This window comes from Pararge aegeria, chromosome 19 (assembly GCF_905163445.1).
Source record: "Pararge aegeria chromosome 19, ilParAegt1.1, whole genome shotgun sequence".
In the NCBI taxonomy this organism is placed as follows: domain Eukaryota; kingdom Metazoa; phylum Arthropoda; class Insecta; order Lepidoptera; family Nymphalidae; genus Pararge; species Pararge aegeria.
Genome location: NC_053198.1, coordinates 2,379,872 through 2,438,898, shown reverse-complemented (window position 1 = coordinate 2,438,898; position 59,027 = coordinate 2,379,872). Strand labels below are relative to the sequence as shown.

The following is a 59,027-nucleotide window of genomic DNA, read 5'->3' as shown; positions in this document are numbered from 1 at the left end:
TGTCATCATCCCCTTTCAATATCGCTGATGTCATAAAGGCGTTCGGTTATGACGCCGAAGTATGTGAACACGCAGATATTCAAGCCTCATTTCATACCAATTTGATAAAACCTTAAACAAGCCACCCAAGCCTGTTTATTCTTCTTGGTCAAAATACTTGAAAGTCTGTGGCCCGAAGCCTTATACTGTTTGAATCCTCTCTGCCTTCAAGAATACTTTTGTTTTGAATCTGTATTCGGTGGTTATGTTTTCAATAAAAAAATAAACCTAATTTTGTAGAAAAAAAATAAAAGCGGTGCTGCATTTAATTTTATTTCTTGTTTGTTCTTAGAAATTCTAATCAGATTTTTTATTAAATGAGTGTTTAAATTAACGTTTAAAGAATGGCTTATCATTACGTCGTTACTGCTCAAAAACCGACTGCAGTTACAGCATGTATAACAGGTAACTAGATTCCGTCCTTACTTCCTATTTTACTGGGAGAGATTCTATATTCAATCAGCATCTTGCTATGAGTTTGCTCGACTTTACAGTCATCCGTTCCATCCTTCGAACGAATTAGTTAAGCTCGTTAAAATTCTAATATTAAAATAGGTTATCCATTCGTCCAAACACCGTCGTTATATAGATTTTAAATAATTATTTGTATCACAAACGTAGTATTTTGGATTATTTTACGTTTCTTTACATGGGCCTGTGGATGCGCGTCTTAATTCCTAATCGACATCAACGGAAATTCGCTTTCGGAATTCATAACAAAGTTGATCAAAAACAATAGGAATCAATACTAAAGGCAAATGTTAGGTTATTGTGAACTTGTCTCATAGAGTTATGTTTGGAACCCTCGTTAAATTAACAAATAACAAACAACTCCCATGAAATGAAATTTAAAAAATCTTTATTGGAATAGGCTTTCCTACAGGCTTCCAAAGGGTGCTATGAGTTTTTCATACATTATTTTTGAATTATTGATGTGAAACAGCTATTGGTATAACATCATCATCGACAGCCCATTAAACTCCCACTGCTGGGTATAGACCTTGTCTCTCAAGAGAAACAGTTTTAAAGTCTATCTGCTATGCTGCTCCTATATAGTTTGATGGGCTTTAACAGCGGGACTAATATCTTAACCTGTTCATCATCCCGTTGCCTCCAATTTCCTAACTCTATGCTATTAACATGCTTGAAACCAAGACCTTGTAATCTGTAGTTGGACATGTTAACCAATACTGCATGAAACTCTCTTGTATTTTCATCTTATGTATTACATTAATGTTATTATAATTAAAGTAATAAGAAATATATATATATATATATATATATATATATATATAATGTTGATTTATTACAATATCAATTACACCATTAGCTTGTATCAATGGAAAGTATGTAAAACATATTCAAATAGCATTGCGAAATTCTAATAAATACATTTATAATAGGCTCCCAAAAACAGCACAACAACAATTTGCACAGAGTATTTTCTAGTCATATATGCAACTTTACTGAGCTGCGAGAGGTTAGCTTATTAGTAGTTATCTTTTAGTTCAATAATATCAGCAGCATTACCACATAGTAAAATTCCATATGACATAATGCTGTGAAAGTAACTTAAATAGACTAGCCTAGCAGTATCTATGTCTGTCATGTGGCATATCTTTACTGCATAGGCAGCAGAACTGAGCCTGTTTGATAAATTATTTACATGAGGGCCCCATTAAAGTTTAGAATTATAAACACATAGACACATGATAGTATTTTAAGGACTAAGTTCAGTGGCATGCAATTCATAAATGCACAAAAGCTCTGCCTACCCTAAAATTTTTGTATAACTCATAAATGTGAAGGACTTTTCTATTTTATGGCCTGTTCCTTCTTTATGCATACCCTGGTCAAAAACTCCGTGCACACCACAGACTAAGTTATACCGAGTGGTTTAAGAGGTGATAGGATTGTGGAAAGGACTTCGGCTACACATTCGGGGGTCTGAGTTCGAAACCCAGAATGCACCTCTTAACTATCTTTCTGTGGTGGACTACTGCTTAAATTCTTCTTATTGTGATATGACAATGATATTGATGATAATGTTATATCATCCATTCAATAACATCTTGACAGATACACATTCTTTCAACAATCCAACAATAGTGTGCCAAAACATAAATTATTTTTATGATTTCAGGAAATTTCACTTCACCCACCGACCTGAACCTTCTGGTTGCGAAGGTGTCTCGTCTGGAAATGTATCTGGTGACACCAGAAGGACTTCGCCCCATGAAAGAGGTTGGGCTATATGGAAGAGTGGCTAAGATGAAGCTATTCAGGCCTCCAGTAAGTATAATCTCTCTAAAGCATATAGGCCCTGAGCTAGTCTGCGGAACACCCAATATCCTAGTGCAATTCACACTACAAACCTATTGTAACCACTACACACTCATTCGCTGGAGACAACTCACAGGAATGAAGTAATGAAAACCATTCAACAAAGTTAATAAATAAAAAATATAAATAGGACAATACAAACATTGCCATCTATCCCCAAGTAGCGTAAGCGTAGCTTGTGTTATGGGTACTAAGATGACTGATGAAAATTTTAATGAATAATATGCATAAATACTACCTTCCTTTCTATGTTTTTTCCTTTTGCATCTTTGGTTGCCCAGAAGAAATCACTATGCAGTGATAAGGCCACCAAACTGTACTCTCTTCCCCTAAGTTTATATCTCTGTAACTACTTTTACCGAAATAATACTTCATAGGCTTTAGAAGTAGATTATGTACTGTCTCTTAGGCTTTTCTGTAAGAGCGAAAGCCAAATAGTTTTTGAGTAAACCACTGCTTTAGTTTTTATTAGAAAAACTCAGATAAAGCCCTTATATCTATAGTGTACTTGCGTACCTAGCCCGCATCGCCGGGCTAGATTTTGCTTTATTTTATTTAAAGAACTTACATCATAAAATTTTTAATTTAAGTCTCATAATATATTCTCATAATATATTATATTAAATCATTTATTTCTCTCCGTATTCATTCTCTTCTATTCTCTTTTTTGGAGTGGATGAAGATCATTTTCTACACCCACGTACACCCAACAATAGAATATCATCATAGTAAATAAAAGCTGTATTTGACAGTTTGACAGTTCAAAAATAGGAGTGCTCCGATCGTCACCAAACTTTACAGGATTACTCGCCAGGTCAATCCGGAGATTCCCTGAAAGTTTCATTGAAATCGGTCCAGCCGTTTCGGAGCCTATACGGAACATACCCACACACTTTCTCTTTTATATATATTGATTGACATAGATAGTATATTTATTATATTTATTTATTTCAGTACGAGAAAAAAGACCTTGTTTTCATATTGACCGCCCGCTACAATGCAATGATACTAGAATGGAGGATGGGAACAAACGGAGAACTAGAAGTTGTCACCAGAGCCCATGGGAATGTGGCTGATAGGATCGGCAAGCCTTCAGAAAATGGCATACTCGCAGTGATCGACCCACAGGCGAGGGTAATCGGCTTACGATTGTACGATGGACTGTTTAAAATTATACCTCTGGATAAAGATTCTACAGAGCTTAAAGCTGCTAGTTTAAGGTAACATTATTATTTTTTAATTAAATGAGTATTTTATTCACTTTATTGCGCAATCAATTTAAAAACATAAAATTAACGATTATTCATTGTAAAGACAACATCTCCTGAGTATGCTTTCGGAGCGAAACATGCTTAGAGGGTAAATTACCGAAGACCGAAGAAGAACCGTAGAAGTATAAAGATTGAAGAAATTATAAATTACACCATACAGCTTCTCCTGCGTTTCGCGACGTATAGCAAATTAAGCTTCACAGCAATTCCCAGGAATCCCAGCACGCACCTCTAACTTTTCTAATTTATGTGCGTTTTGAGTAATTAAAATATCACTTGCTACTACGGTGAAGGAAAACGTCGTGAGGAAACCTGCATGCCTGACTGTTCTACATGTTCTTAAAGGTGTGTTGAGTCCACCAATCCGCGCTGGGCCAGTGTGGTGGAAAATGGGCTTAACCACTTCTCATTGTGGGAGGAGACCCGTGCCCTGGGTCGGTATGGGTTAATATAATGATGATGATGGTAGCAAATCTCACATTTGGCACTGTAGTTTGTGGTTCCATACCTGAACCATGAACAAATCTTAATTATGCTAGTACTAGCTACTGTTTGACATTGCCCTGTGTACAGAACCCTTTGTGTGCAATTCCAACTTGCACTTCGCCGGGTTTTAGGGTTCTACACCCAAAGGTCAAAACGGGACCTTGCTAAGACTCTGCTTTTCGTCTGTCTGTCTGTCTGTCTGTAAGTCACCAAGCTGTATCTCATTAACCTAAGTAGACAGTTACAATTTTCACAGATGATGTATTTGTGTTGCAGCTACAACTAAAAATACAAAAAATCTACATCACATCCTGAGGAAACCATCATCATCACAAAACATCATGAGGAAACCTTAATGCCTGAGAGGTCTCCAGAATGTTCTCAGATGTGTGTTGAGGCCCCCAATCTGCACTGGGCCAGCGTGGTTGACTACGGCCTTAGCCCCTTCTCATTGTGGGAGGAGACCCGTGCTCTGTAGGGCCAATAATGGGTTGATATGATGATGATGTTATTTAATGGGGCATATAAGACATATAAGACATATATTTGTTTAGATAATGGTACGCAACCCTGCGTGTGCAAGCCCGACTCGCACTTGGCCAGTTTTTTTTAATACAGCTGTATGATTGCGAATAATAATAATTATCTGTGTGAAAGCATTAAAAAGTTTATTTCCTTTTTTTGTTTTAGGTTGGAAGAATTAAATGTTTACGATTTAGAATTTCTGCACGGCTGCTCGAATCCTACTTTAATTTTAATACACCAAGATCTCAATGGAAGGCATATAAAGGTAAGCAATCTTCACCGGCAACCACACCCTTCAAATCAGTACACAGAAATTTGTAGCATTGTCGCAAGGTGGCCTGGCTTTCGGTATTCTATAAGATATATTTTGGAGAGTGAGCTCTAGAACTGTTTGATCTAGTTCCCCCTTACCATTTTACCATTGAACCGAGGCACCGTTAGGAGGATATATGCTTTAATAACATGATACTGAAGGTAATATTAGATCTACCTTTACCTAAGTTTAAACAATATATTAAAACACATTTAACCGAATCGTTACTACACGATTGATGAATTCCTTAAAGACAAGGCTGCTTGGAAGCAGGCCACTCTGCTCTCATCTCTCACAAAACAGAAAAGTTTTAAAGATTTTTCAACTATAAGAGCAATCTGCCGAGTTTCTTGCCGGCTCTTCTCAGTGGAATCAGCCTTCCGAACCGGTGGTAGAGTGACAAACAGACTGACTTGACGTTTCAAAAGTGCTTATAAACTAGGCCTACTTGAAATAAATGAATCTTGAATTTGATCTTTGATTTGATATAACCATTTGGTTTTAACCAGGGTAGGCATCTAGCAGCGCGACAGCATAAAATTGTAAAAGCCTCCTTATGACCGAGTTATATAACAACAATTGGGTAGGCAGTGCTTTGGTATATGTATGGAGTGTACGCCACTGGATATACCACGGACGCGTACGAAGCGCTTTGCATCTTCGTATCGGATTCGCACCGCAAGGATCTGGAATATCCTTCCAGCTTCCTTTTTCCCCAGTACCTATAATATGAGTACCTTCAAATCAAGAATGAATAGGCACGCGTTCCACCTTAGGCTGTATCATCACTTACCATATACTGCGTGATTGCAGTCAAGCGCTCGTCTATAAACATACATTAAAAAAAATTACAATTTTAAATGTATGTGTATTTTAATTTGTATTTTTGATTTTTAATTTTTTAATTTGCTTGGGGGCAGGAATAATAATGGTGATTGTTCACCCCAAACAAGCTATAGTAATACTTACACTCAATATTTTGCAACTTATATAATGTAAACAATCCTTTTGTAACTTATTAGTGTAAAGTTTTAACTTCAAATAGGTAACCTATAGTTATTTCACAGAAATTTAAAATGTTTTATGCAACGTGTAACAGAATTATGAAAAAATATCGAAAGATGCATGCATATGTTTCATAAGGAATGAAAAAAAAAAAATATATATATTTGTATATATTTAATATTGGCATTGCCCCTCTGGATGGCCAAACTAATTCGTTGGCCAAGGTAACTGCCCGCTCTAGGATCACCGGTAGACTCGATAACCCTTTTCGATAATTCTTTGAAAAGGGCTCTTGCCTCCGGACCCCACGGTCCCAAAGTCTACTCCAAAAGGCACAAAAATGAAGCTGCTATCCAGGTTTTCATATTTATATATATTTTTTTTTGGGCAATGCTGCCAGCATCTTAGGAACTGTGCCTCGCTGCGGTGGTTTCGAGGACGTTTTAGATTTTATTTAGTTTTTAAATAGTTTATTTTAGGTTATAGTTATGTATTAATAAAAATTATATTTTAATAAAAAAGAAATAATAAAAAAAATTAAAAAAAAAAAAAAAAAAAATATATGTGCAGCAATATAAAAATATATTAAAAAATAACAAATATATTAAATCAAAAAAAGCATATTTATATTTTCATACAAACAAATTCAAAGCTTTCTTAGTGTGTACTTTGAACAATATAGAGAACTCTCAGACATGCAGGTTTCCTTCCGATGTTTTCCTTCACTGTTGAAGCAAGCTGTATTTTAATCGCATAAAAAGCACATAACTTAGAAAAGTTAGTGGCGAGTGCTGGGATTCAAACTCCGCTCCCCGAAAGTTAAGCCGATATCCTCATCACTGGGCTATCGCCGCCGTTTTTCACCCATTCACTCATCACTAATATTTTGCTTCTTTTTTTTCAGACACACGAAATTAACTTGAGAGATAAAGAATTTATAAAGATACCGTGGAAACAGGATAATGTGGAGACAGAGGCGTCTATATTGATACCAGTGCCCAGTCCATTAGGTAAGACTTTTCTTTTTATTGCACTACCAAGTTATCCATTGACATTTTTTTTTTTTTGTTACCGTTACTAGACTAGCGCTTGACCACAGTCTCACCTAGTGGGAAGTGAAGATGTGGTCTAAGATGAGACAAGCTTTCCTAGAAGATGCCTATTCACTCTTGTCCTAAAGATACCCAGGCTGTAAGAATTACATAAATTACACCTTGTGATAAATTGCTGCTCTATTTATAGATATATCCATCTGTTCAATCCCTTTTTTTTATTCCACTACAAGTTATACCTTGACTGCTAACACAGCTGTTGATAAGTGATGATGCAGTCTAAGATGGTAGCGGGCTAACCTGTTAGTGTTATGGCACCCCGCATCACTAAGGGTAATAGGCAGAAGCTTAAAAAACATAACAGACAGAATCTTTAGTAGAAAAACCAAGACCGATAATTTTTTTGCCTGATCGGCGATTCAAACCCAGTACCTCGTGATCTGCAGTTGCACATGATAACCACTAGGCCAACGAGGCAGTTTTTTTTTTTTAATAAATTGTATGTATTTCGTAGGTGGTGCAATTGTGATCGGTCAGGAGTCAATAGTGTACCACGATGGACAGAGCTACGTGGCCGTCGCTCCTCCACAGATAAAGGTAAAAGTTTAATGAATGAATTAATTAATGAAGTTTCCATGCCGCAGTAATGAGTGCTGCGGTTATTTTTTTAGTAAAAAATCGACTGTCATTGCAAAAATCCGCGTATTTCAATAATACTTATATATAGGCGAGCCTAAAACAAACAGTATATTTATTTTTATCCAGTACAGACGAACTTCAATGATAATAAAATCATTGATAGAAGTCCATCTGTGCATCTATTTATGTTAGATCAGTGGTAGATTTGACGCTCCAAAAAGAATCGAGCAGAAGTCAGCATTGCCAATGCTGGATGCACGTATTGCACAATTAACAACAGCCTTAAATGAGACACTAGCGTCCAATTACCAATACCAGTATGGGCTATTATCTCGCTTAACAAACATAGGTACTTAAAACAGATATAACATTTTAATTTGAGCTATTCTGTTATATTCTTTTCTATTCCATTCTATTCGGTTCTGTTCTGTTCTGTTCTATTCTACTCTTTTTTGTTCTATTCTGTTCTGATCTATTCCATTCTATTCTGCTCTGTTCTGTTCTGTTCTTTTCTACTCTGTTCTGTTCTTTTCTCTTATATTCTATTCTGTTTTTTTCTGTTTTATTCTGTTCTATTCTGTTCTATTCCGTTCTATTCTATTCTTACGTTACTTTCGTAAAAAGTAACGTTTATTTTTGATTAATTTTGTTTAAAAACGCCCTTAGAGCTGTTCTGTTATAGATAGTAAGTCTGTGTATTTTGGTTTGTTAGAAAAAGTTGTATTTATTGTTTTTTAACAATATTTCATTATTTTTATCTTTGTGTATATAATATAGTAGGTTATAGCCTACTATATTATATACACAGGCTTATTTGTTTAATTTATTAGTTTTTACCTCATTAATACCTTTATTTAAAACTGTCACCTTCATAAATTTCTCTTTTTTGGCCGAGCAATCAAATTTGGCAATCTATTAACTGGGTCGCCCGGATACAGGTCGCCTAGTGTGGGGTCCACAGGTTATCAATAATAAGAGGCAAATATCAATATAATGTGCATTCAGCTTTACAAATATGTTTACCAATTTATGTCATATTGTTTTACTTTTTGTGTTGTATTTCTTTTTCTTTCTACTATTGTATTGATATTCTGTGTAACATTTTTGATCCAATAAATTATTATTATTATTATTATTATTATTATTATTATTTTTAAGTTTCTCGAATGTCCTTTCGACCGTAAAAGCTTTGAAAATAGTTTAAGTATTACTACAGTCAGTTTTCCCAAAATAAAAGACTACCTACCTTCGGACTGTAATTGCTCCTTCAAGTGCTATTATTTCTGCTTTGTCAAGCAATCCGGACTGCACTTTTGGATTGTAATTATTTATAGTTATCTTTTGTTATTGTTCTTATTGTAATATTACTTTTGTTATTAAACCGGAGCATCGTCAGGAGATGTTGACTTGCTCCGGTTTCGGAGCGAAACGTGCGTAGAGGGTGTATTGCCGAAGATCTGTTTGGTGTGGAGTAAAAGGATTGAAGAAATTATAAATTACACCACGCAGATTCTCCTGATTTTCGCGGAGTATAGCAAATTAAACATAACTTTGATAAATTATACACTTTATTTGTACACCACAAATAGGAAAAAACACAATTAAGTGAGAGTTAATTGCTAATATTGTGTTTTATATACGTTAATCCAGTTGACTCCAATAAGCTGCTACTGCAGAGTGGACGGTCGCGGGCTACGGTACTTGCTGGGCGATATAGCCGGACGCTTGTTCATGTTGCTGCTGGAATTGCAGGAGAAAATGGACGGCACACAAACTGTCAAGGATCTGAAGGTGGAGTTCCTTGGTGAGTCTATTTTTCACAGTAGCAACGCCTATGAATATACCAACATTTCGTGAGGCATGCAATGATCATGGCTTGCAACGTGCCGCTCTGTGTCCATCAAACCTGAGGCCAGTAGCGTGCACAAGAATTCGGACCAGGGCAAGCATAACGAACTAAAATGACATAAAATGGCAAAAAATAAATAAATCGCAAAATACCCCTTCGTTGCCAGTTATATGAAATAAATAAATATACTACGACAGTAAACACATCGCTAGATAGATAGCATAGATTTTTAATCCAGATTTAATTTAGTAATAAGATAAACCCTTAACCAAAATAATTTGTAACGCCGTTGGATTACTAGTAAATAAATAAATCGTCATCTAGTAGTAAGCGTAACTTGTGTTATGGGTACTAAGATGACTGATGAATATTTTTATATATAATATACATAAATACTTATAATATAGAGATAAACACCCAGACACTAAAAAACATTCATGTTCATCGCACAAGCATTTTCCAGCTGTGGGAATCGAACCCATGGCCTTGGACTCGGACAGCAGAGTCGCTGTTCACTGCGCCAGTCGGTGGTCCATAGGCGGAAATGTTAGGGTAGGCAGCGCTTTTGTGCATGTATGACGTGCAGGCCACTGGCTGTGGCGTAGGTGTTAAACCCCATTGGTAATGATACGTTCAGACCAGTACACAGCCATGCCGCTAGGCAGCATGAATAAGTATGGCGGAAGAACGCCCCAGGGTGAGCTCTGTCACGAATTGCTCTACTAATATTAGTTTTTTCTTGGAACTTGGAACTTGTGGTAACAATTATTCATTATTATTTATTTATTTGTATAACACTTTACCAATTCATCTCCCCAGGCTACTTTTATAACATAATTACACAAAAAAAATATATATACTTATTACTTTATTACTAATATTATAAATGTCAATGTAAGTTTGTTTGTTACGCTTTCACGCAAAAACTACTTAACCGATCCTCATGAAACTTTGTACACATATTCTTGCAAGTGTTAGAAGTAATATAGGATACTTTTTATCCCGACATTAAGCTCGGTTCCTTTGGGAGAGGGGATGAAAGTGTTTGACGATTTTACACCATAACTCCGACAAATTATAACCGATTTAAATATTTATTGTTGTAATATAGAGGTTTTAATATGTGTTTAATTTTGCCCAAACTGTGTAGATCTGATGAATGTGGTTGGAGATAGAGGACAGAACTCTTCTGCGGACAGCAGCAAACCCCTCATTTAAGGCTTTGCGATACGGAATACTTAAAATTTTTTTAGAACTACAACTAAATTGAATGTCACATCAAAAAACAAAAACTAACGCAGACGAAGTCGCAGGCAACAGCTAGTATAAATAAATATAAATAAATCACACTCATAAGTAAAAATAACAATACAAATTACTTTTTTTGTAACATTAATTGAACATTGGAATGCTCTTGGCATAGCCGCGTTTCAAACAAGCTGTTTCGTTACCATAAACTTAATTACAATCGAAATATCTTGCACCACGGTTGTCTATTACAAATGTTTAACATCGTCACCGTCAGATCCAAAATTAGGAGTCTGAATTCCCACTGTAGCACGGGCCACCAGGTGCGAGTTGCTACACAAGTCTTATATTAAAAAAATATATGAGGAAAGCAAAAATTAAATAGTTAACCTTTCTTTTAATTCCAGGTGACATCCCTATACCAGAATGCATGACGTATTTGGACAACGGAGTGGTGTTTGTCGGGTCCCGCCTGGGAGATTCGGCCTTAGTCCGGCTGTCGGCCACCAGGGACGAAGCCAGCCAGTACGTGCTGCCAATGGAGACGTTCACAAGCCTAGCGCCCATCCTGGATATGTGCGTCGTGGATCTTGAGAAACAGGGACAAAACCAGCTCATCACTTGCTCGGGTATTTTATTTAAATAAATAATTAATCTCATTGTTAACTTTAAATTTATGTTGAAAAAGAGCAATCTGCTGAGTTTCTTACCGGCTCTTCTCGTTGGAATTGCCTTCCGAACCGGTGGTAGTGTCACTACAAACCGACTCACTTGACGTTTTAAAAGTGCTTATAAACTAGGCCTACTTGAAATATATGAATTTTAAATTGAATTCCAAAAGTTATTAGTTACTATTACTTTAAAAGCAGATTTGTTGTGGAAACTTTGCTTTCTCAATCGGTCGGCGTGGTTGCTAAAAAACTCTAGTTTCACAGGAAGACAAGATATAGTAGTTAGGCGCCTTTGATCTAGTGATAAATGCCGACATGGACAAATCAGTATAAAGAGATTATTCTGCCGTGGTAAAGCTGAAATGCCGTTACCTACCAAAACCTTGTTTCGAGATATCACGTGAAAACCGTGGGGAAAATTTAAAATGATGCTTTTTTTTAATGACAACATTTATTTAAAACTTGAAGGTACCAAAAAATAGATCAGTCCTGTCGCGTAGCGTAGGTACTATGCGTGTGTCGGTCTTTAACTTCGATAGGGTTGTCATAAACACTTAATTAATTAAGTGAATTAAGTTGTATGGAAATTGAATATGCTTCTTTCGATTTAATATTTTTACAGGGCGATTCCTTTTAAAATATACTTATTATATATTATATATATTTGACGGCCGACTGGCACAGTGGGCAGCGACCCTGCTTTCTGAGTCCAAAGCCGTGGGTTCGATTCCCACTACTGGAAAATGTTTGTGTGATGAGCATATGTGTTTTTCAGTGTCTGGGTATTTATATGTTTCTAAGTATTTTTGTACCTAAATATAATTTATAAAACTATTCATCAGTCATCTTAGTACCCATAACACAAGCTACGCTTACTTTGGGGCTAGGTGGCGATGTGTCTATTGTCGTAGTATATTTATTATTTATTATTTATTGTGTTACTATTAGTGTTATTGTGTGACTGCTTTCTGAGTCCAAGGCCGTGGGCTCCATTCCCGAAGCTGGAAAGTGTTTGTGTGATGAACATGAATGTTTTTCAGTGGCTGGGTGTTTATATGTATACTAGCGTACCCAGCTTGCTTCGCCGGGCTAGATTTTGCTTAATTTTATTTAAACAATAAACTTATATCATTAAATTAATTAAAACTTATATAATATATTAAATCATTTATTTCTCTCCGTATTCATTCTCTTCTATTCTCTTCTCGAGCGGGTGAAGATCATTATCTACACCCATGTACACCCAACAATAGAATATCATCATAGTAAATAAAAGCTGTATTTGACAGTTTGACAGTTCAAAAATAGGAGTGCTCCGATCGTCACCAAACTTTACAGGATTACTCGCCAGGTCAATCCGGAGATTCCCTGAAAGTTTCATTGAAATCGGTCAAGCCGTTTTGGAGCCTATACGGAACATGCCCACACACTTTCTCTTTTATATATATAGATAGATGTAAATTATTCATAAAAATATTCATCAGATATCTACCCATAGCACAAGCTGACTCTTACTTTGGGGTACTTATGATCGTAGTATATTTATTTATTTATTATTTTTGTTATTATGTACTCTTCAACATTATTTCGTAATTCTGTTACACGTTGTATAATTAATTATCTTTGTTTGTTGAGTGTATGTAATATGTTTTTTGCATCTTGCAGGCGCATTCAAAATGGGCTCGCTGAGGATCATCCGCAACGGCATCGGCATACAGGAGCAGGCACTCATCGACCTGCCCGGCATCAAGGGCATGTGGGCGCTGACACTGGCGCCCGCCTCGCAGTACCACGACACGCTCGTGCTGGCCTTCGTGGGGCAGACACGGTGAGGCCACTGCTGACTCATGATTAGCATATCATTGAATTTTTCCCTAACCCCGACGCAAAACGACAGGGTGATGTTATATATTGTGTGCGCGTGCGTGTACGTGTACGTGTGCGTGTGCGTGTGCGTGTCTGAGAACATCGACATGCGGTGCAGGCCTCCGTGGGGCAGACACGGTGAGACCGCTGGGACTGCAGACGGCATTTTGACGGCCGATTGGCGCAGTGGGCAGCGACCCTGCTTTCTAAGCCAAGGCCGTGGGTTCGATTCCCACAACTGACAATGTTTGTGTGATGAACATGAATGTTTTTCAGTGTCTGGCTGGATTATTCATCAGTCATCTTAGTACCCATAACACAAGCTATGCTTACTTTGGGCCTAGATGGCGATCTGTGTATTGTCGTAGTATATTTATTTATTTATTTTATTTACCATGATCAGCATATCATTGCCTTTTCCCTACCCACGACGCAAAGCGCCGGGGTGTTTTATGTTGTGTGCGTGTGCCTGTGTGTGTGTGTATGTGTGTGTGTGTGAGTGAGTGTGTGAGTACCACGACACGCTGTTGCTGGCCCCGTGGGGCAAACCAGGCGAGGCCGCTGAAACTACAGTAACTGCACCATGATCAGCATATAATTGCCTTTTCCCTACCCTCGACGCAAAGCGACGGGGTGTTATATATTGTGTGCGCGTGTGTGTGGGTGTGCGTGAGTGTGTGTTTGTGCGTTTGCGTGTGCGAATGTAATGACACGCGGTACTGGCCTTCGTTGGGCAGACCAGGTGAGACCGTTGAATGAACTGCTTCATGATCAGCCTATTTAGTTTAAGGTACAACTTTAACGAGCTCAACTTTAATGTATGAGCTTATGTTTGACGTGATTTTTTTTATTTGCTTTTTTTTCAATTTGTGTGTGAGGATTGTCCGAGCCGTCATTTACGCCTATAGAAACGCAGTGCGTACGCGTTTGTGCGCGTGTGTGCGTGCGTGTGTTACGTATTTGCGTATGTGTGTCGGTGTGTGTGTGTGTGCATGAGTGTCATTCATGGCACACTACCGCGCGAACGGAAAAACAATGTCTAAGCATGGATTTTGTAGCTTTAAAGTAGTTGTTTTTAGTTATAACTAAATTTCATACACGCTTTTCGTAAAGTCAAGATTTTAATTCAGAGTTCTAATGGTCATTGTTGACAGAGTATTAACACTGAACGGGGAAGAAGTAGAAGAGACCGATATTAAAGGCTTCGTCTCAGACCGTCAAACCTTCTTCACGGGGAACGTCTGCTACGATCAACTGATACAGGTGAGAATTTCTTTTTTGGAATGAAAACTTTTTTAGGCCTTATGAGCACTTTTTGAATGAAAAAATCAGAGATCTTGCGTCATCGCCACCGCAAGCATCCCATGAGATAAATATATACACTGTCTGTATACAATAGGTAGATAGATTTAGTTTCAGTTCTCAATAAATCTCGCAATTTTTTTTTGTATTTCACTACTTGTTAAGCCTCGACTGCAATATGGGCTGGTGGCAAACGTGCAGTCTAACATCGTTTTTCAGCGGCCGAAATAAGAATGGCGATTGTAATTCCCGGACGAGCTGCCACAAAAAGCTCCACTACTACAAAACTACTACAACTACTGGGAGCGGTAATAGCCCAGTGGGTAGGACTTTGACTTCACTTTCGGTGGGGGCGAGTTCGAATCCTAGCACGCACCTCTAATTTAAAATTTTCTAAGCAATTAAAATATCATTTGCTTCAACATCGTGATGAAACTTGCAAACCTGAGATTTCTTCATAATGTTCTCAAAGGTGTGTACAGTCCACCACTCGGCACTGGATCAGCGTGGTGGACTACGGCCTTATCCCATCTCTTTGTGGGCGGAGACCCGTGCTGTAGTGGGCCGGTGATGGGTTTAAATAATAATAATAATTATTTATTTGCCAAATTGTGGGTACATAACAAGAACACTTTTTCAACATTTCATTAAACACACCCTTCACAATCGACAGTCACAGACAGTGTGCAAATGTTTATAAAAATAAAAAATAAAATATAAATTACATTATATTACAAACAAATGGACCTAAGCTTGACTGAATGGGATGTTAGGGATGGCTCAAAAAAAAAAGGGTAGACAAAGAAAGCGGTGTTCATGATATCAAGCAGACGGCAGGCATACTATGGTCAAGGAAAGCTCGGAACTGGCACACTTGGAGGCCTATGCGTAAGGAAACGCGCTAATTACTATTAACTAAAGTGCGTGATATTAGTGTTAATAATTTAAATTTACATAATGTACAATTCAAAATCAAAAAAAATCAAAATTCAAAAAAATTCAAAATTCATTTATTTCAAATCGGCCTAATATAAGCACTTTTGATACGTCAAGTCTGTCTGTGTGTAGTGACTCTACCACCGGTTCGGAAGGCAGATTCTACCGAGAAAAAGCCGGCAAGAAACTCAGCAGTTGCTCGTCTCCAATTTCAACAATTTACATTTTACATTTTAAAATTCATTTTTCTATCTTGTACATACCGTATATCAGCAATAAAGGCTTTATTTATTTATTTTACATTACAATTTTAAGAATAAAAATACGTAATAATGTGATTTTAAATTAATTAAATGATGATGATGACTCAAATTTGTTGATGGGTTGCAGGTGACGGACGAAGGCATCCGGCTGATAGCGCGTAATGACGGTGCGGACGCGTGGGCGCTGGCCGCACAGTGGTCGCTGAGCGGCGTGTCGGTGGTCGCGTGCTCGGACACGCGAGTGGTGGCCGCCTCGGGCCCGCGCCTCTACCTCGTGGCCGTGGGCGAGCGGGCGCTCACGCTTCTAGCGTAAGTGACAACAACCCCAGTCTTTAAATTTCTAAGTAATTCATGTATTCAATTTGATTTCGTAGGTTGCCTGGTAGAGATGGCCGCTTTTAAGCGATTAGGCCGCCTATTGCACCTTTTCTCCTTTTTTTTTTTTTTTTCTAATGCTTGTTTATTTTTTTATTTGGTGTACAAAAAAGTGTATTTTCATTTCATTTCATTTTCGCCAATTTTACGTACTCGTGTGGATGTACGTAAAGAGTTAATTATTGTATACACGGAAAATTCTGTGTTAGATATTCAATTAACATTTTCAAATAACAATGCGAGATGTCAAGGTCTAACTTTTAGTGAATTAAAAAAAAACAATAACTCTTCGTGAACAGTGAAGTCTGCATGGAGGAGGAAGTAGCGTGTCTGGACCTCGGGCCGGGGGGTGACAAAGCTCTCCTGGGCGTCGGCTTGTGGAACGACATCTCGCTGAGGGTGCTTCGGTTGCCAGACCTCAAGTCTTTGCATACAGAGAAGTTATGTGGTGGTAAGTGAGTTTTTTTATTTTATCATTAGATGACCTATTTAAATTTGTACCACCGATGAAAGTTTTACGAAGTGGTAATTCCCACAATTATGAAAGATTTATAAAATTTTTGAGCTATTCCTATTTTGAACTAAATAAAATGATAATTCAAATCTGGAGATCTTTTTCGAGTTTCAGATCATGACTCTCGAGTCAAACGTATGTAGTTTCCATTGCCTATATAATGGGAGTGTTCTGCAAATACATTCAAAAAAATACCTCCATTTGTATTCTCTGATCGTACCATGCGATGTGGCAACAAAATTAGTCCCTAACATCTGGATACGTTCGTTTGTTCGTTATTATAATTTTTGCTCCCAGAAATCATCCCTCGATCTCTACTCATCTGTGTATTGGAAGGCGTGTGCTACTTACTGTGCGCGCTTGGCGACGGGTCCATGTTTTACTTCACGGTGGACCAGGAGACCGGAATACTGAGCAACAAGAAGAAGGTCACGTTAGGAACCCAGCCAACAGTGTTGAGGAGTTTTAGGTAAACGAAGTTTTGAACCGTTTTAATTCTCTTTATTGCACAAACAAAAATATCACGGTTTACAAAAGGTGGGCTCAATGCTAAAGCATTTTCTATCAGCCAACCTTCAAACTTGCAAGAAAAACGCGAAATAAATGAATTGAAAACGATAGATAAAATACTCCTTTGGTTTGGGACCAAAGGATTATTTAGATTCGGATAAAGATAGATTCTGGACGTCTCGCTCTTCTTTATGTTCTTTAACACCTTGTGGTGCATAGACTTCTTTTTTCCAGCTAGATCTATTACGAGCAGCAAACTTAAGCGTGACTCAAGATAAATTATTTATTTTAGCCTTTATTTCCGCATCCAGAGACCGCTTTACCGGTTTTCGGATTCTGATCACTGGGATCAGAATTCGAAATTGTTGCAGGCCAACAACATACCAAAGATGTTTGGCAGGCGTTAAGGAAGACTTGCAGTAGAGGCCTGGGCCTAGGCCTCCGGCTCGCTCCTTCCGGCTCATTAATTTAGACCTAGGTCTAAATTAATGAGCCGGAAGGAGCGACCTGAGTTTTTTTTACACACCCATTATCGATAATACAAGGAACAGATCGTAACAAAATTGGAAGGATTCTGACCAAACTCCACGACGCTGGCCAAGTTTGGATTGGTTGACTTTACGCAAAATACTTATGGAGAACACTCAGGGCATGTAGATTTTGTTTCAGGGCATTTAGAGGGATATTTAATAGCTCGAAACGCACATAAGTCTTAAAAGTTTTATGTGGGTGCAATGTTTCGAACACGGTACCCGCCCAAACAAAAGGCGAAGTCTTACCCACTAGGATATCATCTCTACTTTTTTTGTGAACGTGTATTGAGGCCTCGAGGCCCATACCACGACTGTCATAAGGATGTCTCACAACTGTCCCACTACTGTCCAACGACTGTCCAGTTACGGTCATGAGCGATCTACACTTTAAATTAAGTAAGGAACGTATTAACATGAATAACAACACTTGCGCAATGTTTCAAGGTCATTGTTCACAACATTACAAGATTAATGCCCGTTTTCTACTAATGTTAACAAGGCAATGCCAATTCCTTATTAAGTGTAGCCTAGTCTAAGGAGATTCCTAGGCATACGTCTAGTTATCACCTAAGAGTCGGAGAAACATATTTTTTCTGTAGCCTAAATTTTTAGCCGATTACTAAGTTTAGTGAAAGGGCATAAATAAGCCTTTTAGAGTAGATGTACCTAAGGTACAGCAGTCAATTTTGATTTTTAATTGATCTTCTTGAAGTGCCTGTTAAACTATAAAAAACAGTTTTCCCATTACCCCGCCCTTAAATCTCTTGCTCTTAAATCTGTTACCGTGCTAAGTTAAAAACTAAAAAAAAAAATTGAGAGTGTATTAGTGAAACTTCATAACATTTTATCGTATAATATATATTTTTTTTATTATTACAAATTAATTAATGTTTATTAGATTAACAGTGATATTAATTAATAATTGCTCGTTTTAATAAAATTATTTACAAACATTTACAATCAAAACACCTTTAAAAAAAATACCATAATCACACCCACGTGTTGAACGTATTAGAAATAAATATGGCGCGTAACGGAAAAATGTGACTAACTGAAAAACGTTAAAAGATGGCGCGTAACAGATAAACGCTAGTGCGTCGATAAAGTAGTTTCACTTCAAAAACAAAAGAATTTTGTTACTCGTAGTTGCTAGAACAATTAGGAATCATTGATGTGAGCTAATAGCATAGATTGTTTCATATCTCAGTGAACCACTATCTTGCTATTTGCGATAGTAATATGATAGATACTGTTATACGTTGATATAATTAGCCTGCGAATTCTAGTATTCAAACATTTTAATTGCTATTGCTATTGTGTTTTTGCTAAAAGTTAAACATTACTTGTAATCCCAAGAATATTATATTGAACGTCCGGCGAACTGAATTGTTCATAGCTGTGACTATTGGTCATAGCTGTTATAGGTTATTTATGATACCTTTTATAGGCTATTGATGATATCTTTTATAGGCTATTGATGATAGCCGTTATAGACTATTTGTGATAGCTATTATAGGTTATTGATGATACCTTTTATAGGCTATTGATGATAACATGCAAACATTGCTTCGCCTTCAGGTCGCTGTCAACGACGAACATATTCGCGTGCTCGGACCGGCCCACGGTGATCTTCTCGTCCAACCACAAGCTCGTGTTCTCGAACGTCAACCTGAAGGAGGTCACGCACATGTGCTCGCTGAACGCGCAGGCCTATCCCGACAGGTGAGTTATGAGTTCCCACACGCCATTGGATTATGTGTAACTTTAATTGATACCATTTCTAATATTATAAATGCGAAAGTGTTTTTGTTTTGTTTATCCGTCCTGAGGCGTGTAGCCTTTGATTTGATTTGGCGTATACTTGAAAGGATGGAGTGTGACATAGAATACTTTTTATCCAAGGGAAACAATTGGCATCCTGAGGATTTGTAAAAAAAACGAACTATACGCGAAACAGCTAGTAAGAAGCAACGCGTCATAACAAATAGCACACGATTACCGAAATAGGAGTTGCTCGTCACATTTGCAGTATCAAACATGATTATATGTTGATTTTACACTTAGTAAAATAAATACTAAAAGAGTGGCCTCTATCCAAAAATTTCAAAATTCAAGATTCATTTGATGAATTGCATCTAGCCAAAAAAAATACTCTTTTTATTCTTAAAAAACCAGGTTGAAAGCGCTGACTAAGAATCATCAAAAACCACTCCACTGTAGTAGTAGTTTCTTGAACGCTAGTTGTTAGTTGCTTGCACTTAACTCCATTTAGCAGTTGGCATTAATTATTTCACCTCTTCTAGTACTAAGCTTTCAAAATTCAGCTTTGTAAATTCTTGTCTATTTTTCGCGAAATAATTCTGCTGCACTCGCGATTCCACTCCACTCTCTGATGTAACGAAGCTAGGACTTTTATCTGCGAAAAACTCCTCTACGTCCTGGAAATTTTACCATCATCTCTCGTTCCTTCGCACGTGCCCCAGAAATGCAAATTACCTGATCTTGACGGTGTGCAAAAGTCCACGTCACGTCGTTGGTTGACGCGTCGCAGAACTTCCTCATTCTAGGTTCTGTATGCTCTTAATTCTGAGGTTTAGAGCTAGTACTAGAATAGTAGGACTTGGACAGTTCTACTGGGTCACTGTTGTAAGACACCGTTTATACTTTTGTGTGTATTAAATGATGTGGCACTCAGTGAAGTGGTTGTACAGTTTAGCGCTGGCGACGGTCAACACGGTTACCATAGGCACCATCGACGAGATACAGAAGCTTCACATCCGCACCGTGCACCTCGGGGAGTCCCCGCGGCGGATCGCCTACCAGGAAGCCTCGCAGGTACTGTGCAGCGCTTGTATATATGAATATCGTATATGTGGGAACCCAACGCCTTGAAAGCATTTTCCAGCAGTGGGAATCGAACAAACGGCCTTGGACTCATTATTTTCCAGTAGTGGGAATCATCGAACCCACGGTCTTGGACTCAGGAAGCAGGAGTCCCACATAACCTTCGCCCTGCCCAAGGGTCGGAGGTAGCAATAAAGTGCCTAAAAAAGGGTCGCTGCCCACTGCGCTAGTCGGCCATGCTACGAGTGTTTGTATTCATAATTTTCCAATAGTGGGTTTCGTACCCACGGCCTTGGGGTCGGGAAAAAGGGTCGCTTCCCACCAGTGGCGTGCATAGAGGGTATGCAGATGATATAAATTGAAGAAAATCTCCCGTACTAGTCATAAGGAACTTAAGGATAGGCCTTGTAAGTGTTTTAAAAAAAAAACGTGTGAGCCGTCACGGGACGCTTGGCAGATGTGAAACATCTAAATTGTTTTCTGTAAGTTATTGAAGATATTGCATAATGCAAAGATAAGGCATTACAAATTTGCTGCACCAATAAAAAAAATACAACCAAATATACCAACCACTCCTTTTTGAAAGTCGGTTAATAATTACTGTTTTGTTAGACAGACAACATATTAGTCTTTATAAACAAAAAGTGGACATACAACAGTCGACTTACAAGAAATGGTCTTAAATTAGTGTCATCTGCATATCGTCTGCGTAAGGTACAGGGATCATTTGTGGGATTGAGTATACGCTTTTATAATATGATTCCTAAGGTGATTTTGGACCTGCCAATGCACAAGTTTAAAGAATTTGTTAAAACACAATTATTACAGCGAGGTTATTATACAATTGATGAATTTTTTGATGACAAGGTTGCTTGGAAGCATCCGGCTCCGCTTTCAGCTCTCCCAAGATAGAAAAATGAATGTTAAAATGCAAAATGTAAATTGTTGATGTTGGAAAAGAGGAACTGCTGAGTTTCTTGCTGGCTTCTTCTCGGCAGAATCTTACTTCCGAACCGGTGGTAGAATCACTACAAACAGACAGACTTGAATTTTCAAAAGTGCTTATATTAGGCCTACTTGAAATAAATGAATTTTGAATTTTGTTACAAAATTAATATTCATTTTTATTGTTACAACCACAAAAATTTAATCAATAATTCAAAAACACAATCGGCCCGTGTCGCCACGCTAAAAATCAGGTTTAGGCGGAGAGCCTATAGATGTTTCAAATCAAAAGCCTACCCTTAGGTATTTCTAACTCGTATTGCAGATTTTCTTCATTTTATTTTTCTTTTGTATCATTTTTGTCGGCCGATTGGCGCAGTAGGCAGCCCCCCTGCTTTGTGAGTCCATGGCCGTGGGTTCGATTCCCACAACTGGAAGATGTTTGTTTGATGAACATGAATGTTTTTTCAGTGTCTGTGTGTTCATCTGTATATTATGTATATCTATACATATAAAAGAGAAAGTGTGTGGGTATGTTTCGTATAGGATCCGAAACGGCTGGACCGATTTCAATGAAACTTTCAGGGAATCTCCGGATTGACCTGGCAAGTAATCCTGTAAAGTTGGGTGACGATCGGAGCACTCCTATTTTGAACTGTCGAAATGTCAAAAACAGCTTTTATTTACTATGATGATATTCTATTGTTGGGTGTACATGGGTGTAGATAATGATCTTCACCCGCTCTAGAAGAGAATAGAAGAGAATGAATACGGAGAGAAATAAATAATTTAATATATTATGAGACTTAAATTAAAAATTTAATGATGTGAGTTTATTGTTTAAATAAAATAAAGCAAAATGTACCCCGGCGAAGCGGGCTGGGTACGCTAGTTACTCATAAAAATATGTCATCAGTCATCCAAGTACCCATAGCACGAGCTACGCTCACTTGGCGGCTAGATGGCGTTGTGTGTATACCGTGTGCATGCCCTCCGGGCGGCGTTGCAGACGTTCGGCGTGATCACCATGCGCGTGGACAAGCTGGACGCGGGCGGCGGCGCGGCGCCGGCGGTGCGGCCCAGCGCGTCCACCGCGGCCGCCAGCTGCAGCGGCGCCGCGCCCGCCAGCACCAAGCACGCGCCGCCCGCCGCCGACGTGGAGGTGCACAACCTGCTCATCATCGACCAGCACACATTCGAAGGTGACCAAACCCCCCCCCCCCCATCGACCAGCACACATTCGAAGGTGACCAAACCCCCCCACCCATCGACCAGCACACATTCGAAGGTGACCCCCCCCCCCATCGACCAGCACACATTCAAAGGTAAACCCCCCCCCCCCCCATCGACCAGCACACATTCAAAGGTGACCAGTCGGTAAGGCATTAAATAGTCACGGCCCAAGCCTCCCACCAGACCAGACCAGAGACAATTCAGAAATTATAAATTCCCAAATTGCCTCTGCCGCGAATTGAACCCGGTAACTCCCGCTCACCACTACGCCAGGTCGTCATAGGTAACAAACATTTCTTAAATATAGTTCAACGGGTGCATACCACCGACCACGATAGTATTTTTGGAAAGCGGTTAGTCAGATTCTGCCCGTGACATCCAATTTGACATCTCGACCACGATCCATGCAACTGGGTCGAAATATCGACGAATCCAAAAATATTATCGTGGTATGTACCCGTTGAAGTATATTTAGGAAATGTTGATTTAACACGAACATATTAGTTTTAAATCTTTGATAGGTAACAAACCAAGAGATAGACACACTTTAGCATCCATAATATTAGTGCGGATTGTTAATTCCAGTGCTGCACGCACATCAACTGCAGCCCAGCGAGTTCGCGATGGCGCTGGTGTCGTGCCGCCTCGCCGACGATCCCAACCACTACTACGCGGTCGGCACCGCCATCATCAACCCTGAGGAGTCGGAGCCCAAATCGGTATAGTCGATAGCTCATAACAGTCCACGTAGCTTGAATACAAGATTTGCTTTAAATACATATACCGTCAAAGTAAAATGTACCTTATTCCTGTCATTTGAGAGTTGCAAATCCCGTACTTCAGATTTCTATATTATTATTATAAATATACTACGACAATATACACATCGCCATCTAGCCCCAAAGTAAGCGTAGCTTGTGTTATGAATACTAAGATAACTGATAAGTAATTTTATGAATAATACACATAAATACTTATAATATACATATAAACGCCAAGACACTGAAAGACATTCATGTTCAGCACACAAACATTTTCTAGTTGTGGGAATCGAACCCAGAGCCTTGGAAGCTAACATAGCTCTCTTCATCACCCGCTGAGTGACTCTGAGCCTTCTTATGAGACCCATAGTCAGCGTCATTGTACCCCTTAGCACGAGATTTGCTCGCAATCGAGGAGTCGTTTTCGAGTATCGAATTACTTGAATATCAGAGTAAAATAGATCATATTGATATACAATTAAAGTTCAAATTTACACCTGCCTACAGGTTTTTTGTTCGGGCTTTTGATAGAACGTTTGTAAAAAAAAACGCCTTTGCGCTTATATTTAAGTGCACAAATTAAAAACGAACATCTTCATCATCATATTAACCCTTTACCAGTCGGTAACAGAGCACAGGTCTCCTCCCGCAATAAGAAAAGATTAAGGCCGTAGTCCACCACGCTGGCCCAGTACAGATTGGTGGACTCAGCACACCTATGAGAACATGGCGAACTCTCAGGCATGTAGGTTTCCTCACGATGTTTTTCTTCACCGTTGTGATATTTTAATTGATAAAAGCGCACTTAACTTAGAAAAGTCAGAGGTGCGTGCTCCCGAACTCTACCGGGACCTCGATAGTGAAGTCGAAGTTCTACCCACTTTGGTATCACTACTTCTGGGCATTTATAGTGGACCCCCGGTAGTCCGACAAACATTTTGCAGGGCAGTGTCGAACTATCGAATTCGTCGGATTATAGAGTACTGCCTAAGACCCCCTATAGTCCGGATTTTTTTACAAAAGAGTACCTTGTAATCCGACCACAATAGTGATGGTGCGTACAAGTTGTAACTTGTTCAATCATGCTTAGCGAATACGTATTCAATAATAAATAATAGACCATTTCGGATTACAGGGGGCGCCGGATTAGACAGGGGCCGGACTACCGGGGGTCCACTGTATATGTATATTATTCATAAAAATATTCATCAGTCATCTTAGTACCCATAACACAAGCTACACTTACTTTGGGGCTAGATTGCGATGTGTGTATTTTCGTATTATATTACTATTATGTATTATTTATTAATGTCATAAAATCCGCTAAAGCCCAAACATTAATCTATGAACTAAACTTAATTTTTTTATGTTGGATTCCGTGCGGTTTGGCTTTTGTTTCGGTGTGAGCCTGTTTAGTAAATATAATTATTTTTGCAGGGCAGAATCCTCCTATTCCACTGGTCGGAAGGCAAGCTAACGCCCGTCGCGGAGAAAGAAATCAAGGGCGGTTGTTACACGCTCGTCGAATTCAACGGGAAATTGTTATCATCGATAAATAGTACTGTACGTTTGCTTTTATTTTGTTTAAATCCAGCCAATACAAAGTCAAAGTTAAAGTCAAATATTTCTTATTCACTTTTGATGCGTACATTATATATAAAATATGACACGGAAGTTAGTTGATGGTGAAAACTGAATTCGTCAACTTAAAACTAAAGCTACGATGGTTCCAAACGCGCCCTGGTCTAAGAGGAAGCCCACAAGAAACTTGGCCGGTAGTTTTTTTTTTTTTCTTATCACCATCTCACATTGTCATTTAAAACTATTTAAGAAGCAACCTGGTTAGCATTAACTTACACCCAAGAATCTTTATCGTTAACGTAGGCCTTAGTACTGTAATAGGACAGTACAGTAAATGGTACTTAAACTGTTTTTACTTTGACTTGTCTGTGTGTGTGCGTGTGTGTGTCTGATGATGATGTCGAATCCAAGATGGCCGCTACGACAAAACGGCGAATTTCATATATTTTTTACAACTCTGTTAATATGAATATCAAATAAAATTGCTTGACTAGTAGTATAATGTACACAATATAGAGGGGTTTTTTTTGATCATCCTGTAAGAATATTAAATCAAAACAAGCATGTTTATTTTTCCATACAAACTAATTCCAAACATTTTAAGTGTTTACTAATGACAACCCTATTAAAGTTAAAAGGCCGACACGCGCATAGTACTTACGCCACGCGACGCGTGCCTAATAAAGTGACAGGAGTCACAAGATTTTAATTTCGCATGTGATGTTAGGGCTGTATCTGATTGCTTCAATAAAAACTATTAGGTTTTCGGTCTATTTATTTATTTATTTAATATAAAATACTGTATAGTATATAAAAAAAATATTGTTTATGGTTTCACAGGTAAGATTATTCGAATGGACGTCAGAAAAGGAATTGCGGTTAGAATGCAGCCATTTCAATAACATAGTCGCCCTGTACCTTAAAGTGAAGGGAGATTTCATTCTAGTCGGCGACCTCATGAGGTCTCTCTCGCTCTTACAATACAAACAGGTGAGAACCTACCGGCTGGCACGGACGAATAAAAATTCAAAATTTCTTTATTCACGTAGGCCTATCACAGGCACTTATGAAGCGTTCATACATACATGTTTACATAATTGTAAGGGGATGGTGATAACTTCATTCGCCAACTTAAACCTAAAGCTACAAGGGTTCCAAACGCGCCCTGGTCTAAGAAGAGCCCACAACAAACCTAGCCGGATAATTTTTTTTTTGTTATCACCATCTCACAGTATATTTATTTAGCTACGAAGCTAGAGCAATTCACACCCAAGCTTTTTTATCGTTTAAGTAATCTTTAATATTATAATAGGAATTTTCTGTAAGCTTACGTTTTATATAAACTTTGAACTTATTGAGAATGAAAAGACTGGTTACATGTCCCAAAGTCTATTTCATTATTTTTTCGGTCAATTTAATTTTGCACTAATAGGAAAACCTATTTTGGTGTAAAGTTTGCTTTTGCGTTTTTAGCTTGTGTTATGGGTGCTAAGATGACTGATAAATATCTTTATGAATAATAATGATATGATACATATAAACGCCCATACTGCCCGGTGATAGCCCAGTGGGTAGGCCTTCGAAGTCGAAGTTCGAACTCTTCGCCTCGATAGTGACTTCACTTCGGAAGAGTTTGAATCCCAGCACGTACCTCTGACTTTTCTAAGTTAAAATACAATTTTTCGGTATAAAGTTTGCATTTTTAAATTTTTTTTTTTTAATTAATTCTAGTACATTTAAAAAACCCGCGCGATCAGAGTGGACTTTTACGTAGAGATCTCCTTAATACAAAAGCAACCTTTTTAATATCATATTTTTGTTTTACAATCTGAAATATCGAAATTGTATGATTTAAAGTCCAAGTCAAATTTTGTGTTTACCTGTGTTATTGACTGTCTGTTGTATGCACATTGGACATTGGTCTTACCTTTTCACAACCTTGCTCAAATCGTTTTAATTCTAAATACATTCAATAGCAAGTTTTTCATATCATATTTTTTGGTCGCCCTAAAATATCGATTTTTTTTTATTTACAGTCCAAGTCAAATTTTGTGTTTACCTGTGTTATTGACTGTCTGTTGTATGCACATTGGACATTGCTCTTACCTTTTCACAACCTTGCTCAAATCGTTTTAATTCTAAATACATTAAATAGCAAGTTTTTCATATCATATTTTTTGGTCGCCCTAAAATATCGATTTTTTTTATTTACAGTCCAAGTCAAATTTTGTGTTCACCTGTGTTATTGACTGTCTGTTGTATAAACATTGAACATTGATCCTTACCGTTTAACAACCTTGCTCAAATCGTTTTAATTTTAAATACAATAATAGCAAGCTTTTTCATATAATATTTTTTTTCGTCCCGATATATTGAATTTTTTTGATTTACACGCCGAGTAATATTTTGTGTTAACCTGGTATATTGTCTGTCTGTTGTATGTACACGAGACATTGATCCTGGCTGCTTAACAACCTTGCTCAAATCGTTTGAATTCGAATTCAATATAACTTTACAGATGGAGGGTAGTTTCGAAGAGATAGCGCGAGATTATAGTCCTAACTGGATGACAGCTGTCGAAATTCTGGATGATGACACTTTCCTCGGCGCGGAGAACAGCTTTAATCTATTTGTCTGTCAGAAGGATAGGTGAGCATCAGCACTTTTGTAACTTATTTCACTACTTGAAAATTTACAGCCAATGTCTGACCAAAGGATTATTTATACAACTGTACCCTTAGAACACTATTTGTTCGCTCGCAATCGAGGAGTCGTTTTTGAGTAACGAAATACTTAAGTATCAGAGTAAAATGAATCTTATTCATATTGAGTTAAAGTTCAAATTTACCTAAGATTCCTTAGCTTTTGGCAGAACGAAAATGAAATTTAGAAGTACAGGATTTCCAACTCTAACACCACGGTATAGAGTTTGATATAATAATAAATAATATGCGAAAACGATTGCGAGCCAGCAAATCTTGTACCAAGGCTTTGGATTTGTTCTGGACTCAAGGACGGCAAGGGAAAACAGGGCGGTCAGTTCGTCAGATTTAAAGACGTTCTGAAAAGACATGAGGAGTGAGCTCGCTTTTAAACGCGACCATCCTTAAACCACACTCCAACATAATGTATAATTATGTTGGTAACTTTGTTTGTCCTCACTGCGCTCGATCTTTTATTGTAAACATAGGGTACGTCCGTCATATTAGAGCACACGAGCGAAGCGATTTGAATAATGCAACAATGGTGCAGTTATATATATATATATATACTAGCTGTTGCCGGCGACTTCGTCTGCGTTTGATTTTGTTTTTTTTTTATTTCATGCATTCAATTTAGTTAAGTCTAAAAAAATTAAAAGTTTTCATCGCTAAGCCTTAAATGAGGGGTTTGCTGCTGTCCGCTGGGGAGTTCTGTCCTCTATCTGCAACCACATTCAGATCTACACAAAGTTTAGGCAAAATTAAACACATATTATAACCTCTATAGTACCATAATAATTATTTAAATCGGTTATAATTTGTCGGAGTTATGGTGTAAAACCGTTAAACACTTTCATCCCCTCTCCCAAAGCAACCGAGATTAATGTCGGGATAAAAAGTATCCTATATTACTTCTAACACTTCCAAGAATATGTGTACAAAATTTCATGAGGATCGGTTAAGTAGTTTTTGCGTGAAATCGTAACAAACAAATTTACATTGACAATTATAATATTAGTAGGGATTAGTTTAGTAGGGATAGCTAGCTAGCTAGCTTATAGCTTATATAACACGTTAGTCGGTTTACCATAGCAGTGCCATCTATTGATTACTTACTCAATCCAGTCGAAAAGTATCGACATCTGTTAGAATCTTTTGTAGTTAACAGATAATTGTGACTGTCAATTAATTATAGACAAATAATTTGCAATAAAATAAAATTGCGACTATAATTAAAGATCTAAGCACTCCTATCTCTTAAGTTGGAGCAGACTGCTCACGGTGTGCCAATTTAATTTAAAATCGGTTAAGTAGTTTAGGAGTCCATCGCGGACAAACATCGTGACAGGAGATTTATATATATTAAGATATATATATATATATATGTGTGTATATGTTGAGTTTTGTAAGTAAATAACTTTTGCCTGCGTTTTTCGTCCACGTTTATTGCGGTTATTTACCAGCCGTTTGTTTTCCTAGGATAACTAGTTTTGTATGTCCTAAATACTATACCTTAAATCTCTCTTTCTCTCTCTAAAGTAGTTTACATTAATTATGGGTAATTTCATGTATGTTTATATTTTATTTGTATTTATATTTACTATATTTATATACATATATTATAGTTATATTTATTATTATTATTACTATAGTTATATTTACACATTTGTATAATTTTAAATCTTATTTATTGCACCACCTACCTTTGAAGAAATCGCTATGTAGCGATAAGGCCACCAAATTGTACTCTCTTGATATGTATTTATATTTCTGTAACTACTTTTTTCTTTGGTGTACAATAAAAGTGTATTCATTCACTCTCTTGCTAATTTGATATTGTTTCATGACTAAAGATGCATTAGTTACACTTACAAACAAAAATTAAGTCTATTGGTTGTTTAGTTAGGGCGAAAAGGAAGTACAAACAAACAAACGCACTTTGACATCCATTCTAATATAAATGCGGAAGTGTATTTGTTTTTTTGTTTGTCCTCACGTTGCACCCTAACTAAGCACCCAATTCACTTTATTTTTGCCATAGAGTTAGTTGAAATGAAATGAAATATTTATTTTGCTGGTTATTCCAACATTTAAACATTAAATTATATTAATAATTTTCTTAATCTGGTATCCTGCTATCAATTATATGAAATTATGTTTTGAGATTTATAGTGTCATATTAAATTGTAATATAATTACTAATACAATTACTTATTATATTACAATTCTAAGTTTTAATGTTAAACATTCAAATAAAATTAAAATTTTATAAAGGTAGAATACCTGCGATGGTATAAAAATATTTGTCACACAGCCACAGAAAGAAAGGACGGTAAGTAACATAAACTTACTGTTTATACCGGAAAAAACGGACGGTTCCCACGGGATTTGTAAAAAAGCGTAATAAACGGCATCGGAGAACGCAGGCAGCTAAAAGTTTATAGTACATCGGCTACAAATGGTCGGAAGGAATGTTCTCGAAAGTTTAACCGTTATTTTAATTCTGTCGCTTTGCTGGCAGCGCGGCGACGACGGATGAGGAGAGGCAACAAATGGGCTACATGGGGCAATTCCACGTGGGGGACATGGTGAACGTGATGCGACGTGGCGCGCTGGTCGCGCAACTAGCCGACACCGCCGCGCCTGTTGCGAGACCCGTCTTACTGGCCACCGTTACTGGCGCCATCTGTGAGTATACACATGCACATACGTAAGACCACAGAAGAAGAATATACAGAAACCGTGTGCAAGACTAATATTGAAGCATCAAAAACCACTCCACTGTGGAATGGTATCTCTAACAAACGGTTATTCACCTCATACCATTTAACAGATGACAGTAATTATTTCACCTCTAATGTTCTAAGCGTTCCGCGGGGGTAAAGTGATACGTGCGCGTGGCGTTTTCACTGTTTTTGCACATAATGCACTGCATACAATAATGACTGAATGAGGATTCCTAATGTTCTTAATTCAATGCGTAATACAATACAGACACAGACAGTTTTGTCTTGTGGAAGACTCCCGCCGTGGCTAATTATCCTACTTCTACCGACAAAGACGTGCCAATCGATTCAACGTTCCGGTACGATGTCGCGTAGAAACCGATTAGGGAATTACCTGTTACCATCTTATAAATTGAAAATTGAGCTATACTCCGCGAACAGCAGGAGAATCTGTATGGTGTAATTTATAATTACTTTAATCCGTATACTCCACACCAAACAGATCCTCGACAATTTATTTATTTATTTACTCAATTACAAGTCCATTACAATGTCATAGATTACATAATTGTTATATTTTTCAAAAAGAATGTCAATAATAAATATCTTAATTAGTTAATGATATATGTACGTTTTTATTTTCAAGTTTATATAATGTTACTTTAATTTATTATTATTATTGTTGTGGATTTACTTAGTTCGTTTTTTTTTTTTAAACTTAGCTTAAAATGTGGTCAGTGGATGGCTACGTATTTCCGTGGTGTTACCTGGTAACACCACGGAAATACGAAAATCAGCGCTGAATGCTCCAACTGGCGCATGCAGCACAATGCTGAGCTGGCACCTTTTTTCTAGGTTGTGCCACACATAACATATGTGGTGTTGTGAATATTGTAATGTGTAAAATGTAAAAAATAAATGTTTCTTTCTTTCTTTCTAATGTTTACATTTGAAATGGAACCCGGTGAGGGTGCTGTAACCAGATTGAGAGGCGGACTTATTATTGTCAATATTAAATATTCTCATTTAGGAAGTCATTTATTTTATAATAAGCTTTTCTCCAGCAAGTAATGTTTTAAGGATTTTGTAAATAAGTTTAAACTTTCTTTTTCTTTTACATGTTCCGGGATTTTGTTGAAAATTTAACAGCAGTTTGCAATTTTGTTGTAAATTTTGCAATGTACCCTCTACGCACGTTTCGCTCCGAAACCGGAGCATCCTCAGGAGATGTTGACTTTACAATGAATAATTGTACAATTATTACTGTTTGGTGTAGAGTATACGGATTGAAGTAATTATAAATTACACCATACAGATTCTCCTGCTGTTCGCGGAGTATAGCGAATTAAGCTTAATTTTCAAAATATATTGTGGATTTTCGCAAAGTAACGCCTGCTTCTATCCAACGTTACCATCTTAGTTGCCATCATCGCTTACAGGTGAGATTGCAAGGGCTAACTTGTAATGGAATAAAAATATAAAAAAAAACATCTTCTCAACCCAACATACAGCACAAGTATAAAACAAGGTTGGTACTATGTGCTACAACTAGTTTCCAGTTGCGAAAAAATATGCTAATCTCCGCCCTTTCAACTAACTCTATGCCAAAAAAACAGGTTGTTTGGTCGCTCAATTAGGGCATGGAGGAAGGACAAACAAACAAACGCACTGTCCAATTTATAATATTAAGATGCGGGTGTGTAAAGTTTATTTCCGATGTCTTGTATTTTATTAATTTCGCAGGTCTAGTCGTCCAATTAACACAGGAGCTTTTCGACTTCCTACACCAATTAGAAGAAAGGCTGACCCACACGATCAAGTCGGTGGGCAAGATACCGCATTCGTTCTGGCGCTCCTTCAACACGGATGTCAAGACCGAGCCGGCGGAGGGGTTTATCGACGGCGACCTCATCGAGAGCTTCCTCGACCTGTCGCGGGAGATGCAGCAAGAGACTGTCCAGGGTTTACAGGTGAGGGCACGCCTCAATAATAATAATAATAAACAGAAGGCAGTAGTCATTGAAACGGCGCGTATTGTGAAAAGATTCCTCACTCTGGAGCCCTGACCGCCGGTTGCATGGGCATTCAAAAGCCCCGCAAGCGGAGGGTGTTTTTTTTTTTTTTTATAAATTTTTAATACTGTTTTTTGTTTTTGTAAGCATTGGTAAGAATTAGAAAAAAAAAAACAGTAAATGATAGAATAAAATAATAATAATATATAATAAATATACTACAACAATACACACATCGCCATCTAGCTTGTGTTACGGGTACTTAAATGACTATAATATATATATATGGTCATAATAATTTCTATATAAATATATTTATATGCGCCGAACTATCACTATCGCGCTCTTCGCGTGTCTTCGTACGCGATCGGAGGTCCGGCTTTGTCTCGCTCACACTCATTTGCTTATATGGGGCTTTTATTTTACTGCTCTCTCTCATAGAAATTTCAATGTATTTAGCAGAGACAATCAAGATTATTTAATAATTGAGCAGTGGGCAGCCACCCTGCTTTCACAATCCAAGGCTCATCTGGTCATATCTATATTATAAGTATTTATGGATATTATTCATAAAAATATTCATTAGTCAACTTAGTACCCATAACACAAGCTAACGCTTACTTTGGGGCTAGATGGCGATCTGTGTACTATTACGTGATGTCCCCAACAACTCATCAATGTTTTGTAAAACCTTTTTATATATTTATTTATTATATTTATTTATTAATGTCGATGTTGTTTCAGATCGATGATGGCGAGGGCATGAAGCGAGACGCGACGGTGGAGGACTTGGCGAAGATCGTGGAAGATCTCACGAGGATACACTAGCTGTGTGGTTAATATATTATAAGAATAAAAATTATATTTCCTCCAATGCCAGTTTGTTTTGCATTACCCTGTTTTTTAACCGCCGACGCAAAAAGAGGGGTGTTATAAGTTTAACGTGTCTGTCTGTGGCATCGTAGCTCCCAAATGTAAGAACAGATTTTCGTTTAGATTTTTTTCTTGTGCCATAGATAATTTTATACAGTGTTCTTAGCCAGGTTTCATTTCTGTTCAGCCGTATAAAGATCAGGTCTTTTCTGGTTGAGGGGATTTGACTAACTTCCTTTTGTCCGATTGTTTCGAAATTAGATACAGTGATACTTTCAATGATATTGTAAGTATATGATAAGCAGTGGCGGTACTACCATACAAGCAGAAAAGCCGGGCTTGCGTTACAATAAATATCTCTCTTAAATTTTTCTCTACTATTCCGAAACGAAATTAACAAAATAATTAAAACTGAGGATATAAATACAATGTTTTAACTTTTGCTTAATAATGTGTACTCTTTGTCTCCGTTACTGCAAGCACTACGTTACTCTGGCAGGTAGACTCTGTGGTAGCAACCAGCCGAACGGCGCGGCGGCGCCGCGCCAAACTATCACTATAGCGCTCTTCGCGTGTCTTCGTACGCGATCGGAGGTCCCGCTTTGTCTCTCTCACACTCATTTGCTTATATGGGGCTTTTATTTTACTGCTCTGTCTCATAGAAATTTCAATGTATTTAGCAGAGACAATCTAGATTATTTAATAATTTAGTATGGAGATCAAATGCCAGATTGCGAGTTGAAGTTAGCGAAGATGACCAGCGATCGAATTGAAACAACTTCACGCATGTTATTATTTGTGTTACAACTAGTTGACACTTGACAGATTCATGATTATTGATTAGGAGTTTATTATTGTTTTATTGAGTTGAATAGTGCATTTTACTTGTTTGTTTTCTTATAAATTCAAGTAAATATTGTTAAATATGAGCTCAAATTGTGTGCAAATTGTTTCTGTGGCGAAATCAAAAAATAATTGGCGATCAACAGGTAAATTTTTTTAATTTCTTAAAAAAATACGGCTCTTTACTTCACCGAAACCTACGCCAGACTTATGTATTTCTCATACTAAGCCTTATCAAAATTAAGCTTAATTTGCTATACTCCGCGAAAAGCAGGAGAATCTGTGTGGTGTAATTTATAATTTCTTCAATCCTTATACCCCACACCAAACAGATCTTCGGCAATATACCCTCTACGCACGTTTCGCTCCGAAACCGGAGCATCATCAGGAGATGTTGACTTTACAATGAATAATTGTTAAGTCGTGTAAAACGTGCGTAGAGGGTATATTGCCGAAGATCTGTTTGGTGTGGGGTATAAGGATTGAAGAAATTATAAATTACACCACACAGATTCTCCTGCTTTTCGCGGAGTATAGCAACTTAAGCTTAATTTTGATAATATATCATGGATTTCCGCAAAGTAACGCCTGCTTCTATCCAATATTCATACTAAGCCCATAAATGACATCCTAATGGATCTGTAGAACTCTGTTTGATGCTCCCATTCAAATTGTTTGTTGGTATTGTATATTTTTTTCCTTATCAAAAGAATGGTTGGAACGCGGCTGGTTATGACATAAATTACCAGGCATCATAAAAATTAAAGAGAGCAAACTCACAGAAACACTTGGGAGTTCTATGATTACTTTTTTAATTTTGGCAAACAGCGCATTGAAACTTCTTTATCCAACCAATTATCAATCGAAATTTCCAATCATAATTCGCGTGCTGACCTTAATCGTAGTGTTTTACAAAGATTTGTTGTTATTGTTTGTCAATTAGCAGAACAAAAATGGTGACTTAGAGATCATGACGAGTTAAATTTGTCCTATAGGTAACTGGGATTGCTCAAATTCAAAACCCTAGGAACGCCACTGATGATTAGGTAACTATTTATTACTTGTTTTTTTCACAACTTCCTCAATATGGTTATCAAATAAAGGGCTTGAACATATTGAAAGTGGAGGGCTATTTTTAATTAACATTTATGTATGTATTATTTAGATAGACAAACCGTGAAGGATTCGACCCAAGATCTTAACGCTATTTTAGAACCACCACCCTGGCGCAGCGCTGCGCGTTTAGCGTTTTAAGTGGGACGTCCCAGGTTCGACACGGACGGGCAATTTTTTTTTTTAATTTTTTGTATTGCCTGGTGCTAGTTACCACCTTAAAACGTGCCGCTAAGCGATTTAGCGTTCCGGTACGATGTTGCGTAGAAACAGATTAACGGTATGGGTTTAATAGAACTGCCATATCCCTAATCTGTTAGCCTATTAGCATCTTACTGCATCATCACTTACCAGCACGTGAGACTGCAGCCAACGTCTTTTTTTTAATAGCTATAATTCATGGACCAACGGTGACATCTGGTGGTCAGTTGACAACCATGGTCTATAAACAGAGCAACACGTCCTACAACTGGCCCCCCTAAGTCTCACTAGTTCCTATTTTTGTTTTGTACTGTTTGTCGTAGCAAAAGAGTTGTCAAAGATAAAAATAGCTGTTAAAGTTTTACTAAACAATAAACTTATTTCGTGTATCACATTGTTTGATTTATTATTAAACAAACTTTCTTCTGTCTAACAACGGCGACCCGGGTAATGCATCCAAAATCATATCATTGACAGAAAGTAATAATAAATTGTGTACAAAAGAAACACCTTGTACCAAGTGCGAACAACGCGCTGCGGGGGCGTTACTAATCTAAAAACACTATTTAATTCGATCAGCTGTTTCAAAACTGCATTAAATGTTTGAGTTTCTTATCACTAGTGTAGTAAATCAATTTTAATCTGTCAATTTTTATCTATCAATTATCTAAAAAGGGTTGCCGATATAAGACGGTTAGAAAGTCACCTTGTACAATCTAGAATAGGGCAGTGAATTACAATAAAATTATGAATACTTATATAACGAACATATACATTGACGATATAGATTATATAATAACATGCGTGTGATTAAGCAACTGCTTACGCAATTAATTCGCCCATAAAATTACAAATTGTATGTTTCGCATTAGTAATTAGTTATTGCCCGTGAATTCGTCCAAATTTTATTCGTTTTATTAAGCCCCGTAATTTAGTTTTTCTCTCGGAATAAACACGATCATCATATTAGCCCACTTCAAGACACAATGAGAAGGGGTTGATGCGGTAGTCCACCACGCTGGCCCAGTGTGGATTGGTGGAGTTCACACACCTTTGAGATCATTATGGAGAACCGAGGTATGCAGGTTTTATTGCGATGTTTTCCTTCATCGCGAGTGATATTTTAATTGCTTAAAACGAATATAACTTGAAAAAGTTAGATGCGTGCTTGGATTCGAACTCGGCCCCCCGAAAGTGACGTCGATGTCCTACCCTATACCTACTAAGTAGTGTACGGTCAATATATAAACTTAAATCACGTGAATCCCTCCGTGAAAAATTTAAAGAAATAGGTATACTTACGGTTGCCTCACAATATATTTATAACAATATAGTATTTGTAAGACAACATATTAGTCTTTATAAACAAAAAGTGGATATAAACAGTCGACTTACAAGAAATGGTCATAAATTAGTGACATCTGCATATCGTCTGCGAAAGGTGCAGAAGTCATTTGTGGGACTGAGTATACGCGTTTATAATATGATTCCTAAGGTAATTTTGGACCTACCAATGCATAAGTTTAAAGAATTTGTTAAAACACATTTATTACAGCGAGGTTATTATACAATTGATGAATTTCTTAATGACAAGGTTGCTTGGAAGCATCCGGCTCCGCTTTCATCTCTCACAAGATAGAAAAGAATTTTAAAATGTAAAATGTAAATTGTTAATGTTGGAAAAGAGCAACTGCTGAGTTTCTTGCCGGCTTCTTCTCGGTAGAATCTTTCTTCCGAACCGGTTGTAGAGTCACTACACACGGACAGACTTGACGTTTCAAAAGTGCTTGTATTAGGCTTACTTGAAATAAATGAATTTTGATTTTTTTGAATTAAGAATAGAAAGTATTCTATTTTCGTAATCTTCTCTCTATATGGAAATTTCGCCATAATCGGTTTAGGTGTGATTGCTCAGTGCATAATTAATTTTTTTTTAATCTTCGGGGAATTTACTTTGCGCTTTTTCCGAATAAAAACATTCTTATCATGCATAGCATAGGCAGGAGACAAAAATTATATCCCCGATTATATCCCCCGACAAGGAATACAATTAATATACCCACCTGAAGGAATATGAGTAATTTAACCCTGTCTATTATTTACGTTGAAGCGATGATACCCCAGTGGACTTCAGGGGGCCGATTTCAAATCCCAGCATATACCACATAGTTATGTCCCAGGACATAACTATGTGCGTAGTATGTACTAAATAATTAAAGTATCACTTGAGTAGACCTGCAAGCCTGAGAGTTCTCCATAATGATCTCAGAATCGTGTGTGGACTTCACACTTCAAACCGTACTGGGCCAGCGTGGTGTACTGCGACCTAAACCTTTCTCATTGTGGGATATTACAATACAAAATCATAATCAGATAAGGTAATTATAAATATTTTTATGATTTCATTTTCACTAAAAACTTTTTACAAAAAATGTTTATTACAAAATAATTAGCGGTTCATTTATTAACGTATTCATATATCTCTTTGGCTTTATTATTAAATTAGACCAACTTTTATTTACTTACATATTGAAAAAGTTTCACAAAATACCTTTAATTATATCAATCCCTGACCATGGCTATATTTCATACTCCTACACATGAACCTCTTTGGTTTGACCGCACCAATACCTATTTAAACGTTACACGAAACTTTTTCTGTTGTTATAATCTTTTTTTTATATTTTGTTGCCCGATTCTTGAAGAAAGTTGTTATAGACTATATTTAAATATTGCGCAATGACTTTTAGGGAGTCGAGCAACAAGGTGAAGTCAAAAAGAATAACAAACGAAACCGCATAGCACAAGCGGGCGATGCGACGCGGAAGGTACAAGTCTAGTCGTTGAAAGTTTGTATGGTAATAATTGACTTATATATTACGCGCTAGTATAACATTAAATAAATAAACATTACGTAGGAATATAATAATTTACGGCATAATCTAATTATGCACGTGACGTAAGTTCTAAGATAAGATACTTAAAGTAAACTATTTATTGTCCTGCTATTATACTCTAACCAATACATATGACTTCGTCCGCGTATTAGTCAACCTTAACAAGCGTTCCGCTAAAAGCGCTGATCGCTAAAGAGTGCGAACGAATTTGAGCTTTAAAACCAGGTGGTTAAACGCCTTAACTAAGTTAACGATCGACTTGATTTTTGGCAGTGTTAGTCAGTGGCGTGCACTTCATACCTGCGCAAAAGCACTGCTTACCCTAAAATTGGTATATTAACTCTTGTAGGAGGAGGATTTTTGCCATTTATGCAATTTTCCTGTTGTATGCATACCCTGGTAAGAAACCCAGTGCACGCCACTGGTGTTAGTTGAATGGGCGAAGAGTAACGTAGCCTACTTTTTATTCCAGCAAGAGAAAAGGTTCCCACGGAATTTGTAATAAACAAGGGTTATCATATTACTATAGTAACATACGTTATAATGAGTTATGTGCGGTTTAAGTAATTAAAATATCACTCGCTTCAACGGTGAAGGAAAACATCGCGAAGAAACCTGCATGCCTGAGAGTTCTACATAATGTTCTCAAAGGTGTGTGGAGTCCACCAATCCGCACTGGGCCAGCGTGGTGAACTACGGCCTTAAACCCCTTCTTATTGTGGGAGGAGACCCGTGCCCTGTAGTGGGCCGGTAATGGGTTGATATGATGATGCTGATGAACATACTATATCAAAAACATACATTTCAGCCACAGAATTAAGAATCTACAGAAACCGTGCATGCGACTAATATTGATAGTCTCTCGAACTGGTGGTTTGTTACTTCATTCCATTTAGCAGTGGACATAAATTATTTGGTCTTTAATGTTCCAAACGTTTAACATAAAATGGGGAAAATGGGAGTAGTTTGTGAGATAGCAACATTTCGCAGGTGTGAAGTGAGATATGCGAGGGGCGTTTTCACTGTTTTTCGATACAATGCACTGCATGAGGCTTGAATGAATGAATGAATGGATATACTTTCATTGCACACCACAAAAAGTACATAGAACCAAAAGAAAAGTATAGCAAAACAACGTATACAATTTGGTGGTTCTGTATGTTCTCAATTCTGTGATTTCAACAGTATGAAGCCTTATTTGCTTAGGCTGTAACTAGGCCGCTATACATTGGGGGTTTAAAATGCGGTGGCGAAAGTAAGGTGAAGTGCATTCCATACCAACACCCATAGGTCCATCGAGGGGCAGACAGGGTTTCAGGGGGTGCACGCCCCATATAACACCTTGTGTGGAAGGACCCAAGGAAGTGGTACGCGTCAGGCATTTTGATTTAATAATATACTAAATAAATATACTACGACAATACACACATCGCCTCCTAACCCCAAATTAAGCGTAGCTTGTGTTATGGGTACTTGGATGACTGATGAATATTTTTATTAATAATATACATAAATACTTAGAATATACATACATAGAAACACCCAGACACTGAAAAACATTCATGCTCATCACACGAACATTTTCCAGTAGTGGGAATCAAACTCGAAGGATCTGATGAATATGGTTGGAGATAGAGGACAGAACTCCTCAGCGGACAGCAGCAAACCACTCATTTAAGGCTTAGCTATAATGACTACTTAAATTTTTTTTAGAAATTCAACTAAATTGAATGCCAATCCAAAAAACAAAATTAACGCAGACGAAGTAAACAGCTAGTTAATGATAAAATTACCTTGAATACATAAAACAAATTCAAATAAAACGAATAATATTTATATTATAAATAAATTTAATTTAACTAGTTACTTAGTCAACTTATGTCCTTGTCTACATAACAAAATGTTGTTCAGTTTCTAAAACACATATAGTGAAATGTATATTATTACAATCTCATTAAAAATGTTTTTGTATTTTTTTAGGAATTAAAAACAACTCTAGTTAATTCCCAGCTATAATTTCATTTCAAATCCACTCAAACTTTAGCATCGGAATAGAGACTCGTATAAAAGTATCCTATGTCCTTGTGGCTATTATAAGAGATGCAATTTATAAGCTTTTAAGACAATTTCCAAGATGTGTGCTATATATGCGCTAAATGTCATCAAGACCGGTGCAGCGGTTGAGGCGAACATAGGTAACAAACAAACAGACACTATTTGCTTGATTAATAAACGTGGCGTGACTGGAGAGAGTTGGGATGATGTGTTTATTCACGCTCTGACATTACAAAAGCGCTGACAGTTGAAATGTCGCCATTATTTTTTAACTATTCCAACGTTTTGACAATATTTGCCCTATTAATAAACGTGGCATAACGACGGAATAATAGTTATGTTATGTGCTTTCACGATCTGACATTTGAAAGGCGTGGATAGTTCGACGTGTGTCGAAACACTGTATTACTATTCCAACGTTATGCGTTTTGACACAGTTTGCCTTATTAATAAACGTGGCGTAACGACGGAATAGTTGTGTTGTGTGCATTCAAGCTCGGTTAATTTGAAAGGCGTGGATAGTTTGACGTGTGTCGAAACACTGTATAACGATTCCAACGTTATGCTTCTTGACACTGTTTGCTTTATTAATAAACGTGGCATAACGACGGAATAGGTATGTAGTGTGCTTTAACGCTCTGTCATTTGAAAGGCGTGGATAGTTCGAAATGTGTCAAAACACTGTATAACTATTTCAACGTTACGCCATTATGCCACGTTTGTAAATAAAGGCCCTATATCATTAAGAATGGATGCATAATATTCAAGCTTTAATTACAAACAAGCCGGTGTTTTGTCAGTATATATGAATGAATGAATGAATGAATATACTTTCATTGCGCACCACAAAAAGTACATTAAAAAAGTGAAGTAGTATGATGTGCGAAGACCGCCTCTTTCCTTCCAAATGTTGGAGCAGTTCGGCATATGGAGTGCGCCTACTTCCGGAACTGGTCCGCCTTGTAGTGCAGGAACCACATGAGCGCGAATAGGCAGCTGGGCGGACTGGGGATTGGTCCGCTTGAGCTCACCATCTCCTCCACTTCGGGAATTGACTTCTCTATCACCTCAATTATTTCGTCGTCCACACCACCGCCTGGAACAAATGACATACTTAGAATAGGTTTAAAGCCAGAATTACTTTTTTAAAGTTATATGAAGTTCCTGAGCACAATCACCGAAGTATATCCGGTAAAAAAACCGATAAACAGGCTACATTTGGTCGGTGCTGTTGACTACGTAGTTTCGCCTGTGTTATCGATTTGTGACCTATAATTCTCCTGGCGCGACGATCCGAGAATCTAAAGCTTCGAGCTGGTACTTGTGTGTTCGGACTTAAGGTACTGTATTTTCGATTAATATTCTGGATTGTTCCTTTCTGTTAAGGATTTTCTTTCTTTCTTTTTTCTTTCTGTTCTCGTCCAAAGTTAAAGTTCAAGTTTAATATTTTATGGTTTTCCAGAGAAACACCTTTATGTTTTTGACTTGAGAATGGTACACCGCGAGGCGTTGACCTGGCGTGACCGCCTAACCTTATTAAGGATACCAAGTTTATTTAGCAGCCACTTTAGCTTTAGACTCAATGGACAAAATTGCATCGATTCTGAAGAATGTGGCTAAAAATTGTACTCGTTACGTTACGGCTGATTATTTCGGTAACGACTCAATTTACCAACATGAAAGTTGGAATCATCATTATAATCTGCAGAATAAGGGTCACAATACATACACAATGCATATACTTAAAAATATAGGCTCCGAATTGACTTTACCCATCCTTTAAACTGAGATAGTAATATAAGATCGCAATTCAGCTAAAGCGAAATAATAAATTTTTAAATTCGTCTAATTGCGGCATGTTTTTCCCCATTCGCGTATACCACAGATAAGAAACTCGTTAGCTAATTAAATTGCACGAAATATATCACCATACAAATTCATTCGACCTAATTTAGCTTATCGACTAATTATAAGTGCTGTTACTCAGTTCTAATAATAATTCACTTTCGCTAAAGCCATAACAAAAAGCGGCGATAGCATGGTGGTTAGGACGACGTCCTCACTTTCGGGAGAACCTTTTGCACTATAATAGGCCTTTTCTGTAAGCGTTTAATAGAAATTTTGAAGAGACAAACTAACTCAATAAATAAATAAATTTTGCCTGTTTGGCTAGCCTTTCCTATAAATAACATGATATTTGTAATTACGAGAAAAAAAATTATAGGTACTTATTAGAAAGAAAAAGTAAAAAAATAATCACCCTGTTCAGTTTTCATATCATCAGTAACTTCGCAATAAAACAGTGTCTGTAGGGCTCCCTGCACACCAACTCCAGCTCTACAACAAGGTGTGACACTTCATTAAAAACTAGAGAAAAGATAGGAAAATTTAATGAAACTCAATTTTCATTCTTTTTGACAACCTTCTGGTGCAGTGGTGAGCTCTGCGATTTTATATGTTGGAGGTCCCGAGTTGTATTCCACTGTAGGTATAGGTGTTGTTTGGGATTTATAATTTCTGAATTTTCTCTGGTCACAGACAAAGATGTGCCGACAAGCAATTCACTGCAGCACTGTGATGTCACATAGAACCCTATTAGGATAAGGCTTTCACGTAACTGCCATACCCCTCAAATATTAGACAGCCTCCGTCTTTGACTGCATCATAAGGAATCACTGATAAGACTGCAGCTATGGCCTAAATTATAGTGGAATGAAAAAAAATTATATGGATCGTGCATCATATCAAAATATTAGGAGATACCTAATATTTTGATATGATGCACCTGAAAGTTTTTTTATTTGGACAGACAGACAGATAAGATATAGATTGTATAAAGCTAGTATTTTTAATTATTTATAAAACGCCCATATAAAAATAATTTGTATACCTATAAGAAGTAATCCTCTGCAGTTTCTCAAGAGGAACATCATAGCCACACTCCTCTAACACCTCCTCTCTGGCTATTTCCTCTACCGGTTTTATCTTGTCTATGATTCCTGCACACATTTCCAATGCTATTCCTAGAGCTGCAGGGTACTTTGCTGTGTCTATCACTTTCTCTTTTCTGTCTTGTGGCTGGATGTGGTTGTAATAAATTGCTGAATAAAAAGAAAATTGTAGGTTTTATTATTTATAGTACACTCAGAAGGTTTAGCTCAATGGTATCCGATTAGGGTTATGGGTTAAATATAATTGCTATAACCCTAAGCGGTTAGCTTTGCGACCATCGCAGACTGTGTCGTAACCTACCAATTGGTCAGAAAGCAATAAAGGGTTAACATGTAGCAAAAAAAAAAAGAAAAGTGCCGTAAAAAACACATATTTACCAGGTCGGAACTGTTTCACAAAAACCATAACATTCCTCGACACATTAAAGACAATAATTGCTACGCTGTCGTGAACCTCCAGCAAGTCCCAGGTCTTCTCCATTCCATTCTGTGTGTAGTTAAAACGGAAAGGCTTCACATACGGCGAATCGGGAAGCGGAGTAAAGTAAACGTTTGTTAAATCCTCCATATTCTTGTTATACTATTAGCTCTACAATATAAACGATTGAAAGACACAAAATTTAAATTGTTGCTTTGTAATTAAACTTGGTGTATGTATGTGTCTGGTTTCATAACAATAATGGAATTACGATTTACAATACGTTTATGTAAAAATGCACTAAATTATGTTATTTTAATCGGCGAACGGCTTGACAGACAGAAGTCAGAATAACATCTACCTAACAAATTTAGCTGCTAACCAGCTGTCAGCTGTAAAGGCTGACAGTGACAAGTACAGCTAACCGTTCTCGGGATTGACACGAAAGAGGATACAAACATCACTGTATAGCGCTCAGCCATGTTTGGTTTGCCCTTTTTTGCATTTGATTGTTTATTATCTGCATAACTGTTATTTCTTTAGGTCTGTCATTAATGTCAATGCGATGTCGAATATCAATTTTTATGACATTTTTCGATATCAATAAATTTTATTTGTGTTTGCTGATGCTCGGGAATCTAGAAATAAGATTCCGGTGGAGAAAACATTACTTAATCATTATCAAATAGGAGCGAATTTTGTAATGTACGTGTAGCAGGCATCGTTTAACTTCATTATGTCGAACTCGAAGGCTATCAAGACCGGATTTGTCATCAAACTCTCTAGCGACACTGTTCAAAAATTAACTGAAGAAGATCATAAAAGGAAGGTCAATATCGAGCAGTCCCGTACTCATTCATCAGAACATGTCTCACAACCGGATATCGCCGAAAAAGATAAACAAGATGTAAGTGTACAACAACCTAAAAATCCTAAAACTATTGAAGTTTCTATGGAAACTGATAACTTATCTTCCAAAACGAATATACCTTTTGAAACTAGCAAAGATGCTTCTGCAACTGCTGACAACTTATCTACCACAAAAAGTGTACCTTCAAATAAGGATACCAGTGAAAGTGTTATAGAAAAAAATGAAGATAAATCGGATGCCAAATCAGAATCAGAATGGGGTGATTATGCCCCGTACATAACCTACGATGGCGAAGAAGCAATCTATACAGATCCTTCATCCCACCAACAGTACACCTGGAACAAGGAGTCTAACTCTTGGGACCCCAAAGCAGAAGTGCCAGGACGTACCTACACCTATGAAAATGATACTCATGTTTACACTGAAGCTGATGGATCAAAATCCTTTTGGGATGCTGAGAAGAAAGCATGGTTACCAAAAGTAGATGATGAATTTTTGGCATATTATCAAATGTCGTATGGTTTTGTTGATAATGCACCGGCTGAACCAAAACCAGAAAAAGATGAAAAGAAAAAAACAGAAGCGGGTTTAAAAAGAAAGGCTGAACCTCAATGGTTTCAGCCATCAGAAGAAAAAAACACAAAAGTCTACGTTTCAAACTTACCATTAGATATAACAGAAGAAGAATTTGTCAATTTTATGCAGAAGTGTGGTCTTGTTGAACGAGATCCAAGAACACAAAAAATGAAAGTTAAAATGTATATGGATAAAGACCAAAACTGTTTTAAGGGTGATGCTCTTTGTACTTATATAAAAATTGAGTCAGTTGATTTAGCATTGAAACTTCTTGATGGCTGTGATTTTAAAGGCAACAAAATAACAGTTGAAAGAGCACTCTTCCAAATGAAGGGTGAATATAATCCAGCTCTCAAACCTAAGAAAAAAAAGAAGAAGGAATTAGAAAAGTTGAAGAAAATGCAGCAGAAACTCTTCGACTGGAGACCTGAGAAGTTCATAGGAGAGCGATCCAAACATGAGAGAATTGTAATAGTAAAGAACCTGTTCAGCCCATCAGATTTCGATAATGAAGTACAGTTGATACTTGACTACCAACAGGATTTGAGGGAGGAATGCAGTAAGTGCGGTGAGGTTCGGAAGGTTGTAATGTATGATAGGCACCCTGAAGGAGTCGCTCAAATTACTATGAAAGAGCCAGAGGAAGCTGATGCAGTAATTCAACTCATAAACGGAAGATGGTTTGGCAAAAAGCAGATCACTGCAGAAACTTGGGATGGGAGGACCAAATATAGGATAGCGGAAACTGATGCAGCTTTGAATCAGAGAATAGATAAGTGGGATAAGTTTTTGGAAGGTGGAGAAGATGGAAAACCATTGGCATCATCAGACACCCCAAAGACAACTGAAGATTCAGAAACAAAGCAAGACTTAGAAAAAATTGATACAGTAACTGTAAATAAGGGTGGAGAAGAAGGTATAGCTGTAGTGTCCTCAGGTGCCCCAACAACCACAGAGCATTCTGAAACAAAGCCAGATGGAGAGAAAGGGGATATGGCTATAGTTATTAAGGATGCTAGTACTGTAAATGTAACTTGTACATAATATTATTTATAAGTTTAAATAAAACTATCATGTTTTTTCTTTAATTTCCATGTTTTTATATATGTAAAGTAATAACAGCTTTTTATTAAATGCAAATATATAAGTATCATCATCAACCCATTACAGGTCCCTACAGGGCACTGGTCTCTCAAATTAAAAGGGTGTAAGCCATAATTTACAATTACTGGCAATGTGCAGATTTGTAGACTTCACCACCGTTGTCTGTTGAGAACATTATAGAGAACTCTAAGGCATGCAGGTTATATTTAAATGCAAGTGATATTTAAATTGCTAAAATTATATTATATGAAAGTATAGGCAGTACTTTAACAACAATTTTCTTAAATGTTGCCCGTCTAACATTGGCTACTTTATATTTTATACAAGATGGATCACTACAAATTGACATCACTGTTGACTTATTAAAATTTATGCTGTTGGTAAATCCACTCAGAAACAGTGCGCGTTAGGGCTTCAAACCTGCGTGGTGCATAGTCAATTATAACTATAAAAAAACAAAAAAATGCAAAATTCAAAAACTATTTTAGCTTAATACATTACTATTTATTAAGCTAAAATAGTTTTTGAATTTTGCATTTTTTTGTTTTTTTATAGTTATAATTGACTGACCAAGCTTATGGCCCACCTGATGGTAAATGTAAAAACAACAACAGCCTATAAACAGGACAACAATCCGCAGCACGGCTAGAATGGGCAGGAGACAATTATCTTCCTGGGGAAATGATAAAAATGGACCTTCTTCCACACCCTTCTGACTTGAACACACCATTAATGCTGCTAGCTGCGTGCTGCTTAGAGCACCAGAAATAAGCAGGGTGTTAGTACTTCCCCAGCGAGCTTCCCAAGCTTACTACAACTGATGACATGACTGGGAGGGTAATAAGTATAAATTATTGAAGAATTGGGAAAAACAATATTTTTACTGTCAATAATATTAACGGTGTACGGGCAGCTTAAGTTTAATAATTATTATTTAAATTTATACGTTGCAAATGCTAATTTAATAATTTTATAATAAAGCCCTTGATTACTAGCTGTTATAATATAGCACCCAACCTAAGCACCCTATTACTAAAAAGGTTTATATTATACAAAACGATTAAGTGCCGTTACTATAGACATTAAAACTCAAAACTACTAGATTCCAGTGCTGAAAAAATATTCGATCATAAACAACTAGCCGTCATGTTGTCAGACATGACACCTGACTTCAAGTTGCATACACAAGAAATCTAATTTGATTTTATAATTCCCTTACTAAATCATACAATAAACCCTTCTAAAATCAGACAGCGAATGAGCTGATTAAACTAAGTACTTACGAGCGATGGAACTCGTCTTTAACCGGTCTAACTTGCGTGCGAGCTAGAGGGACTCTGAAAGGGAATCGAAGGCGGTCTCGATGAAGAATAACAGGATATGATAACATGGCCGTGCAATCCGACTCTGGCGGGAAGGACGATGTGAAGACTCAGTTCGTGACCCGGGAAGGGACGTACCGTTTGATGACATTATCGGAGTATTCCAGGCCCAATCGTGTCGGGTACACTAGTGGGGCAGGTTCCACGCATGTACGGGTCTCGCTGGTCTCATTGCCCCCGGCGCCGCCGGGTGGAGCTCCCAGCTCCGACGGACCGTGCTCTGACGACAGAATCTGTTTTAATCACGGGAAAGAGCTCTATGTTTACGTGTATCGCGGAGTAAAGAAGGTACTGTCTATACTTACTATATTGTTCATATATGGTGGTATAAATATTTGTGTTTTGATAGAATATTGTAGATTAATTATCAGAGTGAACTCTGAGACAGGTCAGGTCTAAAGTAATGAAACCCATTATACATTAATCTGTTATGTGCAAGCAAAACCATTCATTGAGTAAATAATCACTATATCTCAGGAACTATACCAAATTGAAATTAGGAATTTTCTGCCAATGGGTTTTGTAATAATTATTGGATAGTTGGATAATATTGGACAAAGGTAATTAAATACTATGTCACCCTTATTTATAAATCATATGTAGCATTGGAGTACTGACCTAGTGTTTTCTTATGCTCTGACATATACTATTGCCACATTTATTAAAAATGGTGTACATATAATATTTCTGTATTGAAACTTCTCATACAAATCAAGACACGTGATCATATCTGTCTGATTTACTTGACCCAGTCTCAACTATCCCAGATATTAGATAGTTCACTGGAACATATGTAGGGCCTCCTAATTACCTATTCTTAGTTTATGTATAGCTCAAATTACTTCACCAATGCCATATAGGTCTTCTTTATACATTAAGATTGGTTAGGCAAAATATATTAGGTATATTGCATCATTGTAACACTTGACTATAAATGACTGTGAAGTAATATCTGTTATAACATTATATAACTTTTTACTATTAATAATCAAGTAGTTTTAAGTGGTATTCCATTCTTATAGTAACAATCTGCAAAGTGTTTATTTGTTTTAATACACTAATCTCAAAAACTACCAGTATGATTTGAGAAATTTTGTGTTTCATAAAAGGTTACAGGCAACACTTTGCTAAAATTCAGTAAACATTTGGATGCCTGGTATTAACAGGTATTATATCTTCTACTACTCTATAGTTCTCTCTATTAAGGCAATAATATTTTTCCACTTTACTTTCAAATTGTTAAACAATCTTTCATCTAATTTATTCTCTCTAAAACAAATTCCTAAGAATACTTTACTTATTTTACATCTTGCTAGTACGGCAGGGCCACTTACACTAGATTGAACTACATAATTTATGGATGGCTAGAAGACAAACAAATCAAAGATTACACTAAACATTATGTTATTATATTTTAACTATAGTGATACTCTGCAAATATTCAAGTAAAAATCATTCATTATTCTCGGGGTACCTCAATAGTTCACGGAACAATGCTGTCCACCTGTCATGGCATAGATCCCTTTGAGCATACATATAGCATATTACTTTGATAGCTCCTCTGGTGCTGCATTTATGGGTAGCCCTGAGTGGTAAAATGGTGAATCAACAAACATTATCATATCAACCCTCGTCTCCTCCAACAATGAGAAGGGGTTAAGGCTGTAGTCCACCACTAAGGCCCAGTGTGGATTGGTGGACTCCACACACCTTTCGAACATTATGTAGAACTCTCAGGCATGCAGGCTTCCTCTCGATTTTTTCCTTCACCGTTGAAGCAAGTGATATTTTAATTACTTAAAACTCGCGTAACTCAGAAAAGTTAGAAGTGCGTGCTGGGATTAGAAATCGGCTCCTCGATAGTGAAGTCGAGTTCCTAACCACTGGGCTACCACTGCACTGCACCAACAAACATAAAACATCATATCTTGCTATTAGCTATCTTACATACTTAACTACATGTAAGAGGTGCTTAACTGATAACAATAATAATATGCTAAATCAATCTTCACTTTTCCCTACAAGTTGTTGTTTTAATGTATGGTACGAAGCATTTTCATTTGCATTTTCACATGGACCATTGGCAATCTATTTCCATATGTTTCCCGAGATAGATGCTATGCTAGAATCAACCCTCAAATATTACAAAGTTGTAAATTAAGAATTACTTTCAAATTTATAAATTTAAAAAATTACAGAAAAAACAGGATTTGAACTCGCTACTCTCTGGCCTGAGTGCTTTATCTAAGGCTTAGAGGCATAGCTGTAGCTTAGATTCTAAGCTACAGTTCTCACACTGCCTGTGCCATATTAATATAATTAATATATGCCTTTTTATAAGTCTTATAGCACCATCTACTGTAGCACCATCTACTGTAGCACCATCTTGTTAGAAATATCTAGTAGAAAAAAAGTTGGTCTGTCAATATGTTTGTGCGATGATTTCAAAATGTTGGACATCATTACATTACATTACATACAATTACATTACATTATCTTGTCTGATATTGCATTTCTCTGTGTTGCCTGTGAGAAAAGAGTCCTTTAAGAAGAGTTCTAGTGTAGATCCTTTTTATTGAACTATAAGTTTTCCCTTGACTGCAAATTCATCTGCTGCTAATTCTAAAATGGTGGCTGGCTAGTCTGCTATGGGTGGGGCAGTTATATTAAGTCCATATCCCTACTTGTACTAGAACGCTAAACTGTGGTTGCACATTTTTGTCAGTAACTAGCCATTGTTGAAACCTCCAATGAGAACAAACCCATTCTTATTACATTTGTCTTAAATTGTATTGCCTTATTAATAGTGGGAGTATAAAATAACAAATAGACAGTTAATTTTTGTCATAATAGTGATAACAACGGACAGTCTCTTATTATCTATGAGTATCACTCAAAAGCCTTTAGTGATAAAACTCTCATATTGATTACAATGCATGTTTAAAAACACTCTAAAATGATTATAGTTGCACATTTTCGAATTTTATTACAGGAAATGATATATACAATGATAATAGTTTAAGAAATGTGGGCTGAAAGTAAAAGCATGCCGAGGCAGTTTTATTGCTGCAACCAATCAAGTTATTTTTTTTCACAACATCTTATTTCATTAACACAAGCAGCAGACTTCTTTTTCTTCTGTTCCTAGGCTGTTTCCGCACTTGGTTGGCCTGAAACCGTCCGTTGTACGTGTGGCCAGACATATAAATATTTTCATTTATTTAAATACTTATTTAAGTTTTTGAATTGTGACCGGAGATAACAACGGTAATGCTATATACACCTATAATTGATTATTGTAATGGCACTAGGCAGAATTTGTAATTCTAAGACATAATTTTTTTTTTATGAATGTAGTTAAAATTAATTGCTGGTGTGTCTTATGAATAAATAAATAAATAAGAAGAATCTTGATCATAAGATTACTATCATATAAAATGTAGCGAAAGGTCCCAAAGTTCGACTTGCAAAATGTTGGTGCAATCCTAACTAATAATATAGTGTGTTTGTTTGTTTGTCCTTTCTTCACGCCTAAACTTAATGTGAAAGTAAAACTCAAAGTTAAATATTTCTTTATTCAAAAATATGGCACTTTTGATGCATACATTACATAAAAATGTGTACATGGTAGTGAAATGCTGGCGATATATAAATTCGTGAACATTAAGCAAAAGCTAAGAGTTTTCCAAACAAGCTTTGGTAAGACAAAGCCCACAACAAACTTATCCAGGTGTAAGGCGTTTATAATAATAATAAATCTTTATTCATTACATCTTTGACGACCCGAGTAGTGCAGTGGGCAGCGACCCTGCTTTCTGAGTGCAAGGTCGTGGGTTCGATTCCCACAACTGGAAAATGTTTGTGTGATGAACACGAATGTTTTTCAGTGTCTGGGTGTTTATCTGTATATTATAAGTATTTATGTGTATTATATTCATAAAAAAATATTCATCAGCTATGTCAGTACCCATAACACAAGATACGCTTACTTCGGGGCTAGATGGCGATGTATGTATTGTCGTAGTATATTTATTAATTTATTTATCTGAATTAAAAAAAGTTACAATCCTTACAAACTATTTGTGTTAGCCAAAAACTAAAACTTATTGTGATTTTCAATAAATTCTTAAGATAGTGTTAGTATGTTATCTAACGATGGATCCCATACGATTGCATTTTTTTTTGCAATTAGGGTAGATAAGGGTGCAGCTAGTAAAATAAAAATACTTTGTTTCAGGCAGCGGATCTGACCAAACCAGTGGATAAAAAGATGTACAAAGGCACCAACCCTACATGCCATGACTTCAACACAGTCACCATAACACCGGAGAGTGTCTCCCTAATCATAGGGTTTTCTACAGGACAAATACAACTCATAGACCCCATCAAGAAGGAACTAAGTAAATTGTATAATGAGGAGGTGAGTTGATCGAAGTCCTTCCAATACACTTAAGATGCTGTTGAACACTTAAACTATTCATAATCTGTGTCATTCACAGCAAAAAAAAGGTATTTATGTAGTATATTGTACCTTTATTTACCACAATAAAATAATCTTACTCACATCCTGGGGTAGCTGGAAGAGATCTCTTATAGAGATAAGCTTTCTTTTGTACACTTCATGTATCTTATGTTCACAATCACATTTTATGTTACATAAATAATAAATAAATAAATATGTCAGAAATACGCTTAAGTGTAATATGCCTTTTTTTTCCACTGAGAAGATACACACACTACACAGATTATTACTGTCTATTGACGGCCGAGTGTCCAAGGTCGTGGGTTCGATTCCCACAACTGGAAAATGTTTGTGTAATGAACATGAATGTTTTTCAGTGTCTGGGTGTTTATCTGTATATTATAAGTATTTATGTGTATTATATTCATAAAAAAAAATTCATTAGCTAACTTAGTACCCATAACACAAGCTACGCTTACTTTGGGGCTAGATAGCGATGTGTGTATTGTCGTAGTATATTAATTTATTTATTTGTTTTTATAACCTCTCTTGCGGTCCTTCGCGACATCGTCCTTAATAGTCAACCTTAATCTCACCTGCATCATCACTACTACATCGGTAGTAGTGATGATGCAGTCTAAGAAGATGACGGGCTAACCTGTTAGGGTGTATGGTAGTCATACCCCTAATCGGTTTCTACGCGACATCGCACCGGAAGCTCTCAAAAGGAAAAAAAATGCTGGTTTTGAAACATTCTTCTTATAGAGATCAACGCGTTGAAGCAAACAAACACATCTTTTAGCTTTATATATTAGGGTAAGATCCTGGCATCATTCAGCACCTTAATACGTCACGACATTATGACGTATCTTAAGGCTATATATATATATAATTTTTATGCACAATGACTGAGCTAACTGGATTAAGACCTAAGAAGATATAATGAGGCAACAATGCAAGATTCTCACGACAGCTCCCATGGTCGTTGATTACGGAGATAATAATAATAATAATAAATTATTTTTATGAAATTATTTTATATGTGGTGATTGTATAAGTTTGTCTATTCCCTTCGTCGCCTGGTACGACACCCGCTGGAGGGGGGGGGGGGGGGTACAGTTATTGTGACAAAACACAAAGAAACAATTTCTTATGACGTTTTACAACGTGTAAATGAAAACCGAAATAATACTTCACAGGCTTCAGAGGTACATTATGTACTGTGTCTGAGACTTATCTGTGAAACTAAAAACCTAATAGTTTTTGAGTAGACGACTGCCATAGTTTTTACTGAAAGAAATAAGATATAGCTCTAACAACAAGTGACTCCTGTCGCGTAGCGTGGGTACTATGCACGCGTCGGTCTTTAATCTTCAATAGGGTTGTCATTAGTAAGCAATTAGAATGTTTTGAATTCGTTCGTATGGATAAATAGGTAAATATGCTTCTTTTGAAATATACTATGTAAATGGGCAGGAGATAATTATATCCACGGGGAGAGAATCAAAATTTATCTTCTCCCTCAGCTTTATTAAATCTCAGAGCACTGGCGCACTAGTTGAAATAATATCCAAATAATATATGTGTAATAATAAACGGGGGTACATTTGAAACGCGTTACAAGGAGCATATGGCAGCCCTCAATCATAACCATCCTGAAAAATCTAATGTTGCAAAACATCTTTTAGAAAGTGGACATAACGTAAGCAGTAATCATTCATACGAAATATTACATACTTGCGATAAAGGGTTGAGACTTGATTAGAAATTGTTAAACATAAGAATGGAAGGTTCAAATTGCTAAACGAACAAATAAATTTATCAACTTCACCTCTATTGAGAGGCACTAATGAGGTGGGAGGGGCTTAGATACGTAAGGAATGGTAGGGGGGTAGGGGTACGAAAGGTATAAAAGGCGACCCATTTGGCAATTTTTTCACGTTAACTACCGACAATGTGTCCCAACAGCACACAAACACACGACCAACACAGCGTCTTCACCGGCGAAGACGAGGGCCCCGATTTCTGACGTAATCCGAACGTAGATCCTTACCACGGTCACGAGGTCCGAGCCCTCGCAGGAGGCACCCTCGGGTCGACGTCTCCCACTCTCCCCCCGATGTCGTCGAGCCCTAGGGCTCTTCTCATGGCGAGCTTTCGCGCTCGCCCCACTCCCCCGGTGACGCCGTAGCAACCCCTCAGGTGGTTAGCGGCAAGTGTCCATCCGAAAATCGAAAATCAAATTTTTCACTTAACATTACATTAATTCATTGTAATGTCATCATCTCCTGAGGATGCTCCGGTTTCGGAGCGAAACGTGCGTAATGTACCCTATATTGCCGAGGATCCGTTTGGAGTGGAGTTTCCGGATTGAAGTAATTATAAATTACGCCATACAGATTCTCCTGCTGTTCGCGGATCATAGCTAATTAAGCTTAATTTTCATAATGAATAGACTTCTACTATTTCATGTTCCCCTGCTTTAGCAGAAGGATACATTAATGATATTCCTTGTTAGGTGATATAATGTTTACCTCCTGCCCGTGGTAGCCCTGCAGGCAAGCAAGTGTAGTTTTGCTTCCCCCAGAGGCTGATAGACAAGACGCGCGTGACGTGCATCAAGTGGGTGCCGGGCTCCAGCAACCTGTTCGTGAGCGCGCACGCCTCGGGGCAGCTGTACGTGTACAACGAGGAGCTGACGTGCGCCGCCGCGCCGCCGCACTACCAGCTGTTCAAGCAGGGCGACGGCTACTCCATCCACACGTGCCGCACCAAGTCCACCCGCAACCCGCTGTACAGGTGAGGGCACAGATATACATCTTAATATATATAAATCTCCTGTCACGATGTTTGTCCGCGATGGACTCCTAAACTACTAAACCGATTTTAAATTAAATTGGCACACCGTGTGCAGTCTCGTCCAACTTAACGATAGCTTAGATCTTTAATTATAGTCGCAATTTTATTTTATTGCAAATTATTTGTCTATAATTGACAGTCACATGTTTTATATATATATGTGGGATATATATATATATATATATATAAATAATAAACTATATATATATATATATATATATATATAAATAATAAACTATTATAAACTACTATACTCATTTAAGGCTTAGCGTTACTGAATAATTTAAAAACAAAATCAAACGCAGACGAAGTCGCGGGCAACAGCTAATATATATTTATAAACTTGTTTTGTGTATCTTAACCATCCAGGATGCCACCAAAACGCATACCGAAAAATTCATTCAAATCGGTCCAGCCTAGGTCTAGGAGGAGTTCAGTGACATACACCTGCACACAAGAAATATAGAATATAATAGAAAAACTTTATTGCAACACAACACAATAGGAAAAATACAAAGAAAACAGTAATAGTACTTAGTGCCAGGGTTCAAAGGCGGCCTTATCATTAAAAGTGATCTTTTAAAAGCGATCTGAGCGTACGAAGCCGATAAAAAAGGGGAAAGTGGATGGTGCATAAAGTATGTTACAAAAAAAACATACATAAACCTACATACTACATATATATATATATTTTATTTATATTTGTATAATTTTTAAATCTTATTTATTGCACCACCTACCTCTTTTTCTACGTTTTTTCCTTTTACGCCATTGGTTGCCTGGAAGAAATCGCTATGTAGCGATAAGGCCACCAAATTGTACTCTCTTGATTGTATTTATATCTTTGTAACTACTTTTTGTTTCTTTGGTGTACAATAAAAGTGTATTCATTCATTCATTCATTCATACTACATTTACATATTAATTACACAAATACCTATATAAATTTATATATACTATAATAGATATATATGATATATATTTATGCTATTATAAACTTACATAATACTCAATTAAACATATAAGTAGTAATTTTTTATGCGATGTTTAAACAGGTGAATGGTTAATATAGTTATAAAGATATATATTTTTTTTATGTATGTGTTATGTTTAAGTACTTTAAAAACAAAAAAGATATATATCTTAGATATAAGCAGGCGTTAGGGCACGTTCACACAGAACGTCCATTTTACAGGTCCGTTTGAACGTGTACGTTACTAGCGTATGTAGTTGTATGAGCGAGTTCACACACATGAAGGTATTCCAGATCCAGTAACAAAAGAAATAATGATCTTGCGCAAACAAAGCTTGCAAAGCACGCAACAAGGCACTCTTGATACTCGATAGTTTCAGGAGTGCCTCAGAATTTCACCCTACAGAAGTAAAGCAAAGCAACAAAGAAAGATTTTCATTTCGTGATCTAATTGCAGGGCTTCAAATAATTTCTTTGAATATTGCCATCAAATAAGTTTACAAATAAATTGATTTTGTTTTTGACAATGGTACACAATATAAAGTTCGTAAAAGATTGCGAGGCGGTATGTAGACACAAAATAAATGATGTGAAACGAGTTGCAGGGCTGGACACAAGTGGGAAACGACCTTGGAATTTTAAAATGCCTGCAAGATTAGTGGGACATCATTATAGTAAGTTTTTAAAATAAGATCTCTTTCTTTCAGGTGGGTGATAGGCGCGGAGGGCAGCTGCATAAACGAGTTCGCGTTCTCGCCTTGTGGGACGAACCTCGCCGTCGTCTCGCAGGACGGCTTCTTACGAGTGTTCCATTACGACACCATGGACCTTATAGGGCGAGCGAGGTCGTATTTTGGTGGCTTTTTGTGCGTCTGTTGGTCCCCCGACGGGAAATATGTTGTAGTTGGAGGCGAGGATGACTTAGTGACAGTGTGGTCGTTTAGTGAAAGGCGAGTGGTGGCCAGAGGTCAAGGGCACAGATCCTGGGTGTCGGTGGTAGCGTTCGACCCCTACGTGGTCAGCTTCACCGAACCGGAACACGAAGTTGAAGAGGACAAGAAAAGTGAAAGTGTACAGTGTTACAGGCTAGGAAGCGTTTCTCAGGACACACAGTTATGTTTGTGGGATCTCACGGAAGATGTTCTAAGGCCGCCCGTAAGAGCGCGAGCGTCCGCCCATTTATCTCCGAACAGTCAAAACTTCTCCCCAAACGGGATACCAGGGAATAAAGCCCCCGTTAAATGCGCGAAGACTAATAAAATCGGTCACAAACACGCGGAATTAAGCGGCAACGCGACTGGTGAGCCGTCTGGGGCGAAACCCGTGGCGAAAGCGAAGTCGAATAATGTGTCGACTTTAAACATTAGCGTAGGGAAAGCGAAGGAAGAAACTTCCGGGTCTCTAGGAGTCAATTTCACGCAACGCCTCGCTGGATTTTCGTTTGGGGAGCGACGGTCGGATCACAGGCGAAACTTCAGTTTGACGAAACCGGCGGAGAAATCCTCGACGAATACTGTAGCTTTAAGGGGAAAATCCGTCACGTCGGATAGTTTCGACCCATTGAAATTGATTGGGACGCCGTCCTGTCCAAGATTCGACGAATGTCCCGTACTGGAGCCACTTATCTGTAAGAAAATAGCTCATGAGAGGTTGACAGCTTTGTTGTTCCGCGCGGAGTATTTAATAACTGCGTGCGCTGATGGGTGCGTTAACACGTGGGCGAGGCCCGCAAAGACGCAGAACGGGGATTCAAGGTCGAGACGATCGGACAGGATCGACCTTGTTGATTAGGCGTTAGTTGGGCCTTAATTCTCTATGACATCAGACGTAACTACGCACGCACTTTGTGACGTCAGTTTGACAGAAGAACTGTCAGGCATGACGTCACAAATTGCTATTACGTTTGTTGAATGTCTTAGCGAATAGGGTCCCTGGTCGCATTGTGATAGTTCCGAGTATTTAATGTAACCCGTTACGGAGAAGTACTTTGGTATTTTACAGAAGAACACTCCCGAATTACTCTGCTTTGAATTATGTCCATTATTGTTGATTTGACGGATCGGGAAACAATAAAGATAGGTTGTTGTCACTATGAATATCAGAATTAACGAAAAGGTTTGATTAGGAGTCGGGTGGGCAAAAAATTAAATAAATAAAAGACGAAAGAAAGTTTGCCCGAATTTTGATCTTTCTATTTTGAGCACCAAATGTAGTGCGTAAAAAGGGGGAAAAATCTAACGATGCAATGATTTATTTACTAAATATTTTTGCCCCGTAAACTGCAAAAGGGGTGTTCATCTGTATTTAATACAAAAGTTCACTTAATCAACGGGACTTAATTAAATTAGTAACGAATAACTATAGCCAGTGGCGTGCACTCTATACATGCACAAAAGCACTGCATACCCTAACATTGATATATAACTCGTATAGGAGGATAATTTGTGCCGTTTTATGCAATTTTCCTGGTGTATGCATACCCTGGTAGGAAACCTTGTGCACGCCACTGACTATAGCACTGATCCTCTTGCAGTCATAACTAGGTAAAATAATTACTATAACGTAAGATCACTTTATTATATTATGTACAGCGTTTTATAACATTATTATTGTCCAGTTTGTTGATAATGCAAAATATATTATTATATAATATGTGAATACATATTATATTATTATGATAAAATATTATTTTTGTGCGTCGAAATCGTTATTATAAGTTTCAAGCTTAAAACATATTGATCATGCTTTATAGGTGCTATTTAGTTTGAGTGCAAAATTAAACGGGCAGGTCTTAAAGTAAGTGTTTTTCTTCTACTCTCTCTTCTTCTGCCACCTTCTGGCAAAGAGAAAGAGAAGCACGCGATCATCTTCTGTGGTTGTATGTGGGTAAAATGGTTTTCTTAAT

General features: G+C 37.3%; 4 protein-coding genes across 4 annotated transcripts; 3 read left to right on the top strand and 1 right to left on the bottom strand.

The window, feature by feature from the left end:
* The first annotated feature begins 281 nt into the window (after positions 1-281).
* LOC120632036 (DNA damage-binding protein 1) lies at positions 282-33,418 on the top strand. The gene is made up of 23 exons (XM_039901795.1): positions 282-444; positions 2,183-2,331; positions 3,337-3,602; positions 4,830-4,929; positions 6,887-6,992; positions 7,549-7,631; positions 9,324-9,477; positions 11,178-11,399; positions 13,107-13,269; positions 14,462-14,570; positions 15,936-16,117; positions 16,483-16,634; positions 16,995-17,166; positions 19,319-19,462; positions 20,452-20,575; positions 22,539-22,731; positions 23,348-23,481; positions 24,961-25,086; positions 25,945-26,094; positions 27,623-27,753; positions 30,328-30,494; positions 32,276-32,502; positions 33,289-33,418. The coding sequence occupies exons 1-23, from the start codon at positions 384-386 to the stop codon at positions 33,370-33,372; spliced, it is 3,399 nt and encodes a 1,132-aa protein (XP_039757729.1). The 5' UTR covers positions 282-383; the 3' UTR covers positions 33,373-33,418.
* A 6,908-nt stretch (positions 33,419-40,326) lies between these two features.
* LOC120632265 (uridine diphosphate glucose pyrophosphatase NUDT14-like) lies at positions 40,327-44,251 on the bottom strand. Its single transcript, XM_039902087.1, has 4 exons — positions 43,856-44,251; positions 43,417-43,627; positions 42,787-42,863; positions 40,327-41,622 (listed from the first exon to the last, which is right to left on the bottom strand). Exons 1-4 carry the CDS (start codon positions 44,043-44,045, stop codon positions 41,465-41,467), a joined length of 636 nt encoding a protein of 211 aa, XP_039758021.1. The 5' UTR covers positions 44,046-44,251; the 3' UTR covers positions 40,327-41,464.
* Positions 44,252-44,463: 212 nt separating this feature from the next.
* Positions 44,464-46,430, top strand: LOC120632285 (HIV Tat-specific factor 1). The gene has a single exon (XM_039902119.1). It carries the CDS (start codon positions 44,632-44,634, stop codon positions 46,384-46,386), a length of 1,755 nt encoding a protein of 584 aa, XP_039758053.1. The 5' UTR covers positions 44,464-44,631; the 3' UTR covers positions 46,387-46,430.
* Positions 46,431-47,611: 1,181 nt separating this feature from the next.
* LOC120632326 (WD repeat-containing protein 20) lies at positions 47,612-58,716 on the top strand. The gene is made up of 4 exons (XM_039902170.1): positions 47,612-48,116; positions 52,066-52,248; positions 54,878-55,089; positions 56,830-58,716. Exons 1-4 carry the CDS (start codon positions 47,835-47,837, stop codon positions 57,911-57,913), a joined length of 1,761 nt encoding a protein of 586 aa, XP_039758104.1. The 5' UTR covers positions 47,612-47,834; the 3' UTR covers positions 57,914-58,716.
* Positions 58,717-59,027: the final 311 nt, after the last annotated feature.

Coding starts and splice junctions, on each gene's coding strand:
- LOC120632326 (XM_039902170.1), top strand. CDS start 47,835: ATGGCCGTGCAATCCGACTCTGGCGGGAAGGACGATGTGAAGACTCAG. Junction 48,117..52,065: donor TGTATCGCGGAGTAAAGAAG/GTACTGTCTATA, acceptor ACTTTGTTTCAG/GCAGCGGATCTGACCAAACC. Junction 55,090..56,829: donor ACCCGCAACCCGCTGTACAG/GTGAGGGCACAG, acceptor TCTTTCTTTCAG/GTGGGTGATAGGCGCGGAGG.
- LOC120632265 (XM_039902087.1), bottom strand. CDS start 44,045: ATGGAGGATTTAACAAACGTTTACTTTACTCCGCTTCCCGATTCGCCG. Junction 43,628..43,855: donor TGTGAAACAGTTCCGACCTG/GTAAATATGTGT, acceptor CTTTTTATTCAG/CAATTTATTACAACCACATC. Junction 41,623..42,786: donor TGATATGAAAACTGAACAGG/GTGATTATTTTT, acceptor CATTTGTTCCAG/GCGGTGGTGTGGACGACGAA.
- LOC120632036 (XM_039901795.1), top strand. CDS start 384: ATGGCTTATCATTACGTCGTTACTGCTCAAAAACCGACTGCAGTTACA. Junction 2,332..3,336: donor TGAAGCTATTCAGGCCTCCA/GTAAGTATAATC, acceptor TATTTATTTCAG/TACGAGAAAAAAGACCTTGT. Junction 13,270..14,461: donor GCCTTCGTGGGGCAGACACG/GTGAGGCCACTG, acceptor CATTGTTGACAG/AGTATTAACACTGAACGGGG.
- LOC120632285 (XM_039902119.1), top strand. CDS start 44,632: ATGTCGAACTCGAAGGCTATCAAGACCGGATTTGTCATCAAACTCTCT.